This window comes from Myiozetetes cayanensis, unplaced genomic scaffold (assembly GCF_022539395.1).
Source record: "Myiozetetes cayanensis isolate MyiCay16 unplaced genomic scaffold, myiCay2020 scf6-25, whole genome shotgun sequence".
Lineage (NCBI taxonomy): Eukaryota > Metazoa > Chordata > Aves > Passeriformes > Tyrannidae > Myiozetetes > Myiozetetes cayanensis.
The window spans coordinates 12,048,478-12,111,160 of record NW_026087853.1 but is presented as its reverse complement, the minus strand read 5'-3'; the positions used below and the strand labels follow the sequence as shown (position 1 = coordinate 12,111,160).

The window sequence follows — 62,683 nt, the reverse complement described above, 5'->3', positions numbered from 1 at the left end:
TATAGATATCTAAGTTGGAACATTATTAAAATGAGAACCCAAAATTTAGGAATCAAATGAGATGCTTTATACTCACATTCAGCAATAGTTCAGGCATACAGCACGATTGCATGGTTACAGACACTTCAGAGATACATATGTGCACAAACCTACCTGTTCATTAGAAGTATTACATTTGTATTTCATGTGATTTCATTGTCTTCTGAAATGTTTATATTTCTATGCTAGAAAAATATAAACAGAATGGCATATAGCACTCTTTTAAAAATATTTGAATATGCCAATGGACCTCTCCTGGGTCTTTACTTTGCAGCTTCTCTAACTGGTAAATTAACAGGGATTTTTTCAGGATGCACTTGTAGGATTTGAACACATTTCTCTACTGGAGAAGTTATTTCATGGAAATAAAAATCTGAAGATAGCTGCACCTTTTTATCCAGTGCTGGGTTTTAAAGAACTTAATAGCCTCTCAGTATTTTTAATGCCTGTGATATTACACAGCTAACAAATAATTTCAGAATTCAGTTACCACAATTAGGAATTTGAAGCAGGTGGCACAATAATGGGGCTTTTTCATTTCATTTATTAGAAGGGGGAGGAATAAGCCCAGCAACGCAGAGCTTCATTTATTTTCATCAGCTCCACAGTAAGAGCATGGCAATTTGCAACACCAGAATCATTTCAAGTACAGCTTTGCATACATCATTCATTTCTTTAGTTTTAAAAGCTTCTTATCGTTCAACCAAAATTTGAAAAGATAATTTCCTGTTTAAAGTCCAATCTGGTCTGAGCATCCTGGCTGCTTTTTAACACTATGTTGGCTTTCTTGGTAAGCAGATGGAGTGTCGGTGTTACTGCTGCGTGACCCCCAGGTGAGTGTGACTTTGCCTGTGTGTGCCTGTGCGTAACACATCCGCAAGCAAGAGCTTTGCATGAGATATCCAATTTCCAGCTCAAAAGTTTGCCTCACCTTCCCGTTCGCCAGGAAGACGAGTTCAGTTTTGTTTCCCTTCAGCCCCAAGCCTGGCGGCAGAAGCAGCACGCTCCCAGCAGGAGGATGCAGTGTTGGCAGCGGTGCCGCCGCGGGTTGCAGCCCGTGCGGCCCCCGCAGGCCCGGGGCTGGCTGTGCCGGCTGGCACCGCTGCCCGCGGCCCGGCGGCAAGGAGGGCAGCAGCTCGGCACGGCTCCCGGCAGGGCCGAGGTGCATCCCACCCCTCTTCACACCGCTGTTTTACGCGCTCTTGCTGTTGCGCGTGTGAACGCGAGTGGTTTGCCCCTCCCGGGGAGCCCCCCCCGCCTTCCCAGGGAACGGCGGTGCCAGCGGCTCCGGGTGCGCTGCCGGCCCAGGAGCCACTTCGTGACTTCTGCGCTAACACGATGTGTTCCTGCTGCTTTGAGAACGACAAAGCTCTGCTGTGCTTGTGCCAAAATAAAGGCATTTTACACTGCGTGAACGTGCCTCTGTTTCTGCACATACAGAGAGGGGTCTGGGCAATTCTAAGGAAGACATCAGAGAAATGAGGTAATAGTCTGAGGTCAGGCAGTTTTACTGTGCATTAGCAAGGTGCTCAGGTTTAAGTAAAACGGAAGCCTTAAACTCATCCCTGGTGTTGCCAGCAGTAGGCTTTGCATCCTCGGAGTGTCTCACAATTTAGAGATCGATTCAACACTTCAACCACAATTGGTGTTGCAGAGTGTGAATGAGCTATTGCTGACCTCTGTCCATTTGGGAATTTGCAGCCCCTTCTATCCACTGGAAATTCCTGTCAGAAACTTTCCTCTGGTTAACAATTCTGCCAGAAACTTTGTTTGGAAGCACTCTCTCTCAAGATTTTGAAGCCCCTCTGCACTGTACCATGGGCCCTGCGAAGCTGAACCAGCTTGTGTTTGTTACTGGGCTAAGTGCCCAAGCAAAGATAGCCCCTTACCATGGCAGAGAGAATCTGTTACACACGATACTGTATTAAGCAATTAACAGGGTTGTGAGTCTGAGCCTAGTGCCTATCCTCTGCAGTTTAATCATTTCTGTGTTTGCAAGGTTTCTAGCAAATACGACAACCATGTTCCTCGCCTTAGCACATCAACAGTATCTATGGGGAAGGCAGAGACACAACACGCACTGTTGATCTGATCAGGAAGAGGGTCATATTGGGCACTACTAATCAGAGGAGGTGCAGCTTCTCAGCTGACTGCTTCTGTTCTGATTGCACAGTCAGCTGCCTGCAGACAGGATGCCTTCCCGGTAAGACCTTGCCCAAACATGTACAGTTCCACAGAAATTTTGCAATGCTTTGTATGAATGTGTACTTGACAGTAAGAATTACTGGAAAGATTCTCCTTTTGCCCAGAACTTACTGCTTTCAAATCAGGTAGGGAATATTGATGATAATTTAAAATGAAGCAAAAAGCATATGATTCTTAGCCCTTAGAAGCTCTCTTCTGCAGAGGCACAGGAGGGCTACTTATCTGCACAGTTGTAGCCTTCAGGGCTGTTTGCACCAGCAGCCTCAACACAGCTCCACCAGCCCTTGCAGTAGGAGGGTGCCTTGGCCTCAGTCTCAGATTCTGCAGCCCCAGGGAGCAGTTGCCCGCCCTTGGATCTCCTCCATGAAGTCACACCTCCCACTCCTGGCACTGCTATCTGCTCTTTGACATGACCTCAACAACCTTGTGCAAAACTGTCCTTTCCCAGGCTGGAGGGAACATGAACTCCCTGATGTTTCATGTTAGATTGAGACAGTCCACAGTGAACATTACCCCAGGATACTGTGTGCTGCTTCAGTGTAGTTCATCGCAACGCTATGGGTAATGGTGGGATTACACTGAAATGTGAACTATGAAACTTGGAGACTGGATCAGTCCATTTACATTAAGATATTTCTGAATACCTTATGTGCTGAATAGCCTGAACAAAGTGAACTAATATGAAGAGAGCAAACCACACTACTCTTTCTTGGTAAACTGACTCACACTGTCTACAGCCCACACAAAGAGGTTGGTAGGAAGCCTCAGGTAAGGAGAGATGCTGTAGAGGATGAAGGAAGATTGTCCAGTGAGTAGAGCATCGTTGCAAAAGGACTGGACACTACAGACTTGAGCCTCAATCTGAAGAAATCAAAGAAGGACCTCAGGCCTTTCACTCCTCTGTATAAATGGAGATGATTTTATCAGTTATCTAATTCAATGATTTCTGACTATAATTGAAATAGGGAGATATGTGTCTAAGATAGATGAATGGACAGATGGTTTACAGTCTCATCCTGCCCACCTGCTGCAGAACACAGCTAAGCCTACTACAACTGTGCTGAATTACTTGTGAAGCATAGAAACTGCTGGTCCAATAACCTCCTGATGAAAAATGCAATGAGAGCAGTAATGAAGGCAGCAACGAAGGCAGCTCACACATTTGCACAAGGGTTCAAATTTCCAAGTGGCTAACAGTTACTTCAAAAAGATGTAGCTATGTTTATTTTTTTGGCAGACAAAAACATGAAATCCTGGCATGATCCATGCTACAGGTCTCTTCCAAACACTGGTTGCTTTGGTAAGAAAAAACAGACATCAAGCCTGTTCATTGTGACATTGAGTACACCTGCTCCATCATCTGGACATTGAAGTGACCTGCTGCAGTTACTTTAGAAAGTGAAACATTGACTAGTGCTTGGTTTGTTTCCGGAACAGAACACTTTTCATCCGATATGACATCCTAAAGTAGCTATATCCAGATTCTGCAATGATCTATTTGACAGCAGGGAGTCCCATGAAGTCTACAATGGTCCTTACTGACTTACATGTCATAAATTTTACTAGAATGATAGAAGACTTCCATTGCTTTTGTGATCAGTGAAGCATCTCCTTATTAACCAGGGATACCAGAGACTTCCAGTCCTGAACTTTGCAAAGTTAGTGTGAAATATTGTTGCTTCATACATACTTTTTTTATAAGGCCTTACTATTGCTTCCAGTGCATCAGCGATGAGTTAAATATTGGTATTAACATTGTTTACTTTTGTTAGATGATTTATTGGTTGCTGGAACCAGGAATGTAATTTCTGGCCATTCTTCTGTTATTATTCTCTTCACTCAAAGTTTGGGAAGAAGAATGCTGCTACAGCCTTAAATTTATCACTAAAAGCTGATACATGTTGATGCCATGAAAAGAGGCTGGTTTTATTTAGGCATTCAGAAATTGATATGTAATTAAATTTTGAAAAGAAATGTTAAAACCAGTAGGTGACAGACTGTCTGTAGGCGTGTCCCCTGAGGTGCTCCCTATTTCATTTGTTAATGATCTTTCTTCATTGCCCACTCTAAGCCAAGCTCTACCCACAACTGCTATTGCACCATTATTCAGCATTTAATTTCTCACAATCTTAAAAAAAGTAAAAATAATAAAAAATTCATGCTGTATTTACTTGTTTGCTCATTTAAGCCTTCAATGGTTGGGTGTCTGCTTCTGTGTATAGACAGTTACCTCCTCCTATTTTAGATCCCGAAGTATTGTTTTGCAGTCACAAGACTCTGGCAGTGAGGTGATTTGGAGTAAATTGATGAACTCAAACTGTTATGAAAGAAATTTGCAGGTGGCCAAAGACTGAGGTTTGAGTTTAATGACTCTACATAGAAAAACATATATGTGTAAAGAGGTGAATTAGGGGCAGATCTGCAGCCTAAACACTGAATCAGAAATTTTTATTTTTGGAATTTTTCATTGTTCTATTTCTTTTTTTTTCCTGTCCCTCTTCTCTATTTAATCAATGCAAAGAGACTACTTCTGTCTGACCTGAAATGATTAGAAATGCTCATTACCTTTAGCTCTTAGCATTTATCACTAAACAGACATTTTTGCTTTGTTTGTTTGTTTGGGGTTATTTTGGTTGGGATTTTTTGTTTTGGTTTTTGTTGTTGTTGTTTTGTAGATAATAACATATCTCTCATATAAGGAAAGGCACTGGAGAAATGCATTAACATGTATATGTCTTTTCAGCCTGTGCCACTGGATGGCTCAATGTGTCACAAAAGAAGTCTCTGTTAGATAAGTTAAATTCAGTTATTCAGTTTGTGAAGAAACTATTTCTCAAGGAGGATCTGAACATATTTGGCTAAAGAGATGAAGATTGGAGCAGCCATGACAGCCATGTTATTGAGAACTGTGATGTTTCCTTTGCCTACAATTCTGTAACATCACTTTCAAAGCCTCCTGTAAAAGATGGATACAAATTAGTCTCTATGGAGAGCAGAAGTGGCTTTGGGCAGCTGAGTTTGCCCTTTGGTACTAAGGAATCAAAACCAGTAGGTAAAAACTAATTTGGTCACAATTGATAGCTCAAAATGTTCCTGATCATGGACCTTTTAAAAAACATATTGTTGTGGCTACTCCTTATTCCTGGGTCAAACAGACCAGGACCAAATTAGGTGTATGCTGGAGCATGTGCCTCCGTGTGAAATTAAACCAGAAAGTAGATACATGCTTCAGAATAGTTCCCTGCTTAGATAAACTCTAACCCTTTCCTGCTATTCAGTCTGCAACGATTCAAAAAATGATAGGGCTGTTTTTTGTTGTTCGTACCCTGTTTTCTGTAGGAACTGTACTGAAACAACCAAACTATTTGCAGTTGCTTATGTAAAGTTGGCAATCATTGCTTTCCTACCAATCTTGATACAGGTCAATAGTTCAAATCCAGCCTACGATTAAAAAGTAAAACTATCCATGCTTCAGGTCCCTGAGCTGTCCAGTCCTATGTGTTTTGGTTAGTAATGATAGCAGTAAAAAGAAATCAAACTTCACCCTTTCCTGTCCTCTCCCATGGATCTTGAAAAACTCGATGCAGATTGTTAATAATGCAACCCTTTATTTAAGATATAGTTCTGTGTACCAGCCTGAAATTTGAACTACTCATTGAATGACAATATATCAATTTGTCTGCATTATAAATATGCTTTTGGAGTTTCTCTGTTTTATGTGATAGCTGAGTCATAAAGGTTATAAAACAGATACAACAGTCTATATTCTGCCACAGAGGTGGCATAGTTCAGCATGACTGAGTCACTGCTCTGAAGAGAGACAGTACTGAAATTTTATGCAGGGTATTGCAAGTCAAGCCTGAAGTGCATTGGCAGAGCTTCCTGGTAGCAGGCAAAAGCTGCTCCTCAATACATCCCTAATTTTATTTGTACAATTCTCATTTTTCCAGATACTCCTCTTTATCATATAACATTCTAAACTACATATTGGCTGCAAGTGACCCAGGATTATTTCATGCAGTGAAAAGGGAACAAGTAAAATTCAGAACCATTGTAAATGGTCAGCTGGGCAGGTGCCAAGTGTAGCATGCTAAACAAACTTGGCTGGGAACTTGAAGCTGGCAAGTACCTTCTACCTGCTGCCTTGTCTGCTCCAGTTTCCCTCTTTCCTCAGCTGGAAAATGCTGACTACTATAGTAATGGAGATCTTTGCAACAGATATGTCTTCTTTTTCCTTCTTCTCTTGCCCCTGCTTGTCCTTTTCTTTTCTAATCAGTGCTGATTTGAAAAGGTTTTCCAGTTGGCCAGGTCTTCTCTCTGGTAACTCCAGTTTGGTTCTCCTTGCCCTTTTCTGTCTGGACTCTCTGCCCTCTTTCTGCTTTACCTATTTCCCAACAACTTTTGTGGCCAGAACACCAGGTGCAATTCTTTTCTCCTTGCCACCAGACCAAACCCCTCAGCTGCCCACTCCAACCTGCTGTCATCTCTGTCACTCATCTGTTAAATCCCCAGGCTTCTTTTATTCCTGGGCAAATGTCCCTTCTGGTTCTTTCTTGGAACAGAAAGAATTCTTTCTTTCTTCTATGGGTTTTCTGAATGTTTCTGTGTGTATATTTCTTGTGATGGTTTTGATTTTTTAGTGTTGTTTCCTCTATTAGTATATGGCAGGAAAAAGGCCTACTTTAGTGTTCTGATTATTTTGTTTATTAGTATCCTGAAATATTTTACGGTTTATTATTAATGTGAGATATAAATTCACAATGAATCAAAGGTGAATAAAACACTATTAGACCACACCTTTAATGATTCATATTCAATGCAAGCTCATGTTGCCCTGGCAAAAATGAGCACATAAGGGCAGACAAGTTGATTTGTATTATGTGATGATGTTAATTTGAAAAAAACCCCTTTCATCTAAAAATAGTGTTTAATAAGGAACTTTTTAGGTGTTTTTAAATAATCTGTATCCTTTATCTTATTTTTGCCTTTCCATTGGGGAAAAAATAAACCAACAACCTTGAGGCTGTGAGTTAAATACGTCATTCTATGAAGAAAATGTCCTTTCTGTCTTTTATGCTTTCCATCTTTTGAGGGTTTGGTAATTAAAGATTATTATACATAATAAATTAGAATCCTGATAAGTAATAAAACTTCAAATACTTCTATCCACTCTATTATACCTGTTAGGTAAATTAATTGTTCACAACTTCTGGCTTGTTTGAAACACCAGGTACAAATGTTTTTCAGGATATCTCTGGGAAGGCACACACCTACATGTATATACCTCTTCCTCCCATCCACATTTATGATTCTAGGATGATATAATAGATTTAATATTTCCAACAGATGTTCTGGAAATCGAAAGATGTGACAAACAGCACTTTCAGGAAAAGGTTTTCTTATCTGATCAATTGCGGACAAAAATGACAAACTTCCATGCACGAGATTTCCCTTTCTGATTCTTTTTATAAGAGAAAATTTTCTTGAACCTCATTCTGAGCATTCCTAAACACTACCTTTTCCTCTTTCATAAGACACATAAATTTGTCAGTAAACAAGTACATTTTGAGCTCACTTTAAACCACAGCACAAAGATATCAGTGTTGAAGTGGCAGAAAGTGTATTTTTAGCTGGTTTTATAAAACTTAGTGTTTTTTTTTTTTCACTCCCAAACAAATGCTTGAAAAACAGTCTATACAAGCAGTAGAGAGAGACAGAATGTGCACGTTGGGCTAGTTCAGCTCTATTTGCATGTAGGATCAAGCAAATGGGATGGATGATTTCACGCCTGAGCCAGGCAGAACTGTCCCTCTGCTCAGAAGGCTGTCTGATGCACAAACAATATAGAGCCAAGTGAACTGCAAATGCTTATCAAACATTTTGAACTTTAAAGAAATAGCTTAATAAAAAGGGTAGAATACCTGATCAGACAACCTAAGCCTTTTAAAAGGAGTTTTACCCTCTCGAGTTTTCTGAACTAGAAATGTGGGCAAAACAGGCTCTATTTTGGGGCCCTGCAGATAAATTATGTACTAAAATTATGCTCTTATTTTAAGGATCATTCTCAAAAGGCTCTTTGGAAATGAAGGAAAAGCAAAGTTTACTTTGGTCAAGGAGACGGGACACAATTCTAAGAAATATTCAAGAATAAGTTATATAAAATTCATGAAACTGGAAGAAGTACTCTTTTACCCATCAGTTTTGGCCCAGCTCAGTCACTTTCATCAGAGAGATGGAATGCTTTATACTTATAGCCTTTCTAGCAGTCAATATAGCATTGACTGTATTGCAGCCAATGCAGCCAGTGTGGTGATGAGATACTCTACTTTTCACAAGCTTTCATTAGGTTTGCTGTGAAATGCCATGTTCTCATATTAGTCATCCTCTCTGCTTTATATCTTAGAAGATGCATTTCAAACTGTTTTTAAAGCACATTATTATTCAGCTGTTCACCAAAATAGACCAATATACATTATAATATGTTTACGAGGTGGCAGCCCTACAATTCAACAATTGAAAACTTACATTCCATCTGACATAGCTACAAAATTGTTTCAAATGGCTGTGCTTACTTTTCAGAGCAAGTAGTTCTAAATGAAAAGGTTGATGTCTGCAATTTGATTATTAGCAAGTAAAAGAACACCGATAGAAATATTGCAGTCAGTACGTTGATATTCCAGGGAGAATGAAAAATGTTTAGTGGACATTTTAGAATACTATCAGTATATGGTGTCATAAAAACTGCTGAACTTGCTTCTTTATTTATATCATTGATGTAGGCTTAACACCATTTAAATATCTTCAAAGCCATGTCTTTACTGAAGAAATTAGCTGTTTCAACAATAGATAGTAAACACTTTCTTCCTAGTATGCTTCAATTGAATGCTATTGGCAGCTGGGGGGGGACAAAGTTTGGCATCTCCTGTCAAAAAGCAGACAATCTGCAGGGAATGCAGAACTCTTCACCTCCACCATGAGATATGCAAGGTCTTTTGAATGTGTGGATGGAGTCAGGTTCAAGTAGGGAAAGAAGGAGGTGGAGGAATGGAAGAAAAAGGAAGAGATTTAACCTATTTCCCAAGAACAAATCATAAAACAGAGAGTCCATCAGATTCTATATGATTTTTCTCTGCCCTAGTAATTTCACTGTGGCAGAGGACAAAACTGATTAATCATGTTTTCCTAGTTGCTACTACTACATTAATTAATTCAATGCTTTCAGCAGATGTCTGTATGAAAATACAGCAACTCAACTTGGAAAAACAGATCTTAAAAACAGAGGTCTTAGGAGGTGAGATAATACTCAAGTAAAACAGTAGTTCTCTGAATAACAGGGCCAGTGCCAGTGATATGGAAAATAAACAAATCAGACCCTGAGGACAGAAAGAAGATGGAGAGAAAGAGCAGAGTTACAGTCTCCTGAAGTTGAGGGTGGAAAAGCGCTGAGATTGTGTGCGAAGCTACATGTGTGTTTCTGCAACTTCTTAAAAAGCGTTGCATATCTCTCCAGTGAAAAATGTGTTTTCAGTTTTCCTCACCTGCCAATGGAAAGAAAGAACTTACTAATTTACTCTCACACAAGAGATTGTCCTAAGATATCCATACACATTTGGATCAAGTTATTCTCGTGGAATACCATCTACAAATATCCAAGCAAGTGGCCTTTAAAGCAAAGAGCACTTTGCTTTAAAGAAGATGCCTTCATTAATGGTACTGCACACTGAAAATGCAGCACTGTCAGTTGTATTGCAAACGTCGCTCATCTTCACCTGTAGCGAGGAAGATACTCTCCTGTCTCCCATCCATTCATCCTGAGCCTGTGCTGCTGCCAGCATGTGTGACAACTATTGCCAATTGTGACAGTTGTTTTTGTGAAGGGGGACATCTGTCTACAATAAAATCAGGCTAAGGTCTGCAAAGTCATTCGCAGAGGCCATGAAATAGTCATCAGATGGTAAAAATTACTTTCTTGGTTAAAACACAAACTGCTGTCCTGAAAGTGAGAGAGACTGTATCTGACTAACACTCACCTGAGCCAGGCTGAAGTTTGTAACATATGTGTTCGGGGGAACCCTTGTAATTGCTGACAGATGGATCGCCATCTAAAGAGCCTTCCACCTCTACATGCATCTCCTGTGTTTTGAAGTGTTAACATAAAAATACCTTCCCCACCATACACCAAAAAGCAGGAGCACGAAATTTTTAAAAAATACATCATATGTACTATGATTGTCTTAATCAATGACCTGTTTGCAAATGCCAATCCAATGGCACACTATTTTTGTGGCTTTTCATAGATGGGGTTGTCTCAGAGGAATTTCACCATGAGCCCAACTCTCTCCTTGGCATTCCCTTTCTCCTCTGATTGTTTCTCTAAATCTTTCGCTCTAAACTTAAAAGTAAAAAAGTTCTCTGTACAGTTGGTTCTAATTAAGAAAATTAAATCCATAGATTTTTAAACAAAAATCACACAGACAACATTTAAGCATTTAAAGTACAAAAACAGTGAATGGGCAGGCAGTCATATTAACTCTTGACAATCTACCTGATGCAACACATTTGCAGGGTAAATGCATTAGCAGTTCAGTGTTTCTTTAATTTTTGCATAGAAGCACCAATTTTTTTTTGTCAGATCACATTTTTAACACAATATCAATCTTGCCACATCCATGTTCTAGACGGGTTGTAGGGATTCTGCTGTAATTATGTCAAAAATGGAAATATTTCAAAATCTGATTGACAGCTTGATTACAATAATGCATGTGATTAAATTCAGGGTGTGCTGGTGTAACAAAGGAGGGAATGTCAGTGGTAATTAACTGTATTTTTGTTAAATTTTGTTGAGCGTTTCTTGCTCTTAGGTTGGAGTACATTGAAACCAATGAGACACCTAGTGGTAGCTTCTTTTTAGAGTTGCTTAGTGCCATTTGAGGCTTGTAGAAAACCAGTTCTTATGCAAATCATATATTTTGTTACATGGCATGTAAATTTTACGTAGATTAGCATGGTCATGAACAACAAAACTATACAGTACAGCAGCATGACAGGAAGGATACTATGCTATGCTCAAGTACAGAACAGCAGTTCTCTAAGTATTATTCCTTCTCCAAACAGCTATTTCTCCATAATAAAGCTTGCCAGAAGACAGAAAAGTATAGATTATAGTGAAATGCAGTGGTTTATTTTTAATTTTCACATCTCCTCCCAAGGAAACAATCAATGACTTCTGCCCCTTCTGCTCCCTCAAAGAAAGTTTGTATGAGACAATTAATCCACCAAATTCCTATTCATATTAACATGGGTTAACTTTTTTGATATTAAAAAAGGATGCAATGTGCGCTTATTTTCAATAACATTTTCGTTATTCTTCTCTGAACAACAAACTCCTTGGACAAAAACTGCTGTGTACAACCTTAAACAAGATCTTAAGTATTTAGCATGTTGTTTAGAAATAAAAATGTTACCTAAACAGTAAATTTTTAGTGCTCTCTCTCATGAAACTGATGGATAAATGCAGAGATGAGAAAGTATTATATCCTAGATTCAAGTAATTCAAGGTGTTTTGCCACACAAAACACTCAAATCTGTGTTCCTGCACTGGTCTACTGCTATCTTCTAACCTTGACATTTTGCCTGCCCATCCCTTCCACAAGTTTTACTGTCCTTTCAAATGTCTCCCTTATGACTGCAACATCTATTCCAGGCCAATATTCTTCCCTCGACCCAGATTTTATTCCCTTTTAAAAGACTGTAACCGCTGACTTGTCAGAAACCAGGTTACCCATATTTGTTCTATTTCTGGGAGTAAGGGAACAGGGTAGGGCAATTAACAAAGCTTTGGAATTTATTTGGTATCTACTGACTGTAATATCTTTCAACAAACGTTATGCTTTCGTCTGTATCTGGGTAACATTTGGTAAACTTTGCTTCCTAGCAAGATATAGATGGTAAAAATAGATAAATTAGATGCAATGCAATATAATAAAGTGAAAGATAAATATATAAAGCTGACATTCTGTGGTGGGTTGACCTTGGCTGGATGCCAGGTGCCCACCAAGCTGCTCTATAACTCCCCTTCCCAGATGGACAAGGGAGAGAAAATAAGATGGAAAACAACTCATAGGTTGGGATAAGGCAGTTTACTAAAGCAAAAGCAAAAGTTTGTGCATGCACAAGCAAAGAGAAAAAAATTAGTTTTATTCTCTGTTTCTCAGCAGCAAACAATGTTCACTCACTTCCCGGAAGCCGAGCTTTGCCACTCATAGTGGCTGCTCCAGAAGGCAAACATTGCAAATAACAAATACCCCCACTTCCTACTACATTCCTTAGTTTTCCTATCTGAGCTGGATCATACGGTATAAAATATCCCTTTGGTTAATTTGGGTCAGCTAGGCTAGTTGTGTCCCCTCCCAAGATCTTGTTCACCCCCAGCTCCTTGATTGCAGAGGAAGATGGAGACACAGAACTATGAGGGTTGTTATGGGGAAATGAACTTCATCTCAGCCAGACCCAATGCACGTTCTCATTTATTTTCTGTGAAGGGAAATGAAGAGATTGCTAGAGAAAATAAGTGCATGGTGATTCTTTATTCTTCCCATCACACAAATACATTTTCAAAAAGTGGGCAGAAAGATGTTATTTTTTTCTATTTTCAAGCAAAAGAGTTAATATTGCATTGTTTAAAAATCCACTGTAGAAAACCTACAACAGCTTGGTGACCTTGGAAGTGATAGTGATGTCTTTAAGCAGCAGGAAATATGGAATTGTAAATAGGGAGTACAAGGCGCAGAGCTCTGCCTGTTTGCATCAAAAGAGGGTTTTAAAAAATATAAGCTCATTCTTTCTTGCATTTTGCTAGAGCCTAATCACCTAAAGAAATCACTATTTGATCAGTAAGTGCACAGCTCACCTCACGCAAGAGATCTATATCCTCTGAGCTACAAAAGATAGCAAATAATAAGTTTATAGAATTCTGGTCTCTTATTTAAATAGTGTGTAGTGACAATACTAGTATTTAACAGAGTAGAGTTTGGAGGTATGCTAATGACCACAAGAAAATTTCAAACCTCCATAATGTGCTTTAATCACCAGCTGGAGATCAAAAGCCACCATGTGATTTTATACAGCATGGGCAGCTTCCAGAACTGCCTTACATGGAAAGAGATCAATGGTAAAATTGGTAGATACAGCAAAGCTTTGCAATAAAAGCATTTTATGTATCTTGTTCAAAGTATTTAAGTGCCTTTTAGATCACTGATTGAACCATAGACATTATAAAGTGGAACCTTTTAATACCAAAATAAATTTGCAGAGTAAAATTCCATTATAGGGAAAAGCATTGCACTGCAACAGGACAGATAATAATTCTTTCACATGTAATGGGATATATGAAATGTTTGATGATAAACAGAAGTTCTTTGCATCGTTCTAGTTCGATTCCATGTGCTGTTGTCTGTGCGCATGTGAGTGTATCTACAGCGTAGGATAGACAGGGCCCCCCAGATAAAATGCATGCCCACCTATAAATATAGCTCTGACTAAGATGGGTGAAGACACTTCACAGTCAAGACAATTCAGTCATTTAAGTAGAAAAAACTGCCCATGCATATGAGTTTGGACCCTGACCAAAGAAAACATACAAATGCTTTAGAAACTTATGAAAGTCCTTTAATTTGGATTAATTTAATGCACTTCAAACAAACGCTAGCCTTAGAAGCTTGAAGTTATTTAAAATTATTCCCTTTAACAGCTTCAAATCACGTGTCTGTTAGCATCACAAAACTACCAGAAAAAAGTGAAACTTTCAATGGATCTCACTCACTCTGTAGCTTTTCTTCCACAGCATTTTCATTAATTCTTCTAATGCTTCATCCCCTTTCCCAATTAAATTATTAGGTACTCTGTAGAGATTTGATCTCTTCTACCCCATATTCCATTCCTCCCTTTAATGATATAACTACTTAATTTGGGGAATGAATACAGAGGATAGAGGATATTTTCAAAGAGCTGCAAGATTCACAAAGGCCTCTCCTGCCTCAGCATTTTAGTTTTGAATTTAAAATGTTTTGAAATGTACAATTATTAATTTTTAAAATTCATAATATAAAGTTAGGAGTCAAGAAATCCAGGTCTTACTTTGACATTTGTTAAAATTTCCTTTGTCTCTTCAAGCTAAACAAATTTTACTCAGCATCTGTGTCTCTGATTCTTCATTTTTAATAAAGGTTAAATATTTATTTGCTGAAGTCATTCCTTATTAAGTTCTTTAGGAAGTTGATCTTATCATAACACAAAATTGAACCTTCCCTTGGTGAAGAAAACTTAGGCGACAGCCTTATCTCGTGTAATTTTTTAGATGGATGGGTAGTAACTGTACTGAGCAAATATATTGTCTCATCAAATGACTGAGTGTTTGAAACAATAGCTTCTTACTCCCTGTATTTTCAAGGAATTAATAAGCAAAAATTTAAATTCATACCTAAAAAATACAAAAATTAGTCTAACTCACTAAAGACATCTGGAAAGAGAGGTAAAACCAGTTTTGTTCCTAGTCATCTTTTAACAGTGCTCAGCCACAATAGGATGTTGCACTGGTCTCCTAAACTATGGACAAGCTCTGAGGTTACTGGGCAGATCACTTTAAATTCTCTTGGGATGTATATTAATGGATGAACAAGACAACTCTGGAGTGCCATACTGCTATTCCCAGCTAACAGTGATTATTCTTTTAAAGTTTAATAAAAACACATTAGAGAAAAGCCCCCACAGACTTCATTTAATTTATATACCTCTTTCTACTGAGGAAAATAGTGTGAAATGTGAATGGGAGAAAAAAATTACTTTTTCCCTACTGTCAGTATATTCCCACTGCAGTATAACATGTAGATATGATGGGAAGCATAAATACCTTGTACACCACAGTGGGTGCACTGTGGGCAGATGGTAACACAAAGCTACTGAGTCAAGAACTGCTTCTTGGACCATGATCATACCACTGTTCCTTCTCAAACTGTTTATGAACTCTGACCACAAGGTTTTTAGCAAAACTAGTTTAGCAAAACTGGTCTAGCACTTCATGAAGACTGTAATTTGAAGAAAATACCATGGTGATTTTTAGGAACACTAACCTTAACTTCTTCTCCCATCTGTGGTCCTCAAAGCTCAGTTAGGACAGCTGAGTGTAGTGCATATGTACTCTTTTATCAAGCCTATGTGGTGGTACAGTCTTTTTGGAATTGTCTGCTGATTAGTTTTTTTACTTTTCGGTTTTTTTAAAAGCCTTGTGTGTAGTATGACAAGTTGTTCATGAAATTTATAAATGCTTTTCTCATTTTGCAAATCAAAAAAAAAAAAAAGACTGCAGAAAGGGAACACATGCTGGAGTTCTGAGACATTTAATTCTATAATCTTTGGAACAGTGGAAATGTTAAGAACATCATGTAAAAATATTACTACATCATTTAATAACTTTTGAAATCCCAAAGTATTTTAATATTTTTTAATAAAAAATAAACAACATTCTTATGATGTTTCATGGTTCTAATTTTCAAGAACAAGATGTACTACTTTTACATTTCTTGCTTGTTCCTTGCTTACTTGCAGCTGTATGTGAAACGCATGTGCACATCTTCTGCTCCAATATGCCCTTCTGATATCTTGCAGAACTTTAGCCCATGAATCACAGCCTGAAAAACACTATGCTAAAGCAGAAATGAGCCTAACTGAAGTATAAAACACTGTCCCACTACCTGCAGATATTTGGTACTTTTTTATTTGATGTTTTTACTGGAACTCTCACATTCATGCATTCCTGTGTTGCATTCTACCAAACCTTGTGAGAAAGCACTGTAACAACTCAAGAGATTTGACCTACCTTTCTGACCTTATCTAACAATCCCTGAAGACTTTGAGAAGGTATTTTAATCAATTCGTGTCTCAGACTTATTACTGCAGAATGAAATTGTGAGGATAAATAATTTGGAACTTTTAAACTTTTTCTTTTTCCTTTTTTATTGTGAGGTAGGAGGATTCAAATATTCTTTGTACTATTTTGAGTCTTTTGAGGAACATTCTTAATATTCTTCTAGTAGTGAGGATGTAAATTGCATATCTTGTGGAATTGATGAGTACATATAGCTATCCTGGAAGAATAACCATTCACAAAATGGCTATTCTCCATTTATTCTTGAGTTTCACAAAACTGAAAACTTTATGATAATTTTCAAGGTCATTCTAGATAATTTTATGAGATGCTGATTTCGAAGAATTTACACTGTAGTTTGATCACTATTTCTTCAGATGTTCTTGTCAAGCCACTTTCAAGATGTGATACCTTTTAAGCCATTGCTAAATTATGTTTTCAACTTCTTATATACTATAGTACACAGTATACTGCATATTTACTACTACTTAAAAGTAGCATTTGAATTCTTCTTAACAGCTGTAACTGTAGTGCATATATAGATTTGATTGCCCGTTTCATTTAAGATTATAGATCTTTTAAGTAAAAGATACAAAGGCCTCTCTTTGGTAAAGAACCAAACATGATTATCAAATTTAAAATAATTCCTAAATCATATTTGAGAGTTGCAGTTAGCACATTTCAGGAATACTCTTACTACCTATTACAGTGAAGGATGATGCTGAGAAACCCATTCTATGCTTTTGACTTTCGCCCTGTACCCAGCACTGGTGAGGCTGCACCTCTAATCCCATGTGCAGGTTTGGGTCTGTCACTGTAAGATAGACACTGAGGTGCTCGAGTGTGTCCAGAGAAAGAACAGAACTGCTGAAGGGCCTGGAGCACAAGTCTGATGAGAGGCTGCTGAGGGAGCTGGGCTTGTTTGTCCTGGAGAAGAGGAGTTTCAGGGGGGGCCTCATTGCTCTCTACAACTGCAGGAGCTGTAGACAGGTGTGGGGGGGTCTCTTCTCCCAAGTGAAGCAGCCTTAAGTTGTGCCAGGGGAGGTTTAGGTTGGATATTAGGAAATTTTTTTCAGTGAAAGGGTAGGGTTGTCAAGCACTGGAACAGGCTGCCCAGGGAACCATGGAGTCACTGTCTTTGGAGGTATTTAAAAAACCTGTAGATGTGGCAGTTAGGGACATGGTTTAGCAGTGGACCTGGCAGTGTTAGATTAACAGTGTTAGGCTGAGAGTTGGACTCAATGATCTTAAAGGTCTTTTCCAACCTAAAAGATTCTATGATTCTATGATTGTTTGGTCAATACTTGCTTTTTTGTGATCTAGACAAACCACTGACAGTATATAGGGAACATGTGAGAAAAGTTGTGTTCACTGCAGGTTTGGTTAATACCTGAAGAATTTCCAGCTGCAGCTGTATTAACATAAGTGCATCCAGATTGGCTAAAAAAGCCCCATCTCTTTAGTGTATGGAAATGTAACACAAGAAAGTCTGCCCTGATAGTTCATTGGCAGAATTTTGTGACTTTTTTTTTTAGCAAGAAGTTGGACTGATATATTGAAACTGTTCCTTTGGTTAAATCTGAACTGATTATTCTGGCCCAACAAAGAAAAATCAGAGGCAGAACGAGGCACATGTTTTCATTCTTTCTGCAAGAAAGATATTCTTTTTTTGACCAAACTTTTACATGGAATAGCACAATTTACCTAGATCTCCATGGCCTCATTATTAAGACTGTTTGCAGAATGACATCCTGAAGATTAACTTCTAACTGATGTTCTAATAATTTTGGTTTGGAACTTGAAGCCTACATTCTATTAAATTTAAACGTGATTAATGTATAGAAAGGTATTATTTAGTAAATTTCTCATTTTATTTTCTCTATCTGAATCTTAGAATGGTTTCATGATCCCAATAATTCAACACTATAGAGGATAGTACTTCAAGTGAAACGCTACCACATGTGGTAGTGTTCACTTCTTTCAAACACACTTTTGGTCTTTTCTATGAGCAACAATACCCCAGAACATTCCGAACAGTTCAGATTCTTGAAAATCTTCAGGACTACCTGGTATTTCTGGAATACATTTCTATTATTCTTAATTTAGTCCAGGTTTTTGAACAAAATCAGTATAAGTACTATCATGATGAACATACTACATAATTATAGTTCTTTGTTTTAAGCTATTTAGTACTTCTAAAATTGCAGCATGTGAAGATTATGGCTATGAAAACATAATACCATTTTAAAGGTTTAAAATACCCAGCAAATTAATGAAACAAAACTACTGTCCTTTCATTTTTCTGTCTCATTCCCTAAATTCCCTGTTTTGGCATGCCTTTAATCTTCTACACCTGTCTCCCACTTCACAGCTTGGCAGAAGAAAGTATGGAGGTGAAGACATTTGTACCTGACAACAAAAGAAGGAAGTGTAGATAGAGCACTTAGAGTCATGGTTTAGTGGTGAACTTGGCAGCTTTTAATGTCTAGACTGGATGATTTTAAAGGTCTTTTCCAACTTGAATGATTCTACGATTCTACAGTTCTGTGATACTAGGTGACAAATTGGGTCAGACCTGCTGCAGAAAGCAACACTCCGTGATTTGACTGGGACTGGGGTGGCTGGAGGGCTTGGGTTTGGCAAGGGCATCAGTGACATGGGATGGAGAATCACTGCATGACCTTGGTCCTGAGAAATGGAGTGACCTGTGTTTTGACCTGTTTCCTGGACACAGGTTATTGCCACACGGTAAGCGACTCCAGCGCCTTGGAGTGGTGAGTCCACTCCAATGTGGTGGAGTCAGCGTTGATGAAGGTGTTTTAGGAAAGACTGGATGTGACACTTAGTGCTAAGGTCTAGCTGATGTGGTGGTGTTCAGGCATAGCTTGGACTTGATGATCCAAGGTCTTTTCCAAGCCAATTGATTCTGTGACTCTGTGGTATCAGCTTGACAAAGTCCTTCCCAAACTTAATGCTGATTAAAACACTGAGTTGCCCTGTAACTTTAAAAAAATTTTCCATGAGATGGTTGTGAGGCACTGGAACAAGCTGGGCAGGGCAGTGACGGAGCCATCATCCCTGGGAGTGTTCAGCGAATGTGTGGATGTGGCACTTGGGGACACGGTTCACTGGTGAACGTGATGGTGCTTCTGGGTTGACAGTTGGACTTGATGACCGTAAAGGTCTTTTCCAACCTAAATAATTCTGATTTTAAAAGACCTCAGCCCTTGGCCCATCGCGGGCGCGGTTCCTGCCGGAAAATGTAGTCCACGATCACTGCGGGAGGCCATGGAGGAGGCGGTCTCGGACTACACTTCCCAGCAGGCACCGCGCTCAGGGCGGGGCGAGGGCGGGAGGCTGTGTGGGGCTGACCAATGGCGGCGGTCGATGCTGGGAGGTGGTAGCGGGGCGGGCGGGCCGGCGGGGCCTCGGGCAGTGCGGGAATTTCGGACCGGGAGGAGGGAGCGGCGCCGGGCCCGGCGCGGGAGAGGCACTTGGGACCGGCGGCTGCTTCTGCGGTGCAGGTTGTGTTTTTTTGTTTTTTTGTTTTTTTTTTTTTTTTTAGGAGGCGAGTTTTGGGGCGCTGTGTTGCTTCCCCTTTGCCCTGCCGAGCCTCGCCCGTCCTGCTGGCGGGTCTGTCCCGCGTCTCTGGCTGAGGAGGCCGGTGGTGCCGCCGGGGCCTCGCCCTGCTCCTCCTCCTCGTCTGCCTCCAGGGGTAGGGAAGGCGCCTTCCTTTCCCTCTCCCGTCCCAGCCCGTGGCGCCGGAGGATCTCCGTGGGCCGTCAAGGAGGGAGGGCAGGGGGCAGGTGAGGCAGGTGAGACCCTTTGGGTCTCCTGCCCCCTCTCTCCCGCCTGCCCGGGCTGCGGCCTCCAAACCTGCCTGCGGTCGCACCGGTCTGAGTTGCTTTCCTTCGTGTTTATTTGTTTTGTAGCCCTAAGGCGAGGTGGGGAAGGCTGAGCTGTACTCAGTGACTCTTAAAGGTTCCTCACCTTCAGAATCATCCAGGTGAGGCGTCACCTTGGCTGGGAGGCGTTGCTGAGTTGTACTTTGAACATAGTTTGTTTATTTATTTTTTTGAATACAGGCCTACAAATAACAAAAACCTGCGATTTTGAGGATCAGGACAGGCCTGTTGTGTAAGAATTGGGCTGAGCTGGTTTCTGTCCGTCAGTGGTCGTGGTTTCTCTTCACTTCTTCATTTCTCACCATTTGCCTTCCTTGTTTAAGACTGAAGCAGTCACTGGCAGAGTGAACCCCATTATTCTCTTTAGTTCTCGATTTGTGCTCAAGCACTAATAAAATAAAAACAAAAGCTTTCATTAATTCATAGGGAATCCATGGGTCCTTTTTATCACTAACAAAAATACTAAAGCTGTTATGAAGCTTTCTGTAGCTATTACTATGTCAAAAGGCATGTGCCTTCCTCTCTGGGAATAAACTGTCCACTTAATTATTTGGGATAATCCCCCAGTGGGGTAAGATTCCTAATAAATTTCAGAGCTATTGATTTTTATGCAGTGGGCCAAATGGTCAAAAAGCCTTTAAGTGTCTCACTCACATGTATTAGGTATTTGCGGTTGGTTTGGTGGTGAGGTGATTTGGAGTGATGGATGATTTGATACCTTACAAGGCTCAGTGGTTTTTACTGCAATAACTGAGTGTCGTTCAGGATTTTGAGAACAACCTTAAATAGTGTTCAGAAGAAGAGAGGGTATTCTTGAGAAGGCAACTTAAAATTAGAATCACAGTAATTTCTCTTGTAAATTACTGTTTGCTACCTCTGAACAAGATGCATTTTGAAATTCGAAGCCATCTTGGTTTGTTTAGAAGAAGAAAGGAAAAAAGGTGTTTATTTGGTCCAGTGTGGTGCTGTTGTGATGAAATGCTTCTTAGTAATAGTGGTCCACCAGGGGCATTTATTAATTTTGTCTAAAAATACTTCTTTTTTTTTTTTTATTTCTTGGGGATAGAACCCTAGTGCCTCTTCTTCCACAAATGCCATTGATTGTCAGGTGTCTTCATCGTAAGGAAATTAGATTATGGAGGTTTTCACAGGAGAAACACAGTGATGGACCAGTCACAGAATGCCTGATTTATGCAATAAGGTCTTTTTTCACTGTCTACCTCACTTGGTGTGACAAGCCACTAACATTTCAGTTACTGTTTTGTGTGGTCCCTCCTGTGAAACAATTCTACAGTATTCAGAAGGTTTAAACTGTTGTGTTCATTCTTTCCCACTCCTTGAGCAAAAGTTTGGTTTTGTTTTTCCTTGTGTTAATTTATTTTTTTTTTTTCAGGCAGGCTTCAGATTTCTTACTATGACTGATGAGCAGTGTTAATGATGGGTAGATTTCAGGTCTTGCTGTGGGACTACCTAGTCTTGAAGAGGAGCACAGGTCCCCAGCATGCCTTCTCTGGATTGAGAATGAAATTAGGTCCTACTAAGACAAACAACTGTAAAAATGACAATTTCCAGAGAATAAAAGAGGAAGATCAGGAAGAAACCAGTCTGGCTTGACACACAGCAGAAATAAGTCTTTCAAAATAGATTTGTTTTATATTCATTTCAGAGTTTTATTGATAATGGATGCCAGCAAGAATTGAGAAGTGGCTATTCATATTTATTCAAAGAGTTCAAGTATCGCTCAAGTAGCAGCCATTGCAGCCAGCGTTTGTAAAGATAACACCACTGATATGCAGACAATTTTGTATCAATAGTTCTATCTCAAGTACAGTGTATTCTGTTTTCTCTAAGATGTTTTATTAGGGAGGAGAATGAGAACCTTTGTAGTAGTAAGAGGCTTTTGGAGAGAGTTTAGACAAATAGACTTCTGTTATTCATACTTCTTACTAGCAAAATCTTTGTTTTGAGCACATTGTAGCTGCATAAAATGCTTCTGTTTACAGTCATGTACCTTGAAAATTGTTCTTGTCAGGCACCTTAGCTAAGTAGGGGCAGGTCTGATACTTGAATGATAGCACAGTACTTGACATCCATGGCACTGTTTCCAAGGACTTTACCATGATTGCAGGCACTAATGAATCAAGCTTCACAATACATATGGGATAGAAGATATTTCTGTTTATTGATGGAAAGAGGTAATTGAGATGAGGAAAAGTTTAAGATTTTTTTTCTTTTCTTGGAGAAGTGGTGGTGTCGAATTTTTAAAGGTGATTTTAAGGAGAAATAGGTGGCCTTATTCCAGTTGTGCAATGTATGGTAGGCAGCTCCATGTCATGTTCGTTGGTTCATAAGTTTCCTGACAAAACCCCGGTGTTTGCAGTATCATTAATTGAAAAGCACATAGAATGACAGAATTTGCACTAAAATGTCATTATATTTTTTCATAATTTTTATATTTTTTTCCTAGCTCTGTATTTTCACGTAGAAAATTTTTGCAGTTTCCAGGTGTCTTCGGTTTCAAGCAGTAGAGGATACATGAATGCATTTATCCAAAGAAATGTGAAAGCATGTGCAGCCATTGCTAAAATGTTTCCTTGGATAACAGCTTTTTTGCAAAAGAGTGCTCAGTATTGTGCATGCTGCCCATTGCAAGCGATCACTGTTTGGCACCTATGGCCTACTGATAGCTTGACCAACTTGTAAGTAGGCACAGTGCCATCCTAACAGATGGGTGTGAATATAGACAGCCAAGAAACCATGTCTGTGTATCTAGTGTATTTGTTAAGGGCAGGGTTCCCAGCTGGGGACGTTCAAACTTATGTCCATTTTGAATTTTTGCATTTATGGATAAAGGGAAGTTGTCATTAATGGATTTTAAAAAAAAATAAATACCTTCAGGCGTACAATTATTGACCATGTTAAACAAAATAAGGGGTATGTTTGAAAGAGGGAAGTACCAGCTCTTCCTTTGATACCCTTGAGGAATTATTTAAAGTAAACTTAATTCCCCTTTAAGTGAGGCTGCTATCAAGAGTCTCGCTGTGACTGTCAGAGATGTGAAGCATATCGGCAGGTTTGTTTCAGGGGCCTGCTAGCCTTATTGTCAAAGAGGCCATGAAGTTTTCTTTTATGGGCAGCAATCTGTCCAGCATTCAAGCACCTAAGTGCACCTGTCCAAGTCTTGACAGCATTATTTGTAGTAACTCAGAGGTCAAGGGGTGCAGTCCTTCAAGCCCTCTTCATGTCTCTTATATTGACAAGATATTGGCAATAAATTGTCTCTTAGCCTGAGGACAGTATGCTCATTTTGGATATGTTTTGGTATCCTTTAGATGACAGTGAGTGCGATCTCGTCCCACATCTGAGTCCTTAGGCAAGACTACTGATTTTTGCACTTTTTCTCCTTATCTGAGTCAACCTTGGGGCTCCAGACTTCTGGTTTCTTATTCCATTACCACTTCTAATGATTTCAGTTTGTCCTTTGTTTTAATCCATTTCCTAATGTGGGTGTTCTGAGGAGCTGCTTAAAGGTCTGCAGTGATCTTTTTGGCCTGCTCTTATAAGTGATATCAATGTGTAGCCATTTCTGCCACTCTGTTCCTTCTGGCACTTTGACACCATTGCTTTCTCATTGGTATGGTCTTATCTGAGCTGGTTGGAATTGCATTTTGTGCTTGAAAGTCTCATTTTTCTCTGTAGAAAATCTGGAGAAAGGATCTTCCTCTAAGACAGTAAAGTATGTATCACCTTGAAGATAAAAAAAAAGATGAAGGGATGTAGATAGAGAGGAGTTTTTTGAAGACTGTGGATAAAGCTGTGTTATGTCTTAAAATGTAAGTATAAAATGTGTCTTGATGATAGGGAAGAATGTTACTGTGCTGAAGTTGAAATATGGAAAAGTAATGCAGAATTCAAATATCCTGTTTTGTGATAATGAGGAAGCTTGTGCAATGTAGGTATTGATAAATACCAATCTCTTCCTGTGATGTGAGTATTTAATTTTGTTTTGTGGAAGTTACTCGTTTAGCCACAGTAGGTATTCAGATGTGGTTCTTTGACACAAAGATACTTCCCAGATTAATAAGGACTCTGAAAAAATTTAACTTCAGCATGGAATGATGCACCTTCTCTTCTGAATTTGTTTCTGTATTGAATGACTGGTGTCTGCAGACTGCTTTCTGCCAGAGTTGACTACTATCTGACCAGATTCTTTTAGATCTTCCATGTATGAATGATGCAATATTTAATATCGAATTTACTTATTTGAAGATAGTTGGTGCACTGCAGAATTTCTGATTTAGGAGACTAATGCAAAATATACTGAAAAGAATACAATTTTGAGTTCAGTCACAATACCGATGTGATTCTCAATACTGATCTCTATAATATGTTCACTCTCACCATGCTGGAGTCCCCAGCCACGGGGAAGGAATACCTGGATTGCAACCAGCTCAAGCCCATTGTTCTCTTCGAAGTTCTTTTGCTAGTTATTTAGTTTTTGCATGCTTATGTTGGATTGAGCCTCCTATTCACTCCCCCCACACTGGCCAGGCTAACTCTGGGAGACATTTACACCTCCGTTTGATCCACTTAACAATTCTGAGCTCCACTCAGCTGTTTTCCTAAAACAAAGGCCACCCATCAGCCCCCTTTGTGTTGAGCTCAAGTGAACTCCCTTGCATTATTGCCAGAGCTCCTTGGGCATATCACCGTTTTCCATCTCCATGTAGTATTTTACCCATTGTTGGGTTTTATTCTGTCACACTTCACCTCTAGGGGTTTGATCAATCACAGTTGCAGACTTGAGTCTTAGGGATGAAATAACATTTTCAGGAAACTTGACAGTTATTCTTGCATTTAGTAGGTAGAGAAACATTTGTGGGCTGCCCTCTTCAAATATTAGTTGGGTGACTGACATTATTTGAGGAAGAAAATTTCCTGAAGATACTACCCAGTCAGAAGAGTCTTGTAGGAGGGCGAGTGCTTTTGGAACAGCTGTTACAGTTACGCAGTTTTCTTTTTGGGAAATTAAGTCCTAAAGTAACTTTAGAACTGAAAGAGGAAAACTGATGTTAAGGTTATTGTATTGAGAAGCTAGACTAATACGAAATAGGTATTTTGCTATCCAGAAACATCCTGAATTGTGTATTAATATTCCTTTCTACTTCCAGCAAAATCATAAAATCCCACCAGTCAGAATGGTATCTTTTAGAAAATAACTGTGACTCTACATGACTTTTATCTACATAAGGTAGAGGAAGAGATCACTTCTTTATAGAACAATTTATGTGAAGAGACCTAGCACACTCTTTGCCGTGTCATGGCTACATATTCAGTAAGTTCTTTTACTGCAGCAAAATCTGACTCTGTTAAAACTCACAACATTTATTTGCTCAAAATAAGGCCTTCTGCTGAGAAGGACTTTAGGGTGATGGTGGATGAAAAGCTGGACATGAGCTGTCAAGCCGCTCAGAAAATCTGTTGTATCCTGGGCTGCATCAAAAGCAGTGTGGCCAGCAGGTCCAGGGAGGGAATTCTGCCTCTCTACTCTGTTTTGGTGAGACCCCACCTAGAGTGCTGCATCCACAGGGTCTCCAGCACAGGAAGGACATGCACCTGTTGGAGCGAGTCCAGAGGACACCCACAAAGATGATTAGAGGGATTGAGTGCTTCTATTAGGATAGACTGGGAGAGTTGGGGTTATTCATCCTGGGGAAGAGAAGGCTCTGGAAAGACCTTGTTGCAGCCTTTCAGTACTTGAAGGGGGCCTATAAGAAGATGGGAACAAACATTTTAGAAGGGCCTGTTGTGACAGGACAAGGGATAATGGTTTTCAACTGAAAAAGGGTAGTTTTAGATTTGATAGGAGAGAGAAATTTTTACAATGAGGCTGGTGAAACAGTGGAGCAGGTTGCCCAGAGGGGTGGTAGATGCGTGAAAACATTTAAGTTCAGATTGGCTAGGGCTCTGAACAACTTGATCTGTTTGAAGATGCCCCTGCTCATTGCAGAAGGACTAGATGACATTTAAAAGTTTCCCTCCAATTCAAACTGTTACAAGATTCTGTGATTTTGTTCTGCAGAAAGATGCATGTTCCAGTAGGCTGTTAGGTTATTTCTGGAAATACTCCTTTATCTGAGACCTGAGGTTGGGAGAAGGCAACAGTTATACTTTTATACTTAAGATCTTAAAATAGGTAGTTATGTATTAGTTTTTTGATGACCCACTTAATGCTGCCCTGTAAACAATAAGCAGACTTTGATTCTTGTTGTTTGCAGCTATATAGGAGAAAAAATGATTAACTGTTTGGATAGCTTTTTTTAATTCTTTTTGTGTGTTTTTTACAACTAAGAGGAATCCCTCATATTATTAATGAAGACTTAGAATTTTTCAATATGCAAGTTTAACTCCAGGAAAACTGAGACTTATTTCATTAGTTTACTTTTTTCCAAGTTTTTGCCACCTGTGATTGGTTTTGATTGCTTGAATATGCTAGATTCTGATATTTTTAACATGTATTACACAAGGTCTTCTAATAGGTTTCTCTTATGAAGATTTTTGCTGTCAAATTCTTTTGTGATACCTTGAAAAATTCGTTGTTTTGCACTTAGAATTCATGCCAATGAAACAGCTTACTGCATTTCTTTTAAGGTGTCTTTATAGTAACAACTTATAACTTAAACAATCCATACTTTTTCATGCTTCTAACAGGTTTCTACATGAAACAAATCAGATCAGCATGTAACCTATGCTTTTTTTAATTTTCCATTCCTTCCTCTCACTTTCCAGGGAAAATGCCATATAATAAGAAGACTGCTGGAAAAAGAGCCCCTGCAAAAAGGAAACTTGCTGAGGTGTTTGCTCTGGGGGAGGTTCTAGCAGATACATCAAGAAAAGAATGGAAATTAGGTGTCCCTATAGGGCAGGGAGGCTTTGGACGCCTATACCTTGGTAAGTGCAGTTATCTTTGATAATGGTTTAAATAAAGAGTGAGATGTTTATCCTTATTCAAAACAATGAAATGTTGACCCTAAATTAGAAATACAAAGTGTCTTCATTTGATCTTTACTAGAACCTTAGCTTGGGTCAGGTTGTTGGAAGAAGATGACAGGAGTAAACAAATAGTAATTTTAAACACTAGTTGTATGATTTTCCAGTGGTAGTTCCTTCTTTTTTTAAACGAAAAATCTTTATTACTTTTTAGCCATGGAAAAGGTAGTTTAGTATTTATTTAAATGTGATTTTTGGTCTGGCTGAAATACTGGATTTTTGCATGAGTGTCTTTATAATGACAAATTCTGAACTGAAACTGTCTGAGTATATTCTATGGAGGCTACTGAACAGCCAGTATTTGGGCTGCTTTTGATTTTGGGGTTGCTTTGATTTTTTCATTGCCTTGTGAACTTCTGACATGTTGTATATTTTTTTAAATATAACTAATGTTCAAAACAAATCAAATTTGGACTTCGCATTTGAAACCATCAGTACTGTTCTTGTATTGCACTGCTGTTACTGAATACAAGGGAAATTTCTTAAAGTGAATAATGTTCCTTACTTAGTATCTCTTGAACAGATGAACATATAAGAGAGGTCTTGAGACCATCTACTTGGTTGCCCCAGTCATTTTTCAAACATTTTTGAACGGATGAGAGTTAATGTGATCACTGTAATATGGTCTTCCTCATCTTGGTGAAAAAGTTGCACTGAATTCATACTGAGTTGGAAAACAACAACAAAAAGTCTGTCCTGCTTTTAAAATGAACAGACTGCAGTGTAAGTGGGTTAAGAAGAAAAGCAGGACCAGTGTGTGGCTTCTTGCCAGAGAAGCTTTCAGTTACTTACTCAGCCTTGCTCAATGAGCTACTAAATTTACTGGAGTTCCAACTCACTCAAATTGTGTAGTTCCTTCATGTTAAAATTGCTGCTCTGTTGAAGTCAAAGCGTGCTCTCTGCTTCCCCATCATTTGCACAAAGCTGTGACCCTGACTATTCCTGTGCTTCGTGCTTGCCTAACTTGATGTCCTTCATACCTGTATCTTCCGTCACAAATATCAACAGCTTATTACCAACAGAAGGTCATTTTTGGATATGTGACATGGCAACACAGTAGAGAGAATTTATTTTTCATCTGTATGTCCACAAATGCGTATGTTTATCGGAGTCCTAGAAAACAAAAACAATAATGGTGACTAGGAAAAAGCTACTGGATAGTAAAAAATAATTCTTTTATTTAGTAAACTGCCTGTTCTCCTCAAACAGAAGGGAGAATGCAAGACTATACTCATATACAGTAGCCTTGCCATATGGAGTAGTTCTCTTACCAATGCTAAGGTACTGGTCTGTGTTCATGTCAGTACTTAATTACTTTGTCATGTGTTTGTCCATGCTGCGTAGCAAATAAGTGCGTGCTTTATGACAGTTTGCTCTCCTCCTACTAATAAAAGCTTCTTTTTTAACAGCTGATGTTAATTCTTCAAAGTCGGTTGGCAGTGATGCCCCTTATGTTGCGAAAGTGGTAAGAGAGCATTTGAATCTTCCCAACTTGAAAATATTTGCTCTAAAATAGCATGTGTAATTTAAACCATCTTCTGAAAATAATGCAATTGCACAGTGCTGTTTAAAATAAAAGTGTGGTGATGCAGAGGAATGTAGGTGAGAATTGGGACTCCTGTGTATGAGGAACATCATAGTGGAACATGAGTGGAGTTGAGAAAGATTCATGAAATGGGTCATATTCTGTTTCATTTGCATCCTATAAAGAGCCCAGATATCACCAAAGAAATGAAATCTGGCTAGCTTTTGGAGAATTTCTGTGATTCAGCAGTGAGTCTGTGTGAACTGTTGCTCACCACTGGATGTTGGTAAACTGACAGATGGCTTGGGAACAGAAAAAACAAAACCTTGATTCCCAAGGTCTCCACAGATACAAAGTCCTTTAAATGTTTTATTGCAAACCACATACCTGTTCTAGTTTCCATTGAATTAACATAGCATTGACACATAGTTTTTTTAACCTAATGATTAGAGAGAAGAAAAAGAATTGTTGATACCTCATTTTTAGCCCTGTGTAGCAAATCAGCAAATTATTTTTATAACTTGAAATTTTCTTATGTTTTTTAGTCTTAAAAAAAGAGTTATTTCATTTGGTTTGGCTATTTCTTTTCCTAAGGTCAAAAGAATGTTTCTTAAATTTTTCCAGAGTATTTGGTATAGATCCTACTGTCATATATGATTCCCTGGTAAAGTCTTAGTAAAAAAACCTGGGAATGTGGGAATAGCCATAGTAGATCCGGACCCTTGATTATCTTGGTGGCACTTCTGTGCCTGTGACTAAAACAAATACCAGAAACCTGTACAAGAACTTCACAGTGTAAAAGATTAGTTTTTCAGCACAGTTCAGAACTGCAGTGTTCTAACATTTTATTTATTAAACTGTATGATGATACTGAAATGCTTTGCTGCAATAGCTGGCCACATTGTAAATATGTTAATACTTTTAACATTTGTTCCTGAAACTAAAAGATCAGGTTAAATTAGAATAAAATACATTTTAGTTAATATGTGCCTTTGATCTTGATATTTACATTTGCTGACTAAAGGGAAATTCTAGAGTACTGGTTTTGATACTGTTCAGAAGCCCCAAGGTGCAGTTTGTGATGACCCTGTTTCCGAAATGTTGTCCCTTGCTGCAGAAGGCACTATGCTTACTATGCAAATGTCAGACTGCTACACTTTCAACATCACCCTGCTGCTGCTGCCTTAGATGTCATGGGCAGGAATTCTGCACAGACCAGGAACCCCAGCCTGCAGCTTGGTGCTTCAGTATGTTCAGCCTGTGCTGTTGAGGGCGGGGGTGTCCGTCATGCAGGAACTGTGGCCTGTTTCAGAGGCAGATTACAGACAGTGAGACCATCAGCAGTGGCTTGCCTGTAAGAGGCAGTGGCTTCTAATTGCTGGGTCTTGATGAGTTTAGACTGATCAGGAAGCAGAGCACCATTTAACCTTGATGGAAGAATCTGGTTTGACTTGCTTGGAAAATCATCAGATATGCATTAGTGTATGCTGTGTGCAATTACTGTCCCCCTCTTTCCCTGAGTTTGAAACCTGCCCATCTGCTTCTCTTCTCCACTTTAGGATCTGAATATAGGAGTTGCCCCAACTTTTGGGTTGCCTTTATGCTAGATTCACTTTGCTGCAGTATTTTGTAAATACTTCCATTGCTAATATCCCAGATGGCTACTCACTTCTAATTTATCTTTTATAACTTTGTCTTTATGGCAATAAAGAGTAGCCCCAGTCTTTGTGCTAGCCTCACAAATGACCCATAACATATTATGCCTCTGCAGTCTAGTATAACACAACTACAGATAAGAGCCCATTTTCTGATGCCTGGGTGTTTGCTAGTTGGTCCATCAGCTGAAGCAAAGTGGTTAACAGCTTTGAACAATTATTAGTGTTTAACAAAATATGTGCTTCTGTAGTAATGTTCTTCAAATTAAGCTATTAAAGCAGGATGGAAATTGGCTTAGTCTTTGACATATCCTCATAGTATTGATGTCTGAACAGTATGAAATGAATCACAGTTTTTATTAAAAAAAAGAAATGCTTTTTAACATGTGGACCTTTCAGATGTCATTGTTCAGGAGTGGATGCAGGGTTTAATTACACTTCATTAAATTGCTGACTGAAAAAGATCAGAATTCTTAAAGTACTACTTGAAATTTGTTAGGTGTCGACATGTACTCCATAATCGCTTTCATTATGATATCTTTTTGAATAAGGCATTAATTTCAGTTGTATAAGTCATGTGTTTAGAATGATCCTGGGCATAAATCTGTAGAAGTTTGGGAACTAGTATAGCAAATAATGGACATAATTGTGTGAGGTTTTTTAACATAGCTTATGCATTTATTTATCTGTATATAAAATCAATGGTATTGGGGGAAAACACCTTCATAGTCAACATGAAGAACTATTTTGTGGTTAAATCATTTATCCATTCCCTCAAGTATGAAAAGGTAGCAGATTTTCAGCATTTGCTCTGACTAGAGAAAGATATATCTCTTTTTCAGCACTGAGAAATATTTTTTTGTGGCATAATTTATTTATAGATAAATATTGTAAGAATTTTTAACACCTACAGTTTTTCGCTGTATTTTAGTGAGAAAATAACATTCAAACCTGTGTAAACTGAATGAAAATTATATATGAGATAATTTATATTCTAATTAAAATAGAGTATTAATGGATTATGCTACACAGAAACAAGTGAATGGGTCAAATAACGTCTGTTTGAGATAACTGCAGAGTAGGAATGTAGCTATTTATCGCTTCTGGTCTGCTTATGTAATCTCTGTATTACTAATTTGTTGCCCATTGTGTATAAATAAAAATCTGTGTGTGTGTTGATCAGTTAGTCAAGCTGTTTTGGGTTTTGTTATTTTTTTCTGGTGCCTGGCTGAAGTCTGACTGTTGGTCCCACAAAGAGGGGCCAGAAAACTGTTGTCTTGACTCCATTGTTTATCAGGGCAGTGCTGCTGGAGAAAGTGAGGTGGAGATAGGTGGTAGGTTTGTAATCGAGGGTCCAGGCCTGGGAGTGGTGCCCAGGCTGATCTCTGCTCTCACTCTGACCTGTGTTCTGACTCTGCCCCTGTGCCCAGACATCAGTGTGTGCTGCAAACCCTGGTGTTTGATCGTGTTTGATCTCTTTAGATTGCTACCTTAATGTCAGACAGCAGTAAACCTCTGTTAGCTGAGTGGTATAGCCTGGCCCTTAGCAATTTTGTATATCGCTGCATCTGCATGTAAAAGTTAAAATTAAAACCATTTAAAATTGATGTGTGTCTTAGAACTTCTCTTAATATCGTGTGATTGTATTATTTCTGGGTTTCTTTGCCAGTGTAGGATGTTCAAAAACAGGTATTTTCACTGAAATAACATGAATGTGGACATATTTGAATAACTAGACTAAAATATATTGCTTAAGCTCATCTCAAAATCAATCAATCAGAAATTACAAGAATTGAAATCACTTTTTTTTTTCCTGTACCAAGTTACTGGAAATGTAGTGTCAAGGTACTTGCCCATTTGCTATTCTTGCAGTATTTCAAAGCTTTGGTGTTTTCATACGAAGTTTTCTCTTGAACTTTACTTGTTACATGGTTCCCATAGATTTGTCCCTTGAAAATGGAACTGAAATACCTTATGTTCTGTTAAATACAAGGTAGGCTCTGAAGTCAAAACAGGTATAGTTCTTATAATTTAGTTTAAGAGAAATTTTGAAATCCTCTGTAATTTTTGTCCCTGTCAACTAACTTATGAAGGGAACAAAATGCCTTATGTTCAGCAAGAATTTAACTTTTGTTAGGATTTTTTTCATCAAGTCGTTTCAGGTGTTATTTTAAGATCGCTAATGGCTACTGCAATTGATGCAATCCAGCTTTAATCTGGAAAATCAGAGATAATGAGTGTTTTTTTATGTTCTCTTCTAAACCTTGCCAATTATTGGTAATATTTCTATACGTTTCAGTCAATTTGTTATTCTTTAGTCTTTTGTTATGGGACAGTATTCTTTGATACCCTGTTAAGCAATCTATAATAAAAATAACTTTTTAGAGCTAAACTTCTTTTATATAAAGAAGATATTCTATTGAGTTTATCAGCACCGGGTAGAGTATTTGAGGGAGAATATGCTTTTATAGGGTGAATGTTACACTTTGTGAGCTTTTAATAATTATTAGACACTAACACAGCAGTTTTTAACCAATTTTAAATTGTCTTAAAGGAACCCAGCCAGAATGGACCTCTTTTTACTGAGTTAAAGTTCTACATGCGAGCTGCTAAGCCAGATGAAAGTAAGCAGTCTATTAAAATGTTTTTAATGAACTACAAACAATTAGGAAAATAGAGCCCATAGGAGTAAGGTCAAACTTTAAGGGAATTTCTTTAGGTAATTTTCAAAATTATTTTTAAATTATTGACATCTAATTCAGACATATAGTAAATTAGATTTTTGATAAGAAGTTCTATATAGTTCTGTTGATGGTGTTGTCTAAATTGAAACTTGAGTTACATCTCTGTTCCTACAATGAATACGTTGTTAACTCTTCCAGTATACTTTGCATACATGTTTGCCTGAAATAAGCAGCTCACAGGTATGCAGAAACTGTAAGCGATGTGACTACTCCCTTTTATGTAGGTCTGCTGATGCAAATTAATGAACTTTATTTGTATTTTCAGTTCAGAAGTGGACTAAGTCCCATAAATTGAAATATTTAGGTGTACCAAGATATTGGGGTTCTGGCTTGCATGAAAAAAATGGAAACAGGTGAATATATCTTTTGTTGACATATATGGGAATTTATTTAATCCACAATCACTATCCCTTTTAAGCTAATTTACTTTATCAGGTGTATTTCCCACTTACCTTTGTGTTGTTCTCTTTTGCTACAAAGTTTCCTGTTCATGGCAGGGTGTGTTTAGGGATTATATGAATAAATACATTTTATCTGTATTCTGTGTGTTACTCATATTTGTGTCTGTTATATTCTTTCTAATTTAGATTTCATTTGTTATGAGCACTGCTGTAATACAGTGATGCTTTATATGTATATGTGGTTTAGAAGCTTTTTATATTTTAATGAAAACAAAGTCGTCTTCTAATGTGCAAGTTCTTGAATAATATGACTACCTTTAAAGTTTTTCTTCTATGCACTTAAAGTATTTTCACTCACAAATATGAAGGATTTAGTGCTCTCTCAAATCTTATTTTATTTTCCCTAGGGATAGGTTTTGTTTTGGCCTTTTTTTTTTTTTTTTTCCCCCTTAATCTGTGAGCTAGAATAATTGCTAGTCTCATGTTAAATTTGTTTTAACTCTAGGGATAGTTTTTAGTATTGTTCCCTGTCATGAAGGGTTTTTGTTGCTAGGTCTTTAATGTTAATGCCTGTTTATGTAATAGCACTTGTTTTGTAGTGGGCTTTCTCTACACATCAGTGCTGCAAAGGAGTTTTAGTACTTCTCTGGCAGCTTAGAGTAGGTCAGGCTTCTCTGTGTGGAACACTACATAGGGCAGTCAGTATATATGCATTAGTATGTCAGAAATATCAGTAGGTCCTCAACTGTAAAACTAATTTCAAGTAAAAACAACATTAATTTTGAGAGGCAGAAGTAAATATAGCAATTTTTTGTTTTTATCCCGCAAATAAATGTGTCTTTGCATTCAGTGTTTAAGGCATGAATTTCTTTAATATAGCCACTATGAATTTTTATAGTTCTTACACCAGTTTGGCTATGGCAGTGAATATCAGAACACCTTTGGCAGTGAGAAGTTTTTGTTGTTAATAATAGGTTAAAAAGTTTGCAACAGATTTCAGTAAACGAACATTTTAAGTAACCTTGTTGAGTCACTTAAGTAATTTATAAAGTAAGGAATGTATTTTTGGAAGCAATTGATGCTTGTTTTCGCCTATAGTGAGTTACAATAGGATGTTTTCCTCTGTGAGTACTTGTTATTGTGTTGCATAACTGGAATAAAGAGCAGTTCTCTTGATGGACGAGCTTTTGACTGGCTGATGTAAAAAAAGGTAACAATTGATGTACAGCATTAAAAAATAGTCAAGTATTTCCCACAGTTTCTTTTGAGAGAATCAGTAATTTGTACAGTTAACACACAGATAAAATACTTTGCTAAGTGCAATTCAATAACTTTGCTATTTGGTTTTTTTTTCCTGGCCTTGAATTTAGTTATCGATTTATGATAATGGACCGATTTGGCAGAGATCTTCAGAAGATGTATGAAGAGAATGCAAAGCAATTTTCCCGTAAAACTGTACTACAATTAGGCCTGAGAATAGTAAGTTTAAAAAATACATTATACTTTCACACAGTCTGTCTTCCCTGTGCAAGTCTCAGTTCAGTCCCACTTCTGTGCTGAGTTCAGGTCCTCTGCTGGGCGGACCCGGGTACTGCATTTACACGACTTTTGTTTTGTTAGCTTGATATTCTGGAATACGTCCATGAGCATGAATATGTGCATGGAGACATCAAGGCCGCAAACCTCCTTCTGAGTTACAAGAACCCTAATCAGGTATTTCTGATGCATTTTATTCCTCATGTTTCAAACCTTCTATTTGACAACACATGAAAGTGCTTTGAACCTGTGAAATCTAGCAGAAGCTCATTTTTAAGAAGGTATATGGTAACATTATTTCTGCTTGACATTTATATCTTGTTAATATTCTGTGATTTTTAAATGCATTTTGCTGGACAGTTATCAATTGACTATTTGGCCTAAATAATATTCTAGAGAAATTCCCGAGATTAAAAAAAAATTGACTCACAAATAGGTATTTGCAGGTGGAAGCCTAAAATTATATAGCACAGTGGTAAATTATGTTTGCCTGTCTGCATTGTTACTTCATTCCTTTGTTCAAGAAATCCATCAGATAAGTGTTCTGTTACTTGGAAAAATTGGTCTTTAAAGTGTTTATTGTTCCACTTGATTTATGGAAGTCTTTCATTTTTCTGCATTTTTAACTGTCTTTACTATTCAAACAATGCATATTAGAGTTTCAGAATTATGTATGTGTTCTTGTCCAAATGTTTTAGCTTGTGAAAGATGTAAAATAATTTCAGTTCTCTTAAAGTAACTGGTGTTAGTGAGTAGTAGTAGTATGTAGTATTGTTCAAATGAGACAGCTGACTTTATAGAGGGTAGCACAATAAGTGCATTTATAACTTTATGGACATTGTTTCCTTTTTTGCTTTTTTTTTTTTTAATTTAATTTTACTGATAATAACTATTTTACTGTACTTGTCTTCTGCATCAGCAAGAAATGACTTCTAGATCAGACTGAAAAATAATCAAACCTCTCTGGCATATTGTTTTCAAGTCATAGATAGTAAGATTAATAAAGCACTGAGAAAAAATCATTTAAAGTTGAACAGTCACCATTTTTAATACTTTAAAAGAAATTATGAGAATGATTGGCAGTTGCATTTATTATTTGCATATTTGTTATATTTATGGTTCTTTAACCTCAAAATTCTTTGTGGAAATTACTAGGTGTACTTGGTGGATTACGGACTTGCCTACCGATACTGCCCCGAAGGAGTTCACAAAGTATATAAAGAAGATCCAAAAAGATGTCATGATGGAACTATTGAATATACCAGTATTGATGCACACAAGGGTGTGGGTAAGCATGTAAAACTCTTCTCAGCAGTAGACGTTTGTACATCCTTTTTTATAAATACTTTAAAAAACTCAATGCAGCAAATAAACAAACTAGGTTTCTGATTCTATAAAAATGTTTTTCTTATTTTTCGTTGTTCCCTATGGATTATGCTGGCCTTTTTATTTTCAATTCACCAACTTTTACTTACTGTATTTTTGATGTAACTTCCTTAACTAGAGTTCCTTAATTTATAAAGACTGTTAAGATGTTTAACGTATTGCTTTTCACTAAGTAGAAATGGAATAGTGCTTGTGAGACCTTGATAAAAAATAGGACCTATTTTCAGGAGAAAAATAGTTTCTGTTATTAAAGGGGAAATATTCTTGTTTTTAAGTTAATACTTAGAATTTTTTTAACAAAACTTTACTTAATTATTAATTAATTATATTTATAGTCACTGAACATCAATAGGCAAGAAGTGAGGAAAAAGTTGAACGTGGAAAGTACAGGCCTGTGTCTGATTAGATGTTGAGGACTTATAGTGAACACTAATTTCATTTTCTTAATTCCTAAATTTTGCTTTATTAGCATAAAAGTGTGTTCTGCAAAAATGAGAGTTGTTGAAAATGATTATTTACTTTAGGATGAACTGTTGAATCTATGCTTAAAGCTGAACATAGAGCAAAGATGACTTGATTTGCCTAGTTATACTTCTAGTGTAGTCTGTGGTCAGTGTACATGTGGGTTGTTTTGGGGTTTTCTTGCTGGTTTGTTTTTGGGTGTGTTTTTTACTGTGAAGGCGTAGAGATCTAATCTCTTACTGTCCTCTGTTCAGTTTTCAGGCCAAATAAAATAATTCAACATTGTAGAATATTTTTTTCAGGACATGGGGTTTCAGCACTATTACCTTTTTATAGAAGAAAAGTAAAAACTGTTTTGAACAGAAAGTCAATCACTTCAGTAACTTGTTCTATTTTTTTCCATAATTTGACTACTTAAAAAGCTTCCCAAACTGGGATAAGTGCAGCATGTCATGTTTTTGAATAGAAGAAAAAGATTGATAAAGAACTTGAAAATGAAGTTATCCTTCCAGATGTAGGAAAAATACTTTTTCCTTCCTAGCTTTTATGCTAAACTAAAGAAATAAGTAACATATACAGTAGTGTTACACTGTTAGCATAGACTTTCTATTGTCTTAGCATATTTACAAATTTTTACTGTTGTTAAACTGTGTGTGCTTTATTGTCTGATGTGTAATGGTTGTTTTTTTAATGTGTGGGTATGTGTTTAGCACCATCAAGACGTGGTGATCTGGAGATCTTGGGTTACTGCATGATTCATTGGCTTAGTGGCCATCTACCATGGGAAGATAATTTGAAAGATCCAAATTTTGTCAGAGACTCAAAAATCAGGTGAGAAAACTACTTGTTTTCTTTCACTTTTGACAGTGAAAATGTCTTACTGTAGAAATGCTTTGTACTTTAACTATGTTCCCTTTTGGTGAATAGGCTATTTTATATACCCTCCAGTTTCCCTTCATCATGTCTCATGTATCCTTGGCTTGTAATTGCACTTCACTGGTACTGTTCTACTGTCTTCTTTTGCATGTGTGAGATGCTTATTTGTCTACCACAGTATTGTCACTTTAGAATGCTGCCATCAGAAATCACTCTTACCAGAATGCAGGTAACCATTAGTCCTGCTTTACGAGTGTGGAGTATGAGTAGCCTTTATAGCACCACACGCTGAAGTCGGTGGCAGAGATGGAAGCTAAATGGGAATCCTAAATGTCTTTGAGCATCACTCCAGCTAGAGCACTACTACTGTGGGATTTTTAAATTATTTTTCATTTTGTCCCCCCAACCTCACTGTTAATGTTCCTTCATCTTCCCCTCAATGCCAACCAACCTTCTCTTGTCAGGTATTTAATATGAAGGGAGCTGTCCCAGCACAGCAGTTTCAGTCTCATTAGCAAGTATTTGTCATGTGGCTTCCTTAGCATTGATTGGTGTGTGAGGATTTAAAATTGACCAGTTCTTTTTCTTCAGTCTTCCACTTGCTTACTTTTAAAAGAATCAAAAGCTGTTGAACAAAAACTTAACTGTATTTCAGGTAACCCATCTGTCACTTGTCAGGTTCTCAAATGTACTGCACACCTAAAAATGTCTACATTAAGTTATACCAAAGATTTATGTAGTAGTGTTTCCTGTGTCTTACAGTGACCCAAGCTGGGTACTTAGAAATTTTATTAGAACAAAGCAAGATTAAAAATTCAAAACAAACAGTAGTTTTGAATAATTTTGTTTTTCAGATGTAGAGAGAATATTTCCGTTTTAATGGACAAATGCTTTCCTGAGAAAAACAAGCCAGGTAAGAGGAGCTGTTTTTAAATACTTGTTTACTGAAGTCTGTACCTATTTTTTTCTTCCTTTCAATCAGGAACAACACTGGCATGAATTAGAATGTTGCCTAAGAGAAGTTTAGACTCTTTCTTTTGGGTGTAGTTGTATGAACTGCATTGCTTCTGGCTAAGGACAGTATTAATTGGAAACATGGAATGTGTAAATTGATTTTTCACAACTGAATTTTAGAGTGAAAATTAAAAAGTAGTGCAAACTTGAGGTATAGATTGTTCCTATTTGGCATCGGTGATTTACTGAGTACATAAAAACACCCCAAACTCTAACTCTACACTTTCTTGATATCCTGATACTTAGTTATTTCCAGCTATTCCTGGTGATCAGAAGAGTTTTCTCTGTCAAGGGTGACTTGCCTGTTTTCAGAGTGGTCTAATGTTTCATGTATTATTTAATATATGTTTCAACCTTGAATTGATTAAGTTCTGAGATAACATTGAATTTACTTTTCCACTTTTTTATATATAGACATAAGAAATACAATGTAAACAAGCATTCATTGGTGAAAATTGGCCCATTACACTTTTTTATGACTGACTCTTCATTGCAATGAACAGGTGAAAAACAGTGATGCTGTCATCACTGGGTAATGAACCTTGGCATAATTTTTTTCTAAAACATGTTGTAGTAAAGACACGATTATTAGGAGTTTATAAATAAACATTTCAAAAATAGCATAAGTAGTGCATGCATAATTTCTGTCTGTTTTGTGGTAAAAGTGAATGATTAAAATGTTTTCAAATAGAAATTAATTGGAGGTGCCATTTCTTTAGATGAAATAGCCAAATACATGGAAAAGGTGAAGCTACTGAGCTACGAAGAGAAACCTGTTTATCAGCATTTCCGAGAAATACTTCTGCAAGGTCTCAAAGCCATTGGGCAAAAAGATGATGGAGTTCTTGACTTCGGCTTGTCAGAGAATGGAGACTTTCAAACAAATCCCGTACAAAAGGTTGTACTCTAAAAATTCTTATCAGCTTTTATTGCATTTCATTAAGCTAAACAAAAGTTAGAGTGTTGTTGGAAGTAGGTGCCATGACTTCATCCAGTAGGAAATAATTAAATAATGAAATGTTTAAGTTCTAGTCACACATGTTATTCCTCTAACTCAATTTCACTAATCAATATTAAAACTTAATGCAGAATGAAGTTTGTAGGTGTACTTTCATAATAGATACTACCTTGGTCAACAACATTTGTATATCTAAATATAATGACATTTGAATAGATGAACATTTGGCTAATTTACTTATTTCTTTAAATTGGTAAAACTCCAGATGGATCAAAGTACATGTAAGGTAAAATTATTCTAGTTTTTGTTTCATATTAGTTTCCTTTCCATGATTAGTTCAACACTTAGTTTTAAGTATACATTTTTTATGCCAAGTATTTGGTTTTGCAATTCACATATTGAATTTGCCATGATCTAATATGTTATTTTTGAGTCTTAACTATGTTCGTAGGCTAGGGGTATTTTATTCTTTGCATTTAAGAAGCCTTTAACTGTGGCTTTGAATTCCCATTTGAATATGGCATTAGTAACTTTTTAAGCTTTAGGGAAAGTGTATGTTAAAAGGCTTCTAACAATAATCTGGTCAGATAATGGGACAATAAATATTATTTCATACTTCAAACTGCATTTATTAGTTCTGTATTTACATTTGTTAATAGCAGGTGGGTAGTTTATTGGTTCCTTTAGCATGAACCAGGAACTGAAAATACAGGGATAGTTCCTAGAATGTTGCCTGCTAACTGACACAGTCAGCAGCAGTGTGTTAAAGATAGGGAAAGAGCAGAAAAGAAAAAAATCTGTAGGATTCTAAAATCTGAGGATACATGTCCAGCTTTTCTTACTTTTTGCCCAGTAAACAGTATTTTGGTAAAATTGTACAGCTGTGGTCTCTATACGAGTGTTTCCTACTGAACTGTGTGTAAAGGTCTGTCCCAAAGGAGGGTTCATTAGCATAAGTTCTTCTGTTCCCCCCGTGGTTCGACATGGCTTGAGACCTGTATTTGGGGAAAAAAAAAATCTGTTTTTAATGGTTGGCTGGTTTCTTTGCTGAATAAGTTGGCCTGCTGCAGAGCCAACATCTGTGACCTTTAATGTCCTTGTCCAGCAGAGATGTCTGGTGCACATTTTCAATGAAATAAAATTTCAAAAATCTTATTTCTTTAGCCAGTATCAGTCAAGACCGTTCCCAAAGGGTGGGATAATACGTTTCCATAGGTTCTTACCTACTGGCATCAAAGAGGAGCTTGTTTTTACATAGTTTGTTTTTTGGTTTTTTGTTTTGCTTTGTTTGTTTGTTGTTGTTGTTTTTTGTTGTTGTTGTTGGTTTTTCTTACTCTGAGGAACCATGTGCACAGTCAACTTGCTCAGTTGTCACAAATAAGTTCAAGCACTTGTTTAAAACAGTGAGTGTTACTGGCCCATTTGAGAAAGTGTTTTCAGTGGTCTGCTTCCTGTTTCAGTGGATTTCATGCTACTTCATACCAGCTACTGCTGGAGTGACCAGACAGAATAAGATTGATGGACATCAGGTTGACATACCTTCTTGCTTTTGACCAAACACTGGCACAGATGACTCTTTCTTGTATGTAGGATTTTGTAGACCTTGTAACAGCAGTGGTATAGGCTAGGGTAGAAGAATAGATTGTGTCAGTCCTTTCTAGGCCGAATTTTAACCTTTTTTTCAAGAATGAATGAAAAGAGGGTCTTCAGCAAGATGTCTCCCCTTCCAGAATATATCTTTGGGAACTCGTGCTACTCGGTTTTCTTCCAGAGGATATCAGATGTTAATGAGAGTCTAATAGAACAGGAAGACAGTTTGTGCAAGCTGAGAACAACTGGACACTTAAAAACATATCTTGCTTCTGAAAGCCAGTATCTTCTAGCACATGATGAATTTCTTTTGGTATGCTTAATGTCTACTTTGGAAAAGAAAAATGCAGTCTGGCATCTATCTTTGAGAAGATTGTGACCTCTAACACCGAATATCTGTGACATTTTGGCTCTACTGACCTTTTAGTCACAACAGGTCTTAACACACCCACTCTTCATTTCTTTTGGTGCAATCTACCGTATTTTCTTAAATTAGTTATATTTGGTGTTCTGAAGGTGTGCTGTTTCATAGCTAGGAGACAATATTTCTAGCTTCTGTGTAAATACATTCTTAGAATGTAGGATTCTCCTGTACTTTCAGCTTGTATAGATAATTGAACCATGGTGAGCATTATATGTTGCATATAACGATGGTTGTTCTGGAATCTCAGTATCTGGGTAAAATCCACATATGTCTGCTTTATTAAAACTTAGCATTTTGTTTTCTATATCCTAACTCAAGTTGTCCCAGATGGGAAAATAAATGAAACACAGTCCACTGTTCCACTCGAGGTTTTTTCTTTTTTTTTTTTTCTTCTGTATGGTAAACACATGTTGGTTTGTGTGTAGTATTCTATAATAGTGCTAGCAAAACAAGAAGCTAGCAGTACTGTGAGTTGAAGGAAGTATTTTGAGCTCTTGACTAAATTATTTAGTGCAAGGACCACATCTTACCGTTGTTCAGTGCTGAAGAGTTACTGGGAAATATTGAAAGTAAAGTAACCCGAAAAAATATAGGTCTTAGTGATTTTTGGTTCCTTGTAATGGTTCAGATGTGCAGGTGCTGCTTTTGTCAGATGAATGCTGCCTGATTTCTACTGCTATGTAATTCACCTGAATCAAGATTAAGAAACCACTTTTTATTAAATAAGCTTGGAAACAAGATAAATGTATTTTGCTTTTGTGTAGCATGTATTGAATATCTGTTTTTCTGATGAGCGTTTAAAATGTTTCCTAGTACAATTGGGAGGAATGCATTATCTCTCATATAAAAGCAGTGCAGTGCTGAAATAGTCCTCCTTAATTTTGGTCAGAATGAACAAAAGTGTCTGTGTTTATTCCTGCCTAATGCATCACAAATCTGCTGACATGCTAACCTTGGAGTCTTGGCTGGCGGTAATCAGGCCTGTGCACCGGCAGGAAAGATGTACCTAATGCACTCCATCAGTGCAGTTTGCATATGGAAGTTCTCACAGGGGAGCTGCCCTGTGCCAGCTGAGGGTTACCTGCCCACTGCAGTTATTGTATGTAATTATCGAACCAATCTGTTCAGCCCAGCAGGGTTTAGATGGTAATCATGAAGCAACACTTTGGAAAGGAAAGATGTAATGCACTCTCCCCTTCTCTCGTGAGCTGTGTGAAGTTGTAGCCACTTTTAAAGCTCTAGTCTCACACAATTAAAAAAAAAAAAAAATTAAAAAAAGGGAAAAGGTAAACTCTTCTGTGTTCATCATTTTCATCTGTGTCTGATACAGGTCAACTCATCCTTTGCAAAAATCATGACTTTAAAACAATAATTTTCAATAACCACTTTAAAAATACTTTGCAACAGTAAGATTAATTGTAATACACAGATAATAAGAGTTCTATCCATTTAGAGGTTTTAAGATAATGTATCTAGAATAGAGTTCAGATTTCCCAAGTACCTCTCTTTGGAACAGACTGCACAGTTGCTATTAGGAAAAAGAAATAATAATGTACTGTCAGTGGGTATGAGCTACTTTTAAGGTACACAAAGAAAGTCTTAAGAAACCAGATAAACTTAAATTTAATGAGGTGTAATTGATTTTTAAAAAAGCAGGTAATATGAACTTAATGTAAAATGTTTTCATGTGTTCCTTAAAATTTTTTGGTTTGCTCCTTTGTAACAGTGATTCAATATAAATAAAAAACAACCAGGTTTTGATCATAAAGACTCATGTTTTCATCCATTAAAATTTCAACTCCTAAAGTGGTCTGCAGATAGGGGAACTGTCCTTTTAGATTGTGTATTGCTTAGTACTAGTATTCTTGTGTTAATATATGAATAAATTTTCTCTATGACTGGAGACATTTTATAATATATGAAGAAATAATGCTTAAAATTTGGGAATATCTTGTGAAGATAAGATATTTTCTACTTGGCATGGTCTTTCCTGCTCTTGAGTTCAACTGCTTTTTTTTTCAGAAAAGAAGAAAGGCAGCAGCTGCAGCCAGTGAGAGCACTGAGGCAGAAATGGAAGATACAGGAAGTCCAGAAAAAAAGAAAGCTACTTCTTCTAGTAAGTCAAAAGATCGTTCTGACAGTCCCATGTACTGATGTGGCAGGATACCTTGGCTAAGGGCCAGACTCCCACATAGCCACTCACTCCCCTCCTCAGTGGGACAGAAGGAGAAAATAGAATGAGAAAACTCGTGAACTGAAACAAAGATGGGAAAATTTGTTACTGTTTAATGTTGTGGGCAAAACAGACTCAACTTGGGGAAAACAAATTTAATATATCGCAAATTAAAATAAATTTGGGTACTGACAAAGCCAAACATTAAGAAAACGCCTTTCCTTCCCACAGGCTTAACTATTTTACTCTAAACTCATCTACCACTCTCCCTGTTCAGTGCAGGGGACATGGAGGGGAAGTGTGCTGTGGTCACTGTGTAGCATTTCCTCTCTGCTGCTCCTTCCTCCTTACATTATCCCCCTGCTCCAGTGTGAGCTCTCTCTTTTGGGCTGCAGTCCTTCAGGGGAAAAAAAAAGAAAGCGACCCTGTTTCTTCAGGAAATATCCATTTTCTCCAATGTGGGCTCTCCCAATGGTTGCAGGGGCTCCATCCTGGGTCCTTCGTGAGCTGCAGGCAATATCTGCTCTGGTGCCGTGGAGTACCACCTCCTCCTCTGAACTGCGTGTTCCCTCTGCTGTTTCTCACTGTCTTCCCTGCACAGCTACTCCCTGTCTGCCTGTCAAGTGTTTTTTTTCCCCCTTTTTTAAATGTTTTCACAGAGGTACCACAAACAAATTTGGCTCAGCTTTGGCCCACAGTGTGTTTGTTTTGGAGCCAGCTGGAAAGGGCTGTGTCAAACACAGGACAGCAGCTGGCATCTTCCCACAGAGACTACCTCTGCAGCCAACCTCAGCTTACCAAAACCCGACCACATGGCCACAAAATACCCCATAGGACCATTTACCTGTAGCAGTTCAAGTGCTTTTGATCTTTCTTAATTTCTTTCTAGATTAACTCTCATAATGTTGAAATACTTAAACTGTCTGTGTGAGAAAGGGTTATGCTCCAGTTATGTGCTGCCTAAAGCTGGTAGAATTGCTAGGTAAGTAAAAATTGGTGACTGAACTGTGTTCTTTTGCCATTGGTCATTCTCTGCTCCATTCTCATTTCTGTCCTTCAGTCTTGTCCAGTTCACTGTTAGAAAATGCTGACTCTTCAGGATTCCTCTTCACAGCGTGTTAAAGCCAAGGGCTAGCAGCAGCAGCTTCCAAAAGCAAGCATATTTGAAGTCGAGGAAAGGATCAGCTATAAGGATAGAAAATGCTGAAACTATTATTTCCACATAATTTGGCATAGTGTCTGTGTTGTCTGGAAAAAGTCATGGACAGATAAAGCAGGATTATTGAAAATGCGAGATCAGAAATCTTCGGTAGATCTGTGTAGGGTAAGCTGGTAGTGAGTGTCCAGTCAAACTGGTTTCTGGATCTAACTTTCTAATGCCTTCATGTAGATCTGAACTGGTTTCAAGTAATCACAAAGATATTTTTCCTAAAGAATTTTTGATTCATACTTTCAAATAAAATACCAGGTGTTGTCTGTGGTCAAGTAGTCTAAAAATAATAAAGCAGTAGCTGAAATCTACCCTATAACAAATCTGCTTGTTTAAAAAGGGTTTGGTGAAGGAGTATGGCAGGATGGGAAACTGTAACCTTTCAAACACAATAGTAGTATTGGTTTGGTGTGGCTTTACCACAGTATATTTACTCCACTTGTATGGTACAAAGTATAAGGAATGAAGCTCATGTTATTTCAGGACATGACACTGCTTTGTTTGTTTTCAGCTCTTCATATTATAGAATTCTGATCATTAAAACCAATGACTATTTCTCTTACTTGAATGCTTTTTGAATTGTTGATTTTGATTTATTATGAATTCTCTAGTATGTCAGTGGCTGAAAAAGTGTTAATTGGATTATATTTTCTTTCAAGGCAATATAATTATGTGATGCTGACATTTGTAGTTTTAGCATTTTAGATGTTATTTAAGACTTTTTAACAAAATATTTAATGCAGCTGACTATTTTCTGTTTGTGATTTAATACACATGTGCAGAACATACTTCCATTCTAGATAATATATTGTATACTTTTTTCCTGAGATTGTAGATTGAAATTCTCATAGAAAGAGATGAAAAAGAACTCGAGGAATTACAATCCAAGTGGTAGCATCACCTTTTTGTAAATGCTGAGTTTTTTCCAGACTAAGTAAAGGTACTGGGGAGGCTGTATATATTTTCAACATAAGCTTAAATTAAAAAAATCTTTATCTTGACAATTCAATAGAGGTGAAATAGTTCTAATTTCACCTTTTTGTACTACCCAATTTAATGCATACCAAGTGGGGGGAATATATCAAATGATTTCAGGTGAAATGTGATACATGTATTTATTCATTTGGTTCTCTCCAAATTTGGAATTAAAAACTTTACCACCTATTGCATGATTCATAAACTTGTGGTAAAGGAAAGGGCAACTGTTTCATAATCTTCTGATTTTGATGCTTTTGATAACTTGAAAGTAGCTGATCATTATAGAAATACTTACAACTGACTAGTTTTATGTTACCATGGACTTGTCTCTCCATTGCGTCATTAGTCCTGTGACTAAAAAAAGTCCTGAAGTTCAGTAAAATGGATATTTTCTTGGTACTTCTTAGTTGTAGAATTTAAAAGTTTAGTCATACAGGAACATTTAAAATGTTCTTGAAATTCTATTTTATTGGTTTCTAAAGGGGATAAATGTGGTGGGATAGGGATTACTCTTCAGATATTCAAACATCTCAAGGAATGGCAAGAGGAGCCATGCAGCCTCTTGCTGTTCATCTCATCAGCATTAACTGTATCTGACTATGCAGTTTGTCTAATCCAGTCCAAATAATAGTTGTCCCCAAAAGATCCTGATCAGCTGTGCAGCACTTGGAGTACTCCAGGGTGCTCAGTGGCTACAGGAACTCTGCCAATGATTAAATCTGCTACTGCTGGGGCTGGGGAGCCACCAAACTTGGTGGAGGAGGAAGAAAGAACAGAACTGAGAAAGGACAGACATCTGGAAATTCTTGCTTCTGCCATCAGCTCCCCCTGGTTGTTCCCAGCATTAAAGAGTGGCCGCATCAGATGAGATCGTTAAAGGCCTTCTCTTCTGGTTGTGTCAGCCACCAGTGTTTCTAGAGCTGTCAAGTGACTCTTCTCTTTAAGAGAAACACAGTTTCAGAAAGCCCTTGAGAAGCAAGTTGTGCTGTACTTCCAAAATAAGTTGCACAAAATTTGGTGGAATTCATAAATTGTTTTTTATTTATATTAACAAGTTATCAGGTTTTTTTTGTTTTCTTCTTCCTATGATAACTGGAATCCGTGGGCTTTCCTGAAAGTGGAGTTTTACAGGGTATCCTTTAGAAAGTAATATGGATGATGTTGAAATATTATATTAGCCAATGAGTCTTCACTAGGAAAAATTCTGTCAGAAGAGATGATTTCTACTTAAACAAGAAGTTTTTTTAGCACTCTGTTACACAGCTCCGTTTTCAGTATTAGCTGCCTTCATGTACGATAGTAAAATACACAGAAAATACACAGAGTTATAAGCAGAACACCAAATTTTGGCATACACTCTTCATATCCACCAACACTCATGGAGGGGTGTAGTGCATAATATTAATAGGACTAATATGCTTATTTTTGATTAGTTTGTTGGAATAGGCAGATAGTATATGCATCTTCAGTGAGAAAAATCACATAAATGCTGGAAAAACAAGAGTTTTATGAGAATTTTGGAATAATCCTAGGTTCAAAGCTACAACAGAAATAAAACATCTACCCCGGCAGGTTTTTTTTTTGATCTTAGGGTAAATGTAGATTGGATTATAGCAATATAGATAAAGTTTTTTAGAATAACCTTTTTCATTTTCTATTGTGAATTTTAGGACAGTTTTGGGGTTTATTAATTAGGACAGTAAAAAGAAATGCTGAAGTAGATATGGCAATAAAAGTACTGTATTTTAATGTACTTTTGAATAGTCAATACTAGTAGGGGTAGGAATTCTGCATGTCTGTACTGTTGGGTAGTATCTACCATGTTAAGGCCTTAACTGGGGTCTTTGGTTACTTCTGCAGTATAAATAAAGAGCTAAGTGAACAGTTCCAATATGAAAACAGTCATACTGATGGATTACTTAGAAGGCATTCCCAATGAAGATTTAATAGTATTTCTCAATTAATAGGTACTTAGCTTTATGTTTATTTATATTGCATGGCTTTGCATAAATTAGTATCTGAGTTATTGTCTTAAATCTTTTTTTCTTTATTCAAGCAAGATTTATCACTTAATGTTGGATTAAATCTCCACTTTGGCGCATTTTTATATTTAGGCAATTATTGGCCTTGTTGTTAAGCTTTAGGACAAAGCAAATCACTGCTTTTTGAGCTTGTTTACAATGCCAGTTGATACTTGTCTTTTTGCTCCATAGCAGTGCCCACATTCTAGGTAGATTTTTTTTACCTTGTAATCTTACACTCTACAAAACCTTTTTTTTCTGCAAAATCTGTACTACACAATAGTTCTGATTGTGTTATTCATCTGTTCCTTCTTGTGAAGGATTTGGTATTAACAGGTATCTGTAACAGACTCCAGGAATAAGTAGGTATTAGTCTTAAAACTTGGTATCCATCTCTGTGTCTAGTCACTGAAAGATCTGTCCCTTTCTGTGCCGTTCTTAGCCTTCCCTACCCGTGTCAGGAATGTTGAAAGTTAAATGTTCCAGTATAGTAGTTACGTGATCTGGTTTTAGAAGTTCATAGCACATGCTGTAATGTTGTACCTAGAAGTTAACAGGAATGTTTGGGTTTTAAATCAGAGAAATACTGCTCTTAGTTGCCTGAAATACTGACAAACTCACTTCTGTATTTTTCATGAAGTATATTCAAGCATGATATGTGATCTTTCTTTTTATGGCCTGCCCCAAGATTGTTTGAGAATCTTTAAAAGCTATTTAAATTAGAAAATGGTAGGAAGTGCTTTTAAATATTAAGATTCTTAAATATTATGATTAGGAAAGAAAATATATTTGGTTTAGATTTAACTTATCTTTGTGGCTCTTCCTGAATAATAGTTTTTCTTGACAATTTGCAGGTGACAAATTCAGTGAGAAGCACCTTGAACATGTTCCACTTACCTTAATAAAGAGACAAAATTAGCATCTGAGATGTAAAATATGGGAGTGTTCTTGTGTTTTTCTGTGTCTGCTTGGAACACAGTTTTGTACTTAGTCTACCTTTATATTTTAAACTTATTTCTGTTCAATATCTTCAGATCATTTAGAGCACATAAACACATTTAAAACTGTAAATAATTGAAGTTCCCTGTTAGACTTCATGAGACTTTGTTGTGTTTGCTGCTAATAAAAAGTATTAATTTAAAAAAACCAAAACACTTTTCATGAGCAAGGTTTTGTATAATGACTTTATATGTAGAACTAAGTCATTTAAGAAAAAAAGTGATGTCTACTTTTTGTATTGTTTTCCTGTGACCTGAATATGTATTGCAGTATGCTGAACAAGTATTGCAATTCAAACTCAGATATATAATTTGCAAGTGAAATTTTTCTACAGGAAAGAAAAATTGTACTGCAGTGACTCAGAATTTTACAGAGAACTAACCTTTTTCAAGATTGCAAGTAATATATTTGAATTAAACTTTTTTCCTCCTGCAAAAAGAGGAGGACTAGTTATAGACACATTCTGCATGGAACTACTGATTTATATTGTGTGTGTACAATTGTGTTTTGGAATGTCTTCAGTAAAGCAATTTTTTCGAATAGAAGAAAACCAGTTTCAATTTCATCTGGAACAATTTTATATTCAAATTTTTAAAAGAACACTCATAGATTTGATGTTATCTTTAAGAAATACACAGGCATAAAGTCATCAGATAATACACTCTTGTGTTCTGATGTTTTTCCATATGAGAATATGAAATGTATTTGCTATATTTGTTGCAGGAAAGGGGACTTGACTTGGAAGAACAGAGTACCTAAAGCTAAGCCCCATCCCATAAATTTACAGACTTTTTTTTCTCTCATTTCGACCCCACAATCATATATTCCTTGGATTTTAGGTCCATATTTGCTTCATCCAGTCCCTTTGTTCTTTTTTACTTAGTCATATTTCTGAATTTTTTGTAGAAAAAGAACTACTGAGAAAAGAGAACACGCCAACTAACCAAAACTACTATTTGTCACACTTGCAATTTCTTCAACAGCCTTCAGAGTCCTGAAAAATTCTTGTTTGAGAAGTGTTACAAGTTTTCTCAGTTATGCAGGAGTTCCCTGGCTGAGTTGGGAAAAAGCTTGTCAGAAGGCTGTACCTCCTTTCTTATTTCATCTTCTTAAAGGAAAAGTAGCTCTTCGTTGGCACCACATTCAAACACCCAAACTGATTTGAGAATGGTGGTCTCCTTAAAAGCTGCAGCCTGGCTTAAGTTCCCATTTGATGTTTGCAGCTGGTTGCTGAGTGTAGTCTTTCAGCTTCCAATACTGGAAATATTTTTTTTCTTAGTCCTTCCATGTGTAAATAGCAATTCCATTCTCCTTGTTTCCCGTTTCGGTTTCATGATTGTAGAAGCCTTCTAAGGGGCAGTTGAAGGAAAAGATCTAGAGAGCCATCTAGCAAAATGGCTTGGTTATTTGGTACAAACAAAGGCAGCTGAAATACATAACTGAAGCACATTTTGCAAGAGAAAAGGGATAGTGTGGTCAGTGGAAGAATTTTGAATAACTCGCAGTCCTAAATTTATCTGCTTTGGAAATCACAAGTCCATATTTAAATACTTAAATTAGTAACAAAATTATTCTTGGGATTGATTTATTGCACTGAGATCTGATATAGTGGCATATGCAAGATCACATCTAGTGGACTAGGGAGAGTTGTGTTAGGTCAGTGGCCCCCTCATTCCTACTTCATGTCTTTTTAGGTTAACCGTGGCAATTCATCATGAAGTTACCAGTATTAAAGAAATGTCAATCCTGTCATAAGACTGTCCTGCTGTGGCACACTGGGTGTCGATACAGAAATGATGATTAAACTTTAAGTGTGTGGGGACTAGTCTGAGAACATCTCTTCCAGAAACCACTTGAAAACTCTCCACCACATCTCCCACCACTCCAGATTTACTGAGCTTTGTTTCTTAAAGGGTTAAACATATAGCAAAATGTGTGTGTAAGGTTATGCACATGTGTGCACAGACATTAGGTTTGGGATTTTTTTTGAGAAAGGAAACCTTGTATTGTCTGAACAAGGTACTCAACCACTTGTGCTTTTTTCAGGGCCTAAGATGTTAGCTCTGTTCTTTAATACCTAAATCATACCAATTTCATCTGCTTGGTAGCTGTGTTTTCATGTTCAGAATCTCTCACTGTCCTCCTTTCTATTAAAGAAGGCAGTTAAGTGGGAAATTTAGGACTCTGGTTTTACCTGAGGAACATCTGTCATTTTATAGAAACTTCCATTTTTTTCACTCAAGCACAGTTTTATTTCTCTTTGTCGTAAAACTTATGTGTTTCTAAAACAGCATATATAGAATTGGAAGACAGGATGAGATGGGACATCTATACACCAGTCTAATCAATTTATATTGGTGTTAATCTTGACACATACCAAGATTTTATCTTAAAACCATTATGATTAAAATTCTAAAACATCCCTGGTCAATACCACTTGTAGTACTTAACTCTTCATACTACTACAAAGGATTTGATAAGGCAGATTATTTTCTTTAGATGTTTGTAGTACCTAATATGAATTTCCCTTAAGCTTAGTAGTTGTCCTAGATACTGTGGACATGAAAAAAGCTCTCATTTTTATGCAGCAATCCTTTGCACATCACATCTCTCTTCCGTTTGTTTTAAAAATTTCTTCACATAAACTAGTTAAATTTTGTTGTTGTTTTTGTTAAAAAACTGGGTTTTTTGTTTTTGTTAAAAAACTGGAAAACATTTTGTTTTCCATTTTTCTCAGAGCTTTCCTGAAGAATAGAGCCCAAAACTATACACAGTACTGCTGGGTTTCTTTCGAAGAAATTGGTTTGGTTTGCATTGTTCTCTGCCTCCTTGCTTTCACCAAGTTTACTCATAGAGCTTGAATGATCAGTGACTCATACTGCTCAAAGGCTGTTGTCTTAAGCAAACAACTTCTTTCTAAAGACTTCCATGAAGCTCAATTCTACCTTTCTCTTTTGCCTGTAGAGTTGACAGGAATTGTGAAATTACATATAGTTTTACAAGCAAGAACTGAAGTAGTTAGGCATGCTGTCTTCAAGAAAGAATTTAGGATTAAAAAAAAACATTAAAAAAAACCCCCAAAACATGACTAGGAGATGAAAAACATTTCATTGTTACTATATTTATAAAAAGGTAGGAATTTTTATTATGTGTAATATTTTTTGTCAAAGTGACTGTAGTTGAATGTGATTCACAGAAATGAGCTGTGGTGTTTTGTTTTCTTCCTTTTCTCTGCTAGTGGGCAGGAAAGAATCAAAGAGCAGGCAGGTTTTTGTTATTGCTTTTAGGTATGGTCTCTTTGAACAACCTGCCTGCCAGGTTTACTAGGAATCTTACTTAGATGTCATTATTCATTACCTTTGTTAATAAAATATTGTCAAGTAATAGCTTGAATCTGTAGGTAAAGTTGTACCGATAGCTGAGCTGATTTAACAACTTGACATTGCCAAACAAAAATCTTCCTTTTTTTCACCCGTGTGTCTTCCACCTCCGTTCAGAATGCTTGAAGATGCCACACCTCACTAAACTATGAAAATACCAGACCAAAAAAAAATTCTTTGCTATGTGCCCTGGTTACAACTGAGATAGAGTTAATTTTCTTGTAGTAGCTGTTACAGAGCTGTGTTTCGGGTTCAGTATGAGAATAATGTTGATAACACAGATGTTTTAGTTGTTACTGAGCAGTGCTTACCCTAAGTCAAGGACTTTTCAGTTTCTGTTGCTCTGCCAGTGAGGAGCTGCACAAGAAACTGGGAGGGAGCATGGCCAGGACAGCTGATCCAAACTGGCCCAAGGGATATTCCACACCACAGAACGTCATGTCCCGTATAAACTGGGGGAGATGGCCGCGAGGTCCGATAGCTGCTGGGGGATGAGTTGGGCATCGGTCAGTGGGTGGTGAGCAACTGTGTTGTGTATCATTCGTAGGTTGGGTTTTTTCTGTGTGTGTGTTAATGCCTCTCTTTTTACTTTCATTATTATTGTATTTTACTTTATTTGAATTATTAAACTCTTCCTATTTCAATCCATGGGTTTTTTCCTTTTTTCTGATTCTTCTCCCCATCCCACTGGGAGGGAGAGGAAGGGGAGTGAGTGAATGAATGGTAAGTAGTTGCTGTCTGAGGTTAAACCACAATACCAGGTTATCAGCTAGATTAGCTTAGCAAAAGGTCCAAAGAGCACCAAAAATGGCTTAAAGACTAAACGTATTTTCTTGTGATCTGTTTTTGCTATTTTATTTAACAAAAGATCTGTATTTTTGTTTTGTTTGAATTGCAGATGCAGTAGCTACCAGAACCCGGAAGATGACCTCACCAAAATCCAAGAAAAGCACAGCAACCAGAAGGAGAGTCCAGAAGTAAATAATAGATGGAGCAACAAATTAAGTTGCTCTGTGGCTCATTTCTTTTTTTTTTTTTTGTAGCACTGGAATCTTTTTCTTTCCTTTTTAAATGATGAATCCTGTAAAAACATGGACTGCTGTTTGTACCTGTTTTTGAAGAATAAATGTTTTATTAAAATATTTGCATAATTTATGTATACTTAAATACTAATGCAAAATTTTGCCAACTCTTGAAGTGGGGATGCATTATTATTCTTTATATACATGAATTCTTGTCTTAAAGGCAAACTAAAAGAAAGTGCTTTTTTTCTGCTTTATAATGTAGAAATAAAGCCTTATTTAATAGTTTTGTTACGGGTACTATCTAGGGAACAGCAGTGTTGCATCTGATTTCTCCTAGTTTTGAGTAAAGTCTTATTGGAGGTCACTTAGATGTGCACTGAGATGAAGTTTGAAATGGCAGAAATATCTTTTAAATGTTTCTCAAGTGTTTGAACAAAAAACAACATAAAACGGAAATCACATCCTTCCATTCTAGTTTGTATAAAAAGCATTTAAACAATTCTTTGGAAGACAGGTAGTGGATTTTAGCTATTTTTTTGCATACTATTTGTGTTCGGATCACTTTTCCAGTTATTCAGAGTCTCTCTGAAAAGAAAGAGACCAGACACAGGGCCCAGGGCAAAGAAAAGAACCAACCAAAAACCAGTGCCTATTCTCAACAGCTTCCTCAGGTTTTCTTTTTGTATTAGTGAACAGGCTAGAAAAGTTATAACTGTGAAGAACTTTATACAGTGTCTAGTTCCAATGAAATATTGACTCACATCTGCTTCTCATAACAACATAATGGTTTACCTTTTTTAATAGTTGAGGAACATGTAATCTTCCATATCTTTTGTGAAAGTACTTCCTTGCTTAGCTTTGAGTCTTCTCTTCAGAGTTGTAAGTCAAAAAATAGTGTTGAATTTCAGTGTGAAATACAGCTACTTTTCATTCAGATATTGCAAAATACACATAATTAAGGTGTGACCATCATTCTTGTCAGGGAGATACAACTTTATGGAAGTTTGGCAAACCAAAAGGAATCCATATGAGCCAATGAACAATGTATTCGTGTGGATGTCCAGCTTGCTTGATTGCATAATGTCTGGGTAGCTGCTCACTAGAAGAAATATGTTATAGCATGAAATGTGGAATGAATATGCTTTGTAACAAGGGAATCAATTTTTTTTAAAATAAAACTGGAATACCATATTTAAAAGGTCCTTTCTCATTTCTGTTGACTTACACAAACTCATTTTCCTGGGGTATTAGCAAAGTGTAGCTGACAACTTCTAAGCATTCTCTTTGTTTCAGATGTAAAAGTAGGGCTGCTAAAGCCTCTCACATATTTAAAACTCCTTGAATCAAACTATCATTTTAATGACTTCGTTTAATCATTTTGTTCAGAAAGTATGTTACATTATTCGAATAGCTATCGTCAGGAAGGCATATTATATTCTCTTACTTGTCGCATACTCAAAGGTAATGTCTTCTTTTGTACTTCAGTTGTTTGACATTTTATTTTTTTAGTAACTTATTTACCAGAAAACTTCCTTTCTTTACTTTCCATGTTTTCAAGGAGCACGTTATATTTTGACACTACCAAAGCCAAGTGCAACAAACACAGACATTTCAGGATACCTGAAAAGAACGTTTTGAGGTGCAAATTTCATAAGCCACCCCTACCTCCTCCCACCCCAAAAATGTCCCGGAAAAAGATGTCCTGGCAAGCATTCTGTGAAGAAAAAAGGTCCTTTCCATTCTAGGTGAATGTTGTTTTAGGGCTTGTCTCTGCTCACAAGACACTGCAAAACTACAGTGTTCACAAGCAGGTTACTGCTGTAACTGCAGTGGTGTTTAACGCGTGGGACGGTCAGGAGGAGCCAGGGGAAGGCTGTGATAACACCCGCAGGGCTACCGTATGGATCACATACAGTCTGTGCTTGCACACACGTGTTTTTGCTGCTTTGCAGAGCACTGATGGGGAAATACACCACTTTATGAGAGGTGGAGGGTGTAGCAGGATTTTGTTGACATCCCTGTTTGAAAGTAAAGCCCCTAACACAAAAGAAGCAAAGCTGCCTTTAGACTGCATTTACTGCTCTTGATGACTCCAGTTGTGTGTAAATATTAGAAAACAGCAGGGTCCTGCATTCCAAGAATCACTTGAGCAGTGCCATGAAGACAAGTGTCCTTACTAGTATTGTAGTCATACTCCCAAGCTCTCCTGCTGTTTCTAATCTGTGCGCGCAGCCGTGAAAAAACTGGACTGACATTTACAGGCACAGCAGGGAGACACTTGAGTAGGGAATGTTAAAGACTCCGCTACCTATGTTTCAAAGTGGCCACCATACATGATAAATCTTCACAGGAGAACTAGTCGGCACTTCAGCTGATGGTGTAATGAGGATATTGATAATGAAGCTCAGAATGCTTCTTTTAGTGCCTGAACATTTTGCAGACAGATTGTTTATATTTTTCCCCTAATTTAAAATATCTGGTGAGAGAATCAAATTCAGGATGAGTATAAGATATTTTCTAGGTGGTGCTGATTTGATAATTTTTATAGGATTATTTTCCAAGAAGTTAATACAAAATAATAGCATAATTCCCAGTGTTTGTTGCAGTTAGCATTAAGAAGGGGGTCAGTTTCTTTCCTGAATAGTTTAACAGACTTTTCTCACTGTTTTGTCCCAGTGAGCTGCCAGATTTGGGATGCCATAATACCAGTAATGCAATTAGGTTTTCTGCACGTTGTCTGGTTGACTTCTCAGTTAAGAGTTTCTTTCCCTTTGGGAATAAGACTAGACAGACTGTCATTTGCTATTACTAATTCTGCTTAGCATTATCACTGGAGCTTTTTTGTAATTAGCTATCTTAGTTGGCTCTTAAATTTTAATAGCCAATTGAAGCTACATTTTAGCCAAGTTCCATATCTAAATTGCATTCAGTCCATTAACAAAGTTGGTTAAAAGCCTATTAAAACAAAAGCCAATATATGGTGGTTAGCACTTACATCTTTGCAGCAGTTGCAGTACCAGCCTCCAATGAATATTCTCAAGAAATGGCACTTCCTTCTACCAAAGGAAGTCACGAAGAATGACCAAGATTTGTTTTGGGAACAAAGGCTGATTATGCAGAATACTTGTGGAAAAAATTAATAAATTGAAGTGTGTCTTTTCTGGAAGAAGGTGGGAGAGATGGCAGGGGAAGACGCAGAAGGGGGCAATTAATGGTTCTGCTCAGATTTGACAGGTTCTGGAAAAGCCAAATAAACAAAGTGATGTTTTTCTCCATTTCAGCTGATCAAAATTATTAGCAAAACCATCTGAAGCACCTTCTGGTGGAATTGTCATCTTGCTGAGTTTAGTTTGTAAAACATCCTGCCAGACATTAAAAAAACTGTAAGCATGCCAGCACATAGGCTCAGAGCACTGCTTCTCTAATTGATAGACCCTATAATTTTCTTTTTTTCCTGAAGACCATGGCTGGATACCTCAGCCTCCCGAGTAATTTAATGTAGCATCAGTCTGAATTTTTTATCACTAGTAGCATTTGTTTAAATTAGATTTTTTGCCTCTTTTCCTTCTTAAGGTGTAGACAGGAGATTAACAGCCTTTGGTTCATAGTGTGACTAATAATGGCTTTTTCTGACTTTCCTGCTTTAAAAAAAACTTTACTGTTGTGAAGACATCAGATATTAATACTGCTACAGCTTTAATAGACAGTCTACCAGTTGCTGATGAGATGTTTCAAGGATGGTTTGCAGTGCCCTGTATAGGTGATGATAGGTGAGTATCAGTAGCTTCATTGTTGGAGGTGTGAGGCAAACCCCAGACTGTGTCTGAGTAACCAGTATATATATTCTTTTACTAGCATATATAGTGGGACATCTGAATTAGAGTTTACAGAGTGTATCAATTCCATTGTAAAACAAGACATAGAGCTGGTGCTTATCGAACATGAGTTGCTGATAGCTGCGCTGTAACATCAAACTGTAAAATCTCTGCAGCAGTAAGTGCCAATTCCTTCTTCCGTGATGTTTTGGGGGTGCTGGGCTCTTTGCAATGGTGTGGTGCTCAGAGGGATGAGGAATCTGTTCTATCTGCCTCAGGACTGATTTTCATGATGTCCTATCTCATAGGCAGAGAGAAAGCAGATGTGGTGTTATCAATTTGTTTGGAAAGTCCTAGAGTCCTATTTGGGAATCCCATGGACATGTTCTTCCAGACTGGAGCATATACCCTACTCATGTAGTCTTCCATGCCAGATTTTAATGCCCTTGCATTAGTTCTACTGCGTACAAACACCTGAAGTGTTGTCAAATGGTACTCAAATTCCACAGCTGCCTAAGCTGCTGACAAGTGAATCCTGACAGCTTTTTCTTTACCACTGTGAATGCTGCAACAAGTCAAAATTGAGGTTTTGCATTTTCTCAGGGGTACCCCAAAGGGTAAAAGAGTTGTGGAGGAACTGTCATTTGATGGGAGAACGATTGCCTCCTGTATTTTTACCCCTTGTCTTGGAAGGTCAGCTTTCCAACCCTGCAGACCTTAGCTGCTGTGATGGGCTTTCATAAGTATACTCAAAAGAAAAGTGATGAGAACACAATGAGACAGCTGTAAAGTACAGTAGAAGTGAAAAGAAAGCATACATTTTTATGAACTTTCCTGAACTAATTCCTTTTGCCAGACCACTCCAGACAGGAAGAAGCTGGCACAGTGGTAATCTGCATCTGAAGCTTCTGAGAGAAGAAAAATACTTCCTTGGCAAATGAAGCAAGAAACACAGAAAATTAAGGATTAATATGTTCATTTATACAGAAGCAGTGAGAACACAATAACATGAAATACAACCAAGGAGGATGCATTTAAAAGACAAAAGAGCCCTGGAATGGAAGGTACTTAGCTTTGTTCAGAATGCAAACTCTAACACGTAGTTCTGGGAATTGGTGAATAGCACAGCTTAATGTTAAAAGAAATTACTTCATACCACAAGAAATACACGATCTGTGTCTTGAAAACCTGAAGGTACTTTCCATTCTCCTTCTGCCAGGAGAGGAGTGGAACACTGGATCTACTTGAATGTAAGTAACCCTCCAGCTAATTTTGTCTATCTGCTGCTAAACCTGAACAAAAATAGTGTAAGTAATAAACTGAATTAATTTGAAAAGGAATTCCTATCTGAAAACAGATATATCTATTAAAAAAATAATGCCTTTATTCTTACATTCTCTCTAATCTCTCATTGTGGAGCTGTTTCCTTTGGAATGTGCAAATGTGCAGATTATATGCCCCTAATTATCTCTTGAATTCTTAAGTATCTAGACTGAAAGATGGACAAAGCATTTTGCTTTTTTTTTTCCAAGAAAACCTGCCTGAATGCATGGATAGCCAATATAGGTCAGCAGCAAGCACTGGCGTGTCTAGCTTAAAATTACATGTTTTATTTCTACCTCCAAGACTTCTTTAGAGACGTGCCAGGTGATATTATGTGCCCAACAGCTGATCATTTTGGTAGAACACCAGTCAAATATGGATCTGAACCTCTGGTGGCAAAGACAATAATGCCATTTTCTGTTTTAGGAATGGCTGACTGTTCAAAAAGTGGAGCTTTCACTGTGGAACAACATTCATTAAATAGATTGTTCATAAATAAAGACAATGAATGTCTACTAAGATATTTCCATTCTTTTGCCTCCCTTGTTACAACCTGAAGATGATATCTTTGTCCGAACAGGTAAATTTCATACTCTGCCCTAGTAGGTGCATTCCAGTAATGGGCAAGAACACACCTGCTGTTGTATCACAAGCAGTGACACGTTTCTAGTGTATAATCTGCTGGCAAGTTCCAGTCAACTATGTTTGTACCTGCTGTGGTGCAGGCGTGATCTTTCCTCCCCTGTTCCTGGTGACATCCCAATGCCTAAAGGAGACATTTTTTGGTGGGTGGATGGTAAAGAGGGATTTTAGAATATCTGCTCCCCAGACACTTGTCTCCAGAAAGTCCCAGTTCCATTTACACTTGCTAATCATCACCTCTGCCTTTGATACTCGTGTGTTACCCAATTTACTGTCACCAGCACTGTCACAGGACACACTAGAAAGTTTTTCAATCCTGTCATGAGTTCTTCCTGGTCTTACTACAAGATCTGAATTTCTTTCTTCATGTTTCTTGGAAAGAATCAATGAAATTACATGATGAATGCTGATTTTCTGCATTAAATTTTAGTGGTAGATTAATTCTGATAATTAATGAAGCACTGTCAAAAGTAGTGAACTTTTATAACCTTTCCAATAAGAAGGTTGGAAAGGTTAGAAAAGAAGGTTGGGAAGAATTAGTGTCTCTCTCAATGAAGGAATTTCTTCCTTTCTGGAGGCCTGGGGTTTTTTTGTCTTTGTGGAGTATCAGCCCAGTCTAAACACTGAAACAAAGTGGGTGAATAAAACTTCAACAGATCTTTGATCATTCAGACTCTGTAGAAATTCAGGGTAAGTCACTGCTGCTTAGTTCTGTTTTCAGAACAAGGTTTTTGAGAGCAGTCAAGTTCAGCAATTACTATTTTGGAAATTTAAACGGATCACTGAAATACATTAATCTTTTTTTGCTTCCTCTTCATCAAAGTATTTGATTACCATTTGATGGTTGGAGGACATCACAGTGAGAAACCCTTTGCCTCTCACTGCTGCATCCTTTGCAAAGCAGTAGCTGAGTTCAAGACCTACCCCAGAATCCATGCCTAGCTTCTACCTCCTTTTGAGAGGCTGAGTGGTGTTCAGAGTTGTACATAGCTTACAGAGGGCATACACATAAGTGATACCAAATGGAACTGAACTATTTCTGAAATGTCTGAGCTCCTCTGGTGCAGAGCACAGTTCTTTTAAGAATTAGGGCATGCTATTCCTCTACAGTTCTTTGCTGTGGTAAAAAAGACAAGTCAGTGGATTAATTATGTGAAATTTGTATTGAGTTTTGCTTCTTATTAATGATAAGGACAGCATGTGTAGACATTTATTTTTACCATCAGGATTTCTTCCATTTGGCCTATTTTACCAAAGTTAAGACTCAGTCCATTCTCTGACTTTTTTTGTCCTTATCAACAATCCTGACATTATATTGATGACATATAAATATGAAAGGGAAGACTCTACAAGCTCAAACTCAGAAAAAGAGCTTCTTCCCTCCCTTAAACTGTTTGTCCTCCCTACCCTACAAAGCATAAGCAAGCACTACAAGGGAATTAATCAAGAGCAAACCAAATTATATAAAGAGAGACATTATTTTTCACCTATCCTTTTTAGAAGGGTAATTGAAAGAGACAGAAGTCAACTAAATTTAGTACACTAAAACAATGTGCAGTACTGTGAGTACCTCAGCCTAATGGATCAAATATAGTTCTTTAAATCCTTCCCATTGTAAATCCAAGGAGAGAGAATTAAAAGAGGCTATATTTTCAGAGTTGTTAGTCAGTTAACCATAAAATACTTTCCAAAGATAAAAAGACATTCTTAATGCTTTACAATATGTGGATTCAGGTTGGAATATTTTTGTTCTGCAGAAAGTTTTCATCACCAGAATCTCTTTCCTTCCTTGCTCAGACATTTAAAACCCACATTCAGACCTGTCAAGTCTTATACTTGGAGAATGAGACTCATTCTGTTGATTCCTGTCTCACATGTTTCTGCAGATAGGCAAGATATCAGTCAGAGAGTAGATTCCCATTACAACTAAGCCAATCCAGTGGGCACATGGGGTCAGTAGCACTGTTCCATTTTCTTTTGCTGCTCCCTGGTTATGTGTTCCTGCCCCCTTTGCTGTGCCAGCCTGCAGTGAGCTAGTTAAACCTGCTGAGTGTACAACCCTTTGTTAAAACAGCACTTGAGATTTTCCTTCATTTGTTTCCTGAAGTAAATTTTAAAGCCCTTTTTTTAACTAAGAAGTAACTCTGTAATTTAATACTATAATATAATCTGTTACTGGGCTGGATGTAAATGATTCAGATACTGGCCAAAAGTAGCTGTTGGGTAGATCTGAATACCTGTCCTGTTCCAAGAGTTCCATTCACCTTTCTCAGAAATTCCCTTCTTCCTTTAAAGTGGAGAATGAGCCAAGTACCTGCTCAAGCTGCATCATAGTGCCTTACCACTGATATTTTCCAAATGAGAAATACACATATTAAGTGGAATATGAAAGTCAGGTATGGAAAACAAACTTTTGCAGGCCAAAAGAAGAAATAAAAATCCTACAATTGTCTCCAACATTGCTTCTGGTAGTAGAGCCTCAGGCATTACAAGGCATTGTCTCTCAGCCTGGGTCCTGTGCCACATTCTGCTGCTCTTCTTGTCACCAATTTAGCAGGCCACAGGGTTAACTCTAGAATGTCCGTTTCAAGCTATTAACTTTGTAAGTGTTAACTTCTTCGTAAGACGAAGTGTTGGGTTGGAATATGATGAACTGATTTAGAACAATTTTCAGGGCTATCAAGATGCACATGCTAGCCCTGTGACTCCAGGAAGTTGAATGATTGGCAGGGACAAGCTGGAACCAGTTTGCTCCTAGGCCACCCTCTATGGGTCACTGTATAATCATAAAGCTATGCATAAAAACAGGCGGATTTGATTTTTCATGAAAGGGGTTACCAGTAAGTCTATGAGGTGGTTATGACATTATCTTTCACTGTAACATTAAACAGAAACAAAATACACATCCTTCCATGTAAAAGCAGTGGTCCCCAGGCAGGTCTCTTTGTGTTGGAAGGATAATGAGAGCCTTCAAAATTTTAGGCACTGACCTGAAATATGCATGTCAAAAGCTTTGTGTGTTGTAATTATGAAGGGAAGGTATTCTTCCCAGTAGTATATTACCTGTTTGAGAGAAAGAGAAATTACAAAGAATGTGGAGTGTAAAATGAGTCTTGATGTTTTAAACAGTATTGACTAGGGCCTCTAAAGAATTCCATGGGCTGCTTGATAAAGTAGAAAGAGGCAATAGAGAATTTTCTACATGCTGGCTTCGCAGAAACATGTTCTGTATTTGATTGTTTCATTCAGTGCAGTGACGATCGTTGAAGGTGGATAGGGAGGGGGAACCCCAGGCAAGAGGCTTTTTCCTTTTACCCCTTACTCCAGGGGGGAGCGTGCCCTCCCCCTCCCCCCCCACCTTGTGGCGTCTCATGGCCCTCGCAGAGGGCACAGGACACCAGAAGCAAGCAGGGTGAGCAGGCAGAG

At 37.5% G+C, this 62,683-nt stretch overlaps 1 protein-coding gene across 3 annotated transcripts; it reads left to right on the top strand.

Annotated features, from left to right (window-relative positions):
- Positions 1-19,608: 19,608 nt before the first annotated feature.
- Positions 19,609-54,656, top strand: VRK1 (VRK serine/threonine kinase 1). Of its 3 annotated transcripts, none has more exons than XM_050336444.1 (13): positions 19,609-19,689; positions 26,860-27,021; positions 28,530-28,585; positions 32,855-32,924; positions 33,310-33,397; positions 34,816-34,924; positions 35,066-35,158; positions 36,137-36,269; positions 37,540-37,660; positions 38,560-38,618; positions 39,439-39,617; positions 43,714-43,807; positions 53,351-54,656. In XM_050336444.1, the coding sequence occupies exons 2-13, from the start codon at positions 26,865-26,867 to the stop codon at positions 53,431-53,433; spliced, it is 1,242 nt and encodes a 413-aa protein (XP_050192401.1). In that variant the 5' UTR covers positions 19,609-19,689; positions 26,860-26,864; the 3' UTR covers positions 53,434-54,656. The 3 variants fall into 3 exon arrangements, with proteins under 3 accessions (XP_050192401.1, XP_050192399.1, XP_050192402.1); XM_050336442.1 differs by lacking the exon at positions 19,609-19,689 and adding an exon at positions 20,060-20,171; XM_050336445.1 differs by lacking the exon at positions 19,609-19,689 and adding an exon at positions 25,389-25,405.
- The last annotated feature ends 8,027 nt before the right edge of the window (positions 54,657-62,683 follow it).

Bases quoted from the DNA above. Each gene is read 5' to 3' on its own strand.
- VRK1 (XM_050336444.1), top strand. From the start codon at position 26,865: ATGCCATATAATAAGAAGACTGCTGGAAAAAGAGCCCCTGCAAAAAGG. The intron at 27,022-28,529 runs GTAAGTGCAGTT...CTTTTTTAACAG, and splicing joins CTTTGGACGCCTATACCTTG to CTGATGTTAATTCTTCAAAG. The intron at 34,925-35,065 runs GTAAGTTTAAAA...TTGTTTTGTTAG, and splicing joins TACAATTAGGCCTGAGAATA to CTTGATATTCTGGAATACGT.